At 46.0% G+C, this 72,089-nt stretch overlaps 1 protein-coding gene across 1 annotated transcript; it reads left to right on the top strand.

Annotated features, from left to right (window-relative positions):
* Positions 1–26,386: 26,386 nt before the first annotated feature.
* On the top strand, positions 26,387–46,092 carry ISX (intestine specific homeobox). The gene is made up of 5 exons (XM_061417246.1): positions 26,387–26,585; positions 36,291–36,442; positions 38,716–38,832; positions 39,849–39,956; positions 40,075–46,092. The coding sequence occupies exons 1-5, from the start codon at positions 26,393–26,395 to the stop codon at positions 40,399–40,401; spliced, it is 897 nt and encodes a 298-aa protein (XP_061273230.1). The 5' UTR covers positions 26,387–26,392; the 3' UTR covers positions 40,402–46,092.
* The last annotated feature ends 25,997 nt before the right edge of the window (positions 46,093–72,089 follow it).

A 72,089-nucleotide genomic window follows, 5' to 3' on the forward strand; every position in this document is an offset into this window, starting at 1 on the left:
GAGTCTGACCCCCACCATGTATTAGCTGTGTTCCTTCAGATGCACGAGTGAACCTCTCTCTTCATCCATTCCCTTCTCTGCCATGTGAGGAGGCTATAGTACCTGCCTCCAGGGTTGCCAGGTGTGCAAATGAGATAATTCTTGCCAGATGATCGTGCTTGCCTAGCACAAGGCCTGGAGATGCTGAGAAAGTGCCAATGATGAGTATTATTCCCCTTCCTCTGCTTCCTAGGCTTGCTGCCCAGTGGCCATGTCCTCCCACTCTCCACTCCCCTTCATTCCTGCCTGTCTGACTTGTGTACATCCTCGATGAGGCAAATTTAGGCATCCCCTCCTCCTGGAAGCCCTCCCTGCTTTCCTCCTACTCCAGGTCTGGGCAGATGTCTTTTTGTGTGTGCTTTTACCCGCTGATATTTTGAAATCTGCCTCCCAGCCCCTGTCACATTATAGGCTCTTGGTGATTGCTGAACCAATAAGGGAGTGAACAAACAAACTGGGATGGCATCACCAACTCGATGGACATGAGTTTGAGCAAGCTCTGGGAGTTGGTGATGGACAGGGAGGCCTGGCGTGCTGCAGTCCAAGGGGTCACAGAGAGTCAGACACGACTGAGTGACTGAACTGAAACAAACTGGGGAAGTGGGGACTGGGTTTCAGGAACAAAGTAGAGGCTTATTTATCAAAACTGAGGACTAAGGGACAAGTGATGAGAGGGGCTGATACTGAATGCCCTAGGCCTACACACACACACACACACACACACTCCATCTTGTTGGTCTCAGAGCTGTTTTTCACTCTTGCAGCAAATATTCCTAGCTCCCATTACACCCTATACCCAATTCTGAGCACTAAAGACACAGAAGTAAACAAGATGTTCATAATTCCTTATCTCTTTGTGTCTGCTATATTCTAGTAGCAGAAACAGACACACAAGGAAATACATAAAATACAAGATAATTTCAGATCAAAGATAATATGAGGGAGAAAATGAAAACATGCATAGCAGAGGGAGTGGGAGGGATTAAAACAAAAACAGAGACGGGAGTAAGTGACAAGATGGAGGAGGCCAGGCCAAATCTGGAGGAAGGACCCCACACAGAGGGAAAAGGCAGGATGTGCAAAGGTCCTGAGGCAAGACCAGGCGTGGTGTGCTGGAGGAGCCGAAAGAAACAGGGAGGCGGTGCATGGGTAGCCAGATGGAGAGGAGAAATGTAGGTCAAGGTTCATGTGCAGTAAGAAGCTTTTAGAGGCTTCTTTACCAGCTGAGCCACCAGGGAAGCCCTTTAGTGGTTTAAGCAGTCAAGCATGATCGGACTTACGGTTTTAAAAGGAGTGATCTGGCTGCTACATCAAGAAATGTCTGTGTTAAATAGATGGTTAATGGGAGCCTGCTGTACAGCACAGGGAGCTCAGCTCTGTGATGATCGCTAGGGGTAGAATGAGGGGGATCAAGGGAGGTTCAAGAGGGAGGGGATCTGTGTGTACATACAGCTGATTCACATTGTACAGCAGAAGCCAGCACAACATTGTAAAACAATTATACGCCAATTTAAAAAAAAATTTGTTTAAATAAAAGAGGTGACCATAGTGGGCAAGGGGCAAAGAGAGTAGCAGGGAACTGGTGAGGAGGCTTTCGTGACGGGCCACCATTGTTCAAAGCAATGGTGGTTTGAACAAGAGCTGTGGCCTTGTCCAGGGCCCATGCTCAGGATCCGCACTCAGGGTCCACACTCAGCCCAGCTCCCAGCATCTCTGCTGTTCTTCCTGCAGCTGGTCACCAGCAGTGGGTGGACACACCCTCCTGCCCTGGACTGCTCTTCCTCCCCTCCCTGCCTTCTGCAGCTAACACCTGCTCTCTGAGTTATTTATCACCATTCTCTTCCCTAAGGATGTCTGCCTCTGTCTGAAAACACCTTCTATTAATATAAAGGAAATACCAACAGCCAGCCCCAGCTCTGCCCAGCGGAACTCTGTGTGCTGTGTTTCCTTTGAGACTTCAGAAGTCATAATAAAGGCTAATATTGATTGAACACTCATGAGGCACTGGCCCAAGCTAAGTGCTTTCCTTACTGTTGTGGGTTTAATTGTGTCCCTGAACAATGTAATTGTGGAAACCCTGACCCCAGTGCCTGTGAATGCACCATTGTTGGGAAACAAGGTCTTTGCAGGTGTCCTCCAGTTAAGATGAGGTCATTAGGGCAGATGCTAATCCAGTGCGACTGGTGAGCTTCTAAGAAGAGAAGGGACAGAGAGACCGACTTGAGGGATTTCAAGCCTCATCCCTTCGCCTCCCAAGGAGCCCTGCCCCTCCCATTTCAGGGTTGTCACCTGGTGGCAGAGCTCAGTGCCCATCTGGCCTTAGGAAGGGCACACCTGGATTCCGTCCAGGCGTGCTGACCTGTGGAGCTCTGCTCATTACCACTTTGCCACCCCAGTCATACTCGCTCCTGTGCTGCCCTTGCTCCAGACTGTGACACAGCTCTCATCCTGCTCTGCCTTCCGGTGCGAGAGCAGCCCAGCATCACACAGGGGCTTGGGGACCAGCCACCAGTGATGGGAAGACCTATTTTCAGTATTAGAATACTCCACATTTTGGAAATGGGTTTACAAAGAGTCGGACACAACTTAGCAACTGAACAACAGTGACATTTTGGAAAAATACAAAATTTGAATCATTTATGTCTTGAGACATACCCAGAAAGTCATAGGCCGAATAAACAAATTCAAACTGAACCAAACTGACTGCTTCAGAAAGCAGTCCCATCCCATCCCTTTCTCATATAATACAATTTCCAGGTTGTCATCTAAATTTCCAGGACTTCCCTGATGGTCCGGTGGTTAAAATGTGCTTCCACTGCAGGGATGCAGGTTCGATCCCTGGTCAGAAAACTAAAGTCCCACATGCCACAAAACACAGTCCAAAAGTAAATAAATAAAAAATCTTAAAAATGCACTTCCATTTCTTGGGTTACTAATGAGAGGGAGCCCTTCTCCATATGTTAATAATCATTTAGCAATTTTAAAATGTTAATAATAATCATTGCCATTTCCTCCAGAGTCCTTTTAAACCCCAAGACTACTTCCCAAAGTCCTCATGGAGTCACCTTAGCCTAGGGCTGGGGAACTAGAGGGCAATAATGAGGGAAAGCAATCATGGAAGTGGTCACAGTGGGACTGAGGAAAGCAGGAGGAAGGCAAGGGTGGTCCCATATCCCATCCCAACCTCTGGATCCCAAGCACTTCCTTTCCTGCAAGGTAAAGCCCTCTGCCCCCCTTCCCACCCCCATCACCACCAAGGCCCTGGCCACTTGTGACTGCCTAGGTTGTATCTATACAGGCTCAGCAGCTGGGAGGGCCAGGAAACCCCAGCTCTCCCTGTTACCAAGCTCTGCGCCCTCCCGTATCTGCCTCAGGAGAGCCTCTTCCTACCTGGCACTACCAACGACAGAGGACACAAGGGGCCCAGCTTTCTGAGAAAAGGAATATTCCCGCCGTATCAGCAAACAAGGATGTCACAGTCATCAGTGATCGCAGCTCTCCAATGTGAGCTGATGAGCCCGGAGGGAACATGGGGAGGAAAAGAATACCTGCCATCTAGCCGCCACCAGACTACAGCAACTCCCTATGCTGAGCCCCAAGGAAGCTCAGGATGTGAAAAATATAAGATACTGGCCCCAGTAGCCGAGGTGCATATCAAAGGAAGGATTTCAGTGAGTCCAGACTCTTGCATCTTCCAATACATACAAAAGTCCTAAATTCCTTAGCTTGGAATATCTGATTTTCTTTAATATCAATAATCTCTTGATATTCAGACTACCTGCCCTTTGCTGCAAAACTTCTATATAACCTGGTTCATCTCCTCACCTCCTTGAAGCAGTTTTTTCAGGGTTACTTAAGATACTATCTCTGGGGCTTGAAGTTCTAAAAATTTCCACTGAATAAAACATAACTCTCAACTTTTAGGCTGTGAATATTTTTTAAGTCAACAGGTCCTAATCAAAGCATCTCAACCCAAAGGATGCTGTTGACCTCCAACCATCTTGGGAAACTAAAGGAAGAGAAAGGAGGTCTCCCAGCCTACGGAGACCGACTGTGAGATGTGTGTGGCCCCCTTCCCAATGATTCCTGGGTGTGCCAAAACTATAATCCATCCATCAGCCTCCAGGGGCCAGGCCGGGAGGTGGCCAACCACAGCTGAGCAATCGGAGGCCTGCATGAGCTCAGGCATGGACAGATGGCCTTCTGCTTTATTTCCTATTAGCCTTGTAATGTGATACACTGAGTGTAATTGGTACGTGAATCAGAAGACACACTCCCTTTTATGTTCTCGGTGGGAACCTCCTTGTGTCCCTCTGCCACACTCTGGCACTCCTCCAGCTGGTCACTCTGACATTTCTGGAGCTGGCAGAGAAGATGCTTGGTTGCACCCCCTAAACTGGGGAGTGACATCTTCTCAGGCTTTTGGAAGTAGCAGCCTTCGAACCATGGGGAGGACTAGCCTCCCGTTTTCATCCTTGGAGAAAAAGTCTGTTTCCAACCGTAAGGAATTGGAAAGGCCAGGCAGCAAGCAATGGGAACAGATGCTGGCTCCGCTGTATCTGTTCAGGGCTATGGCTTCCTGCAGGCCCAGCTTCTCTCTTCCTGTCACCACTGCCACACTAGCTGCCTCTCAGCCCAACTCTGCCAGCAGTCCCCAAGGTCCTTCCCAGCCTCAGCTAATCCTTCTGTACTAGCAAGGACACAGTGTCTTGGGGAAAGTGAGGCTTTGAGAGACACTCTAACCCAAAACTGAATCTAGATCTGAGTACCTAGGCCAGGTGACTTTCCCTCCCAATGCCTCAGTTTCTTCATCTGTAAAATGGGCAGGTCATACCTCTCACCTTGGCTTGTAGGAAGGATGAATTAAATCTCCCAGAAACTCTGGTATAGTGTTGGTGTCCAAAACATGTTAATTTCACTCCTCCTCCTATATACCCCCTTCCAGCCCTGCCTCCCCCATGACTGTCAAGAAGTGCTTTTCATTATGTCAAAGAATGAATTCAGGAGACAGCTTGGGGAAGGCCCAGTCTCTTCACTCTGAACACACAGCTGTGAGTTTATCTATCCCTAAAGCACAATGGCAACCCACTCCAGTATTCTTGCCTGGAAAATCCCATGGACGGAAGAGCCTGGTGGGCTGCAGTACATGGGGTTGCAAAAGAGTCAGACACGACTGAAGCAACTTAGCAGCAGCAGCAGCAAAGCAGTTCTCCTGCAATTCCTTCCATTGTCAGACATAAAAATCATCAATAAACTAACCACTTATATACATGTCCTTGCTGGAATGTCCCACCCCATTTAACACCGTGCCTCCCATGGCTCATCACACCACCCAGTCAGCAGTGAGTCACCCTCATGGACAGACCTCAGCACTTCAAGATGCTGTGCCCATGAAGTTCAATTAACTGTATTTGAAAATGCAAATCTCAGGCTTCCCTGGCAGCTCAGTGGTGGGGAATCTATCTGCCAATGCAAGAGACATGGGTTCAATTCCTGGTCAGGGAAGATCCCACATGCTGCAGAGCAACTGAGCCCATGCATCACAACTATTGAGCCTGTGCTCTAGAGCCTGGGAGCCGCAACTACTGAAGCCCAAGGGCCCTAAAGCCTGCGCTCTGAACTAGAGAAGCCACTGCAACGAGCAGCCCACGCATCACAGTTAGAGAGTAGCGCCTAACCTCCGCAACTATAGAAAAGCCCTCACCAGCAATGAAGACCCAGCACAACCTAAAATAAATAAATTAAAAATTTTTTTAAAGAAAGTGCAAATCTCACAAGTGAGACAGGATTTCACAAGCTCAACGAAAGTGATATAAGAGCATGGTTCCAATCACACACAGAGCCTTTGATCAGTGAGCAGCTAAGAAGCAGTCTTGTGATTCAAGCCCCTCCTTCTTCCTATTACTTCTTACAAACCTATGAGAAAGTTACTAAACCTCTCCATGCCAGTTTCTTTATAAAACACACCAAATATGTCCTACCACATAGAATCATGGCAAGAATAAATCCATTAATATACACAAAGAGCCTTGCTCACGGTAAACACTCAAAAAATGCTAGTTATCAGTACTGTGTAGAAGGGTGAGACCAGTTAATAATTAACAAAGAGGAAATCAATGAGGATAATGAATAAGTATCTCCAAAGAGAATAATTTAAATATCAAAGAACTGAGAGAAGCCCTTAGGAAAACTTAGGAAGCCCTCAAGCATTTTTGCAAATAAAGAAAAAAAAAAAAATGACCCTCTCTATAGTGGTGCCTTGAAAATCTAATAAGGAGTGAAGGTTGTCCTAACACACCATTAGACCGTCTTGTCAGAAAAATTCCACCAAAAGTAGAAAAACGTGATTCATTCTTTGTTCATTCTAAAAGCTCGAAAGCACTCGTTTAATTATAGTAAAATAGTGTTTAATGTAACGTGTGTGTGTGTGTGTGTGTGTGTGTGTGTGTGCGCTCAGCCACTCAGTCGTGTCCAACTCTTTGCAACTCCATGGACCATAACTCACCAAGCTCCTCTGTTCATGGGATTTCCCAGGCAAGAATATTAGAGTGAGTTGCCATTTCCTCCTCCAGGGGATCTTCCTGACCCAGAGATTGAACCCGCAACTCCTGTGTCTCCTGCATTGGCAGCTGGATTCTTTACCACTGTGCCACCTATATTTGCTTTATGTTTAGTGACAGGTTGGCCTCAACCAAGGAGATGGCACATAGGCTGACATTCAGCAGAGATGATGTCCTTGTGTTACAGGGAAGGACTCCATGTTGGATCTGTTTCTTTTACTTTAATCTTGGCTTCCCATTGCTTTTGTTCACTAAAAGAATGCTGTTTATATATAATGGCCTGCCTCAAGTAACCCTACCCCTCTGCCTGAATGTTAAACCAAAATGCCTTTGTTCAGGACCCTGTCCACCTGTGAATGGTTAGAGGAAGGAAAAAATTAACACATCCCCTCCTAAGGCTAACCATTCCCAGAGATATTTGTAAGATTAATAGCCTTTTTTACTTTACCTCCTCACCTTCCACCACCTTATTATAAAAGAAACCTGGCATCCAGACTCTGATATGATGGTTATTTTGAGACATTAGTCTGCCATCCTCTTGGTCTGCTGGCTTTCAGAATAAAGTCATAATCCTTGCCTCAACACCTTGTCTCCGATTCATTGACCTGTCCTGCAGTGGACAGAATGAGCTTGGACTCGATAACACTTGCCCTTGTGCAACATAAATAACTTGTGTGGCCAGAGAGGGAGTTCAGGTCAGAAGAAAGTGGAAACAAGATTTTCTTTCAGTGAATATTTACTGTGTCAGATACTGTTCTAGATCCTTGAGATACAGTCATGAACAAATAGACCAAAAAAAACTCACTTCTCATGGACTTATAATCTAATTGGCAAGAGGGACAGAAAGTAAGCTCTAAGCCATAGACATGCCAAATAATACAGAACAGACTTGTGGACACAGTAGGGGAGGGAGAGGGAGGGACAAATTGAAAGGGTAATACTGAAACATACATTATCATATGTAAAATAGATACTCAGTGGGAATTTCCTGTATGATGCAGAGCGCTCAAACCCAGTGCTCTGGGACAACGTAAGGGGTGGGATGGGGTTGGAGAAAGGTTCAAGAGGGAGGGGACTGTTACTTACAGCTGATTTATGTGATTTATGTTGTTGTATGGCAAAAACTAACACAATATTGTAAACCAATTATCCTCCAATTAAAATAAAAATTAAAAAGCAACTTACATGCACATAAGTGCTGTAGTACATCATGAGAAATGCTGGGCTGGAGGAAGCGCAAGCTGGAATCAAGATTGCCAGGAGAAATATCAGTAACCTCAGATATGCAGATGACACCACCCTACGGCAGAAAATGAAGAAGAACTAAAGAGTCTCTTGATGAAAGTGAAAGAGGAGAGTGAAAAAGTTGGCTTAAAGCTCAACATTCAGAAAACGAAGATCATGGCATCTGGTCCCATCACTTCATGGCAAATACATGGGGAAACAGTGAAAACAGTGGCTGGCTTTATTTTTCTGGGCTCCAAAATCACTGCAGATGGTGACTGCAGCCATAAAATTAAAAGATGCTTACTCCTTGGAAGGAAAGTTATGGTCAGCCTAGATAGCATATTCAAAAGCAGAGACATTACTTTGCCAACAAAAGTCCGTCTAGTCAAGGCTATGGTTTTTCCAGTGGTCATGTATGGATGTGAGAGTTGGACTGTGAAGAAAGCTGAGCACCGAAGAATTGATGCTTTTGAACTGTGGTGTTGGAGAAGACTGTTGAGAGTCCCTTGGACTGCAAAGAGATCCAACCAGTCCGTCCTAAGGGAGATCAGTCCTGGGTGTTCATTGGAAGGACTGATGTTGAAGCTGAAAGTCCAGTACTTTGGCCACCTGATGCGAACAGCTGACTCATTTGAAAACACCCTAATGTTGGGAAAGACTGAGGGCAGGAGGAGAAGGGGACGAAAGATGATGAGATGGTTGGATGGCATCACCGACTCGATGGGCATGGGTTTGGGTGGATTCTGGGAGTTGGTGATGGACAGGGAGGCCTGGCGTGCTGCGGTTCATGGGGTCGCAAAGAGTCAGACATGACTGAGCGACTGAACTGAACTGAAGTGCTGTAGAAAATGGAAAGGAAGAACAGGGTACCAAAGCAGGGGTGAGCAGGGAGGGTCTAGATGAGAAAGTGGTGTTCGAGCAGACCAGGAGGAAAGAAAGAGTGAAACATGAGACTGTGCAAGGAAAAGCACTTCAGGCAGAGGGAAGAACAAATGCAAAGATTAGAGTGTGTTCAGCATGTTCAAAGGAACTGCCAGGAGGTCTGTGTAGCGGGAGCACAGAGAGATCAGATTTCACACGGCTGTTGGTTCTCCTCTAGATTCTTGGGGGATCAGGGCAGGTGCTTGAGCAGAAGAGGCTGGATACGGCAGTTATATGGGGCAGAGACTGGAGGGGAATAGAGGAAAGAAGGGAATCATATACAGTTGTCCAAGGCAGGGACCCAGCTGGCTCACCAAAGGGGAGCAGAGATGAAGTAGGATTCCAGACACACCCAAAAGATGTAACCAAGGAAAAAAAAGTTGTAACCAACAGAATTTGCTGATGAATTAGATGTAGGATGAGAGAGGAAAATGCAGGATAATTTTTAGGTTTTTGGTTTTGGCCCATTTGGGCCCCTGACCTGGGACCTCGGTCAGCTCCCCAAACTGAAGTGACACCATCCAACAGATCAAGGCTGCAGTGAGTGGTGGGGAGTCAGTCACAGGGCCCCCACCATATGGCCATCCACCATGTGCAGCCTTGGATTTAATAATAACAGCATGCACTAGGTAGGGACTTACGGAGTGCCAGGCACTGTGTACTGCTCCTGTCATCTCATTTAATGTTCACAACAAGCCTGTGACATGCGCATCATTAGTTCCACTTAAGAGATGAGGGACCCTGAGCCCAAAGACATCAGCGAAGTTCACACAGGTAGAAGTGGCAGGGCTGAGACATAAACCTGGGATTCTCTTGACAGGAGAGCCTGTGTTCCCAACTACTATGTGACCCTGCCCCCGACCCTGTGCCAGACAGGTCACCTCCCCTCCCTGACCACCAAGCACATGGGAGAGATCACCTCTAGTGATCTCCCAGCTCTGGTATATTTTGTGCTATGAAATCAGAAGTCAAGAGACCCACGTGCCTCCCTCTTGGCTTTCCCACTAACTGACCTGTGACCTTGGGAAAGTCGCTTCCCTGATGGGCCCCACCTGGGCTTAAACACCCCCCCCCCCCGCCCCGGCCAATGCCTTTTCTGCTCAAAAACTCTATGTCTGTATGAATATCGCCATTTCCAGAAAGTTCCAGCGGGCATCAACGGACCTTTTCAGAGTGAGGGATGGATTGCAGTGCCCTCTACACAGACGACTTCAGGGAGAAGCCCTGTCAAACCGCCCTTCATTCACGCCGGCCTGTCAGCAGTCCCCTACCCGCCCACTGCCCTCCGAGGAAGTGGCCGCCGATGGAGCGCCAGCTGGCCGGGCCCGCCCCTCGGAGCCCTGTCCACACCCACCTTCCTCTGCGCTGCTGACCTTCCGTGGGTGTCCTCCCTTTTCTCTCTTTGGTTTCCTTCGTCAAAACAAGAACTGCGCAGAGGGTTTTGTTTCAACTGTGAGAACGTCTCTAAATGCAGCTCGTGAAGTCACCATTCACTGCACCCATGCGACATTCACACGCCTCGCCACATCCACCCGCTCAACAACTGGGGAGGGAGACAGTTTAATGCACACCTGCGTTGGTGAGGCGAGGGCCCTGGCACAGGAGGGTGGGTCTTTGCCTCTCTCCACTGTCCCTCGATTCTCTGCTCTAGGCAAACCTACCTGCTGCTCTTCTCCAAACAAATCCCACCCCCTGGGTTACCATTCCCATCCCCACAGTATCTCCTCCCCATCCTCTCAGAGACGTTTCAAGTGCCACCTCCTCCAGGAAGTCCTCCATGGTGCCCCCTCCACAATGGGGCAGATTAACTGAAACCACGTAGACAGTTTCATTTTCTGCTTTTAACTTTATTTTTTAATTAATATTTTGTGTGTTCAAGATGTACAACATGATGATTTGGTATACATGTAGACAGCAAAATGATTACTACAACCAAGCTGGTCAGTGCATTACGTCCTCACATAGTTCCCGTGTGTGTGTGTATGTGTGTGTGTGTGTGTGCGTGTGCACGCGCACACGCAAGTGTGCACATGATGGAAGCAGCTTAGATCTATTCTTAACAGATTTTCAGCATTCATTATGTTACTTTTTTAAGTTTTTAAAATATATTTTTAAATTTACAATGTTGTGTTTAACTTCTACCATACAGCAAATGACTCAGTTATACCATATTCATTCTTTTCCATTATGCTTTATCACAGGATACTGAATATAGTTCCCTGTGCCATTGCGGTATTATTAACCAGAGCCTCATGCTGCACCTTAGATGGCTAGGCTTGTTTATCCTATATAACTGCAAGACTGTTCCCTCCTCCAGCATCTTCCCATTCCCACCCCCCACCCTTCCTGACCACCATTCTACTCTTTGCTTCTACAGAGTCAACTTTTTTAGATTCCATATAGAAGTGAGATTACAAAGTTTTCCCCTTTCTGTGTCTGCTGAATGTGACTTCCAGTTTTTGTTTTTAGGTTGTGAGCTGAAAGGTAAAGTACTTTCTGAGTGTAGAGGCTCTAGAGCAAAACGGATCCATGTTCAAATCCCATACCTGCCGTTCCTTCACTGGGCAGCCTCGGGCAAGATACTCTGTGGGTCTCCGTTTCTTCATGATCAATTTTAGGTTCAAGACTGACAGCAGTACTTTCTGCAGGTCTGGCACTGTTCAAAGCCCTTCATGTTCAATTCTCACAGCAGCCCTGTGACATGGGTTCTATCTATCTTTTACCATTTTACAGAAGAGACTGAAGCATAGAGTGTTAAAGCAATTTGCCCAAAGCTCCCTGGCTCCTTTCTTTTTCTTTTTTGCTGTGTGGCTTTGGGTAAGTCATTTAACTTCCCTGATCTTGGACAAGTTATTTTACTGCTGTGTGCCCTAGTTACCTTCTCTAGAAAATGAAATATCTGCCACATATTAATACTCAAAATCAGATGAAGTCAAGTTCACTTCACTCAGTCACTCAGTCATGACCAACTCTTTGCAACCCCATAGACTGTGCTGGCCAGGCTCCTCTGTCCATGGGATTCTTCAGGCAAGAACACTGGAGTGGGTAGACATTCCCTTCTGCAGGGGATCTTCCAAACCCAGGGATTGAACCCAGGTCTCCCACATTGCAGGCAGATTCTTTACCATCTGAGCCACCAGGGAGGGGTGTTTTTTAAATCCTTGTCATCTTCATCATCCCTACTGATATAATTACAGACTTACCCAAAGCAATACGAGATACTCAGGAAACTTTCAGCAAATGGAGCAGAGAAGCTGGGCAGGAAGGAAGAAGTAACTGAAAGAAGAACGAATGAAAAAAATGAATAAATGGATGTATTACCCACAGAAAGCTCTGGAATGCAGAAGGGGAGCAAGAGGGTGTGAAGCAAATTCAAGTGATACACTTGTGAACTGATGGACCATGTGGGTGCAGAAGAACTAAAGATCCACATCACTATAGCTATGTAACCTTCAGCCTCTCCGATGATGTCTCTTTTGAACCCCCAGAGCAGAGTCTGAGAACCATTTGCACTCTGAATGGATAATGATACAGATGGAAATGTCAACTGATCCTAAATTGATACATAAATGGACCCTGCAACCCAAGTTATCAGTTTAAGACCCCAGGGATTCTTTATTAATATTTCTAATTTATGGGCTCATTTGAGAAGTCATTAGTGACAACAAACCTAATAAATCACGGGTTAAAAGGACTCCAGACAGCAGCACACAGGGTCTTCCTCATGCACAGTGGGTGGTAGTCCTTTTACTTCTGAGACAATCATAGCAACGGTCACCAGGGAGACGGGCTGCCAAAGGAAGTCTGGAGTTGGCGGTGGTGACAGCTGGAAGCAGATTATCAAGAGAGGACAGCATTTCCTGGTCCAGTGGAGTAGGCCGGGGAGGAAACTGTCGGCTGTGCACTGCTTTGTGCGTGTGTGCATGTGCTCTGCTGTGTCCGACCCTTTGTGATCCCCTGGACTATAGTCCGCCAGGTTCCACTGTCCATGGAATTTTCCAGGCAAGAATACTGAAGTGGGCTGCCATTTCCTCCTCCACGGGATCTTCCCCACTCAGGGATCAAATCCACGTCTCTGTGTCTCCTGCTTTGGCAGATAGATTCTTCACCACTGTGCCATCTGAGAAGCCACGCTCTTCTGTGCAGACGCTTTATTTGCATTGCCTGGCTTAAGCCTCCTCAAGTGACGCCTATGGATAGCTGCCCTGGTTCCCACTTACAGGCGAGGCAACTGAGGCTCAGGGAGACGAGGTCACTAGGCTCAGTTAACATTTGAGCTGTTCAAAGTCAGGAGGCACCCATCCAACAGTCCATGCTCTTAATCACTGCACTTTTCTGGCCACCAGTCCAATGTCCCCATTCCATAGAGCTGGAGACTGAGACCCGGTGAGGCAGACACACACACAAGTCAGTAGGAGAGCAGGGATGAGGACTTTGCATCCTGACGGTCTATTCTCTTGTTTTTTCTGAAGAGCTTCCCTAATTGTCATTCTCATCCCCTTGCTCTTGTTTTCTTGTTTTCTTCCCTTCATAGCATTTATCACCTGCCATCTTATAGATTTATTCCTTTGGATCCCAGCATGCTCATATTTGTGAGCTAAGCATTTGGGCCGTTTAATCAACGTGTACCCCAAGTGATACAACTGGTTGCACACCCATCTCAAGCATAGGATCTTCCCAGTGGTACCAAAATAACTAAATTTCTCCCCCCAGATGCACTTCCTACTGCCAAAGTTCAGGAAGAGATGGAGCCTCCTACGTGTACCCCAGTGAGCATTTTCACTGAGCCCCTGGGGCTGATCAGCCCCTTTCACGTGACCACATTACTAACAGAGTGCAACTTTTGTGTCTTCTTAAGTTGCCTTTACACTTCTCCACTTCAGTGTTTTATGTGTTCAGGATTAGCTGTGTCACCAAAAAGGCCACCTCACTTCCTTCCTCCGTGTTTTTAAGGGGCTCACTCATTGTAGCTCCCAACTACAAGCTGTAGTCAGGCTTCTGTTGTATATCCAATATGCATATTTCCCTTCTTGTCAGCAATAGAATCCCAGTCTTATTCAGGGTAGCAGTGTCTTCAGGTTCAAGATTACATTTCCTAGTCCCACCTTCAGCCATAAGAGGAGGTTTAATGGAATGAAAGAGAAAGTCATTGGATACATTTCCTTCCAGAAAACTCTTGAGGGAAAACTGACCAAGGTAAGAGATTAGTCCTTCTTCCTCTCCACCTGGAATGCAAACTTGATGTCCAGAGCCACAGCAGCCAACTTGCGCTGTGGGGCAACATTGAGAATAGAAGTTGGCACAAAGGTATGTAGACCCTTTTGATAGTGAATTTGCCAGCCCAACCCAGCCCAGCCCTGACCTGACACTCTTGACTCCATTTACATGACAGAAAATAAATAAATACTCGCTTACATGTGAAATATCGGGTTATTTTTATCCAGAATTTCCATCTATTGGTGCAGTAATGTGGTGCCTCCACAAAAGAAAAACTCTTCTTGTTAAACTCACATGCCCATATCATGGTCTGATAGGAAAACACCAGTGAGGCAGTCAGGAGACCTGGGATCCAGTCCTCATATTGAACTGTTCTAGGATGACAGATCGGAGAAGGCAATGGCACCCCACTCCAGTACTCTTGCCTGGAGAATCCCATGGACGGAGGAGCCTGGTAGGCTGCAGTCCATGGGGTCGCTAAGGGTCGGATACGACTGAGCGACTTCACTTTCACTTTTCGCTTTCATGCATTGGAGAAGGAAATGGCAACCCGCTCCAGTGTTCTTGCCTGGAGAATCCCAGGGACGGTGGAGCCTGATGGGCTGCCGTCTATGGGGTCACACAGAGTCAGACACGACTGAAGTAACTTAGCAGCAGCAGCAGCAGCAGGATGACAGATGGGTTGTTGTCCCATTCTTCACACTAGTGTTTATTTACTTCTCTACCTCATCCTGGAAAAGAGATGAAATGTGGATAGCGGACAAGTTTGAAGTTACAGTCTGGAATAAAAACTGGCCTGAGGAAGAGGCATGCTGCGGTGCCAGTTAAGGAAAGATCTGTGTGATTTACAATCGCGTGAACTTACCTCTACACAAAGAGAGGTCAAAATACCTGTGGGAGTGTCTGTGGGAATACTTTTGGGAACACCTCTGAGAATACTTGTGGGAATACTTGTGAGGGTACCTGTGGGAATAGTTTAGGGAACATCTCTCAGAATACTTGTGGGAATACCAGTATAAAAGCTTTTGGGGGATGCTTGTGAGGGTATCTGTGGGAATACTTGTGGGACTACCTATGGGAATACTCTGGTAATACCTGTGAGAGTACTTGTAGGAATACCTATGGAAATACTTGTGAGAGTACCTGTGGGAATATTTTAGGGAACATCTCTCAGAATATTTGTGGGAATACCAGTTGAAAATCTTTGGGGGATGCCTGTGGGAAAACCCGTGAAAATACTTGTGAGAGTACCTGTGGGAATATTTGTGGGACTACCTATGGGAATACTCTGGTAATACCTGTGAGAGTACCTGTGGGAATACCTGGGGAAATACTTAGGGAAATACATATGGGAATACTCCGATAATACCTGTGAGAGTACATGTGGGAATACCTGTAAGAATACCTGTGAGAATACCAGTAGGAAAGCTGTGGGGATGCCTGTGGAAAGCTGTAGTCCTTAAGAGAACAGCTCTTCATCTTCTCCCACACCAAGAAATAAAGTCCAAGTCCATCAAGCCAAACCATAATAATTTTAGCTTAAATTTTTTTTCAACGTATGTTTTACAAATCACCCAAGAAGGCCCTAGAAAAATCCTAACTCTGCACCCACAGACACCTAATGTTAAGCAAATATCACCTCCTGGTGAGTCCCGCAAATGGCTGAGTAGGAAAATGCAACCCTCAGTGACTAAATGAGTGAATGCAATTCACAGGTTGTTGAATAAAAGCCAACTCAATGTTGGAGGACATCTGCCGACAGTGACAATCGGGGGTTAGAACAGTTCATCCTGAGCCAGTTTTTCCTGACAGTAATGAGGCCATTCTTGCTTCATGACAATAAAATCACGTCATCTGCATAGAAAAAGACTTTCAACTTTCTGTTCCTTGTAGCAAAGGGCAATTCATTCAGCTCATCCAGAAATTCTTTCAAGTCATACAAGACATGTTAGAGGGAGCTGGGACCAGAGCATGGCTCCTGTGCTCTGCTTGAACTCACCATCTGCTTTTGAGGATGCGATTCCTTTGGACGCCAGCCTGCAGGCGCTGCTAAGGGGCAGTTCTGTGTCAGTGCCCGTGCCAGGGTGGGGATGAATATCAGCACCTCCAGCTTAGCCCATAATTGCTTTCTCTCCACATAATTAGTTTCTCTCCACTGAGTCAAAAGGCCAGACTCAGTCACTGCTACTGCAATTCGTATATCATTCCTGACAAATTTTTGCACCAGTGGCATAAAAAAAGGTCAATCATGTGGAATAAATATGCTGAAAACCCAAGGGCTTCTTCATACAAAATACCAACCTGAAAAACCCCAGACCTGCCATTTCTAAAAGAGGAAATTGACAGGTGCTTTGGTTGGAATAGTAAATAAACCAATAGGTCTATCATTTGGTAAGGTCAATAGAGGCTGGGCCTTACAAAGTGGGAGAATCTACCTTTAGGATCCATCCAGACAAGGTTACCTGTAGAATTAAGAAGAACAATCAACTCGGTGAATGAATGCTTGAAACACGCCAGGTCCAAATAGAGATGACTCATGAATATAAAGCAGACACCAGAATTCAAATTTAGGATAAAAAAATAATGCAAATTTTTTTATTGAGTATGGGTCAGAACAATAATATTTGGATAGATTGGTCAAATAAAATATATTATTAAAAATCATACTATCTTTTCTTTCTTTTTTTTACTTTTTTGTATGCCTACTAAAATGTTTTAAATTACTTGCATGCACCCTGTGGTAGCCATCTCCAAGATGACCCTCAGTAATTCTTCCTGATATTCACACCCTTCTGTGATCCCCTCCCACTTTGTATCAGGGTTGGTCTGTGTGACCAATAGAATATTTTTGTTTGAGTTCATTAGGTGGCGCTAGTGGTAAAGAACCCACCCACCAATGCAGGAGACAAAAGAGATGTGAGTTCAATCCCTGTGTTGGGAAGATCCCCTGAAGAAAGGAATGGCAACCCACTCCAGTATTCTTGCCTGGAGAATCCCATGGACAGAGGAGCCTGGAGGGCTGTAGTCCACTGGGTCACAAAGAGTCAGACACGACTGAAGTGACTTAGCACACACATTGTTAGAATGTTCATGTAACTTTTTGTGTACATCTCTAAATGTAAAACTGCCACATGCTTGCCTGCTGCTGCTGCTGCTGCTGCTGCTAAGTCCCTTCAGTCGTGTCCGACTCTGTGTGACCCCATAGACCGCAGCCCACCAGGCTCCCCTGTCCCTGGGATTCTCCAGGCAAGAACACTGGAGTGGCTTGCCATTTCCTTCTCCAATGCATGAAAGTGAAAAGTGAAAGTGAAGTTGCTCAGTCGTCTCCAACCCTTGGTGACCCCATGGACTGCAGCCTACCAGGCTCCTCCGCCCATGGGATTTTCCAGGCAAGAGTACTGGAGTGGGGTGCGATTGCCTTCCTAGGACCAGTTTATAGAATACAAAATATTTTCTAGGTTCAAGTATTCAGTAATTCCCAGATTTGTGAATGTCATCTTGCCCCATGACCTGTTCAGTCTTCCTTAAAGGAACATTACAGTATATTTTTTAGTGGAATACACCAGAAGTAATGGTGTATCATTCAAGATTAGGTTACAAAATATGCTGAAGCTTCTCCTTTGGTCTCTTTTTCAGTACTTCTGTCTATCCGTCTGTCTCTCTCTTTCTCCCTCTCTCTCTCTAGTCAGGTACTCTAAAGGAAGTTAGTGCTAATTTGTGAGCAGCCCTGTGAACAAGCCTGCATAGTGAGGAACCAAGGCCTCCAGCCAACACCCACGTGGATGAACCCTCTCAGGTCCTCCGGCCATAGTCCAACCTTCAGATAATTGCAGCCAAAGCAATGCCTTGACTACAACCTCGTGAAAGACTCTGCATTGGAATCACCCAGTTAAGCCACTCCCAGATTTCTGGCCTTCAGAAACCATGTGACATCATAAATATTAAGTCGTGGGTAATCTATCACATAGCAACATATAGCTAATACACATTCATGTTATTACTATTAAGCAACACTAATCTCAAGTTGGCTTCCCTGGTGGCTTCATTGGTAAAGAATCCCCCTGCCAATGCAGGAGACATTGGTTCAATTCCTGAGTCAGGAAGAGCCCTTGGAGAAGAAAATGAAAACCCACTCCAGTATTCTTGCCTGGGAAATTCCAAAGACAGAGGAATTTGTCTTTATAGCCTGGCAGGCTAGAATCCATAGGGTCACAAAGAACAGCTAAACAATAACAATGATCTCAATTAACAACAACAAAAAAGAATCCTCTAGAGCAGAGTCTCCTAAACCTGGCTGCATGTTAAAAATCACTTGACAAACTTCTTAAATAGTTGATGCCCAGCTCCCCGACCCCAGACAGTTGAATCAGAGTCTCTTGAGGTAAAGCCCCAGTATGGGTATTTTATGAAAGTTACCCAGGTGATGTAAAGGTTCAGCCAAGGTTGAGATCGCTGCTCTAAGGAATGCTTCTCCAATGTCATGGTGCTTACTTCCATGTATCATCTGGGGTCTGGCTACCCTGGATGTGTATCAGAATCCATGTGGGGGCTGTTAGAAAAGCTAAGTCTCTGGCCCCAGCCCAAGCAGACCAAATCAGAATCTGTATTTTAATAGGATCCCCCAGGGAATGTGGATGCACACTGAGCACTGAGGGGCACTGATTTGGGGGCATCAATTCAGAACTAGTCCTCTGAGCTCACAGTCCAGTTTCCTGCTAAGGGTAACCAAAATCCCCAAATCTGTTCTCCCATAAGCATGCTGCAGTCCATGGGGTTGCAAAGAGTCAGACACAACCGAACGAATGAGCAAGAACAATGCATCATCTCCCTCGCCAAGGGATTCTGACATAACTAGTGGGGGTGGGGCTGAGCCAGGGAGGGTTTTGAGAAAGTTCCCCTCAGGGGATTCTAAGCTGCAGCATGGGTGGTGAGATGGATCGCAATCTATCTTTTCCCTGAGACTCTCATCTCACTGCAATAGTGGGACTCAAGAGTTTAAAGATGTCTGTTTCCAAACAACATAAACCCTACGAGCCAACTGCCCCATCTAGGACTTCCTTGAAGAAATAACCATTTCTGCCAACCTTTTGGCGGGGGAAACTCATGACGTGAGATTTACGCAGTGCTAAAGTGTGTGTCTCATGCTGAGGACCAGTCACCATCCCCTGAATCACATCCTTGAGAACAAAGTCCCAGCAAGATGCACCATTACTATATTGCTGTTGTTTAGTTATTAAGTCACATCTGACTCTTTGCAACCCAGTGGACTATAAAGCCCACCAGGCTCTTGTGCCCATGGGATTCTCCAGACAAGAATACTGGAGTGGGTTACCATTTCCTTCTTCAAGGGATCTTCCTGACCCAAGGATCAAAGCTGTGTCTCCTGCATTGGCAGGCAGATTCTTTACCACTAGGCCACCTGGGAAGCCCTCACCACCACCACATAGCAAGATTTAAGCTTTATTATAACTCCCTTAAGCTTCCAATCAATGCAAAGAAATACAGGAAAACAACAGAATGGGAAAGACTAGAGATCTCTTCCAGAAAATTAGAGATACCAAGGGAACATTTCATGCAAAGATGGGCTCAATAAATGACAGAAATGGTATGGACCTAACAGAAGCAGAAGATATTAAGAAGAGGTGGCAAGAATACACAGAAGAACTGTACAAAAAAGATCTTCACAACCCAGATAATCATGATGGTGTGATCACTGACCTAGAGCCAGACATCCTGGAATGTGAAGTCAAGTGGGCCTTAGAAAGCATCACTATGAACAAAACTAGTGGAGGTGATGGAATTCCAGTTGAGCTATTTCAAATCCTGAAAGATGATACTGTGAAAGTGCTGCACTCAATATGCCAGCAAATTGGGAAAACTCAGCAGTGGCCACAGGACTGGAAAAGGTCAGTTTTCATTTCAATCCCAAAGAAAAGCAATGCCAAAGAATGCTCAAACTACCACACAATTGCACTCATCTCACACGCTAGTAAAGTAATGCTCAAAATTCTCCAAGCCAGGCTTCAGCAATATGTGAACCATGAACTTTCAGATGTTCAAGCTGGTTTTAGAAAAGGCAGAGGAACCAGAGATCAAATTGCCAACATCCACTGGATCATCAAAAAACCAAGAGAGTTCCAGAAAAACATCTATTTCTGCTTTAGTGACTATGCCAAAGCCTTTGACTGTGTGGATCATAATAAACTGTGGAAACTTCTGAAAGAGATGGGGATACCAGACCACCTGACCTGCCTCTTGAGAAACCTGTATGCAGGTCAGGAAGCAACAGTTAGAACTGGACATGGAACAACAGACTGTGTCCAAATTGGGAAAGGAGTACATCAAGGTTGTATATTGCCACCCTGCTTATTTAACTTATATGCAGAGTACATCATGAGAAACGCTGGGCTGGAGGAAGCACAGGCTGGAATCAAGGTTGCTGGGAGGAGTATCAATAACCTCAGATATGAAGATGACACCACCCTTATGGCAGAAAATGAAGAAGAACTACAGGGCCTCTTGATGAAAGTGAAAGTGGAGAGTGAAAAAGTTGGCTTAAAGCTCAACATTCAGAAAACTAAGATCATGGCATCCAGTCCCATCACTTCATGGCAAATAGATGGGGAAACAGTGGAAACAGTGGCTGACTTTATTTTGGGGGGCTCTAAAATCACTGCATATGGTGACTGCAGCCATGAAATTAAAAGACGCTTACTCCTTGGAAGGAAAGTTATGACCAACCTAGACAGCATATTAAAAAGCAGAGACATTACTTTGCCAACAAAGTAGTCTAGTCAGATCAGATCAGTCACTCAGCCATGTCCGACTCTTTGTGACCCCATGAATCGCAGCATGCCAGGCCTCCCTGTCCATCACCAACTCCCAGAGTTCACTCAGACTCACGTCCATCGAGTCAGTGATGCCATCCAGCCATCTCATCCTCTGTCGTCCCCTTCTCCTCCTGCCCCCAATCCCTCCCAGCATCAGGGTCTTCTCCAATGAGTCAACTCTTTGCATGAGGTGGCCAAAGTACTGGACTTTCAGCTTTAGCATCATTCCTTCCAAAGAAATCCCAGGGCTGATCTCCTTCAGAATGGACTGGTTGGATCTCCTTGCAGTCCAAGGGACTCTCAACAGTCTTCTCCAACACCACAGTTCAAAAGCATCAATTCTTCGGCGCTCAGCCTTCTTCACAGTCCAACTCTCACATCCATACATGACCACAGGAAAAACCATAGCCTTGACTAGACGAACCTTTGTTGGCAAAGTAATGTCTCTGCTTTTGAATATGCTATCTAGGTTGGTCATAACTTTCCTTCCAAGGAGTAAGCGTCTTTTAATTTCATGGCTGCAGTCACCAGTCTAGTCAAGACTATGGCTTTTGCAGTGGTCATGTATGGATGTAAGAGTTGAACTATAAAGAAAGCTGAGCACTGAAGAATTGATGCTTTTGAACCGTGGAGAAGACTCTTGAGAGTCCCTTGGACTGCAAAGATGTCCAACCAGTTCATACTAAAGGAGATCATTCCTGAGTGTTCATTGGAAGGACTGATGCTGAAGCTGGAACTCCAATCCTTTGGCCACCTGATGCGAAGATCTGACTCCTTAGAAAAGACCCTGATGCTGGGAAAGATTGAGGGCAGGAGGAGAAAGGGACAACAGAGGATAAGATGGTTGGATGGCGTCACCAACTCAATGGACATGGATTTGGGTAAACTCTAGTAGTTGGTGATGGACAGGGAGGCCTGGCATGCTGTGGCTCATGAGGTTGCACGACTGAGCGACTGAACTGTACTAAACTAAACTGATGGAAAAACCTCTACCCTGAAAACTATAATATGTAATGGAAGGTCATTAAAGGAGATCTTTTTTATTATTTTTATTCTATATTCGGGTATAGTTGATTTACATACAGCCTGTAACTCATCTCCATCTTATTCAAGTCCCTGATGAATGCTTCACTTCACCTTGTAGTTGGGTTCATGAACTGTCACGCACAATACCATCCACAACTCTGTATCATCTGTGGCATAAAATTTTAACCTGAAAAAAACTAAAGTACCCTCGCTCACCTGGCTGCTCTCCAGCTCATCATTCTGTCTTATTTTCTTTATAATACTGTCACAAATAGAAATTACATTGGCCGTATTTTTTTTTACCTGTTTATTATCTATTTCCAATGTAAGCTCTGTAAGATGGGGGCTGGGGGGGTGGGGTGCTTGTTTATTTTGATCACAACTATCTTTCCAGTCATGCAATCACAATCTGGCACATATTCATGGGTACTTTAAAAATATTTTTTTAATTGAGGTATAGTTGGTATGGGCTTCCCTGATGGCTCAGGCGGTAAAGAATCCTCCTGTAATGTAGGAGACTCAGGTTCGATTCCTGAGTTGGGAAGATCCCCTGGAGAAGGGAATGGTTACTCACTCCAGTATTCTTGCCTGGAGAATTCCCTGGACAGAGGAGCCTGTCAGGCTGTCGTCGATAGGGTTACAAAGAGTCAGACACAACTGAGCGACTAACACTCTCTCATAGATAGTGGATATACAAGAGCATATAGTTTTCAGGTATACAACATGGTGAGTCACAAATTTTTAAAGTTCTATGTCATTTATCATTATTAGTAAATACGGCAATGTTCCCTGTGTTGTACAATATATCCTTGTAGCTTTTTCTTTTATACATAGTAGTTTGTGTCTCTTAATCCCTTCCCACTATATAGCCCCTCCGTCCTTCCCTCTCCCCACTGGTAACCACTAGTTTGTTCTCTATACCTGGGAGCCTGTTTCTTTTTCATTATCGTCACTAGTTTTATTTTTTAGATTCCACATATAGCTGGTATCACACAGTATTTGTCTTTGTCTGATTAATTTCACATCACATAATACCCTCCAAGTCCAGCCATGTTGTTGAAAAAGGCAAATGGCTGACTTGTTCTTCCTAAACAGCTTTTCATAAAATAAAATGGACTAGTAACAGTGCACCATGCTGCCAAGGGTCTCTCCTTGCTTGTGTGATGTAGGGTGGATTAAATGAGGGAACCTGTGTGACGACTCCCCTTCTCTCCTTCCTCCTCGGCAAAGCCTTCTTTGGTTCAACCGACTGTACCGAGTTACTCCTCTGAACTCCTCCAACACTGACCACTGACCACTTTCCACCTTGTGTCCCTGGCCATCTCCTCCACTCCCGACACACTCCCCACCCTAGAGTGAGGGTCCCCCTGGTCAGGTTCGTGGCTCATTCATCTGCATCCCACCCCTCCATGTGTGGCATGTAGTAGATGCTCAAGCAACATCTGTGGGATGAACACAGATGTGACTGCCTGGACTACGGCTGGGATGCTCAAGCAACATCTGTGGGATGAACACAGATGTGACTGCCTGGACTACGGCTCACCACAAAGGCCATGGTTTGGAAGATTCACACTCCACACCATGAGTGCTGCCATGCCAGGGATTGCAGCGGGGCAATGCTCACCCCAGAGAGAGAGAAAATACAAGAACTCAGTGCAGTGCTGAAAAGGACAGGTGTGACTCAGGAAAATACCCCCTCAGAGACGTGGTTCTTCATCTGCACAGTGAGAGGCTTGGATCGGGTGGCCTCTGGGGATTATGGCAAAGGGAGCAGAGCGTGGACTCACCTGGGCGTGACCGCTGCTTCTTCTACAGGATTAACTGTGCAGCCTTATATCCGCACTCACCTCTCTGGGCGCCTCTCCTAAGCTGTAAAATGGCATGAGTGACCCCAAATGATAGAGCTGTCACGTAGATTAAATCAGGTGATGCGTGCACAGCCCCTGGCTCAGTGGCCTCCCCTCATATCTGCTCCTTCTTTGGAACCCGGAGTCCATGTCCTCACCCTGTCTTTTTTGGTTTTTGCGGGGGGGGGTTTGGTCCATGTTACACAGCATATGGAATCTTAGTTCCCTGAACAGAGATTGAATCCACGCCCCCTGCAGTCAAAGTGTGGAGTCTTAACCACTGGACTACCAGGGAAATCCCCCCGTGTTCACTCTTGACTGGCCACCACAAGTGTCCATCATACCTTCTCAGCCCCAAGCAGAAGGAAATCCACACTCCCAAGGCAATAACTCTTTTGAACGGGGCGGGTGCTGACGTCTGTGGGCCTCTGGCCTTCTGACCGTAAAGCAGGCATTTCCCTGTGCACCACCCCAGCTGGATTACTTCCCTTCTGGCCCAGAGAACTCCACCTCCCAGAATCTGGGCAAGGCCATGTGACTCATCCCTGCCACATAGTACAAGCAGAAGTTACTGAACCACTTCCACTGCTGACTCATTAAAATTTCCTCCACTGCTCTCTCCTCTTCCTTGGGAAACTTGAAGCCCTTGATTGATTGGAGGTTGGTTACATCACAGTCTGGAAGAAGCTTGAGTCCCCAGAGGGACATCCAACTACATCGACTGTGACATGAGTAAGCAACTGAAGCTCCCAAGATTTGAGGGTTTGCTGGGCTTCCTAGGTGGCGCTAGAGGTAAGGAACCTGCCTGCCAATGCAGGAGACATAAGAAATGCAGGTTCGATCCCTGTGTTGGGAAGATCCCCTGGAGAAGGGCACGGCAACCGACTCCAGTATTCTTGCCTAGAGAATCCCATGGACAGAGGCTGGTGGCCTACAGTGCGTGCGGTCACAAAGAGTCGGACATGACTGAAGCATGCACGCTGTGACATGGCAGAGACAGGATCCCCTGGCTAGACCAGACCACCTGACCCTTCCCAGGGGCACAGCTCCTCAAACAGTACAGGTGATCTTTCCTCTGACTCACCCTCCTCAGGGAGGAAGGCTCAAGCTTCCCCTTCCCCCTCCTTCCACGAGAAGGTCTGGGTTCTCACGCCCCATTCAGGTCCACAGACTCCCCCAGGTATCTATCACCCTCGTGAGGACACACCTTGTGGCCAGCCTGGCAGTCTGGAGCTCCCCCAAGTCCCGCTTAGATGAGACCATGACTTCTACCACACCCTCTTGGTCTGGACCTCTGTTTCCCCACACACCCCAGAAGGACCTCAGAAGATGGCCCTCAAGTCCAGGAAAGCACATCTGAAACGGACTGCCCACAGCCAATACCCAGCAGACTGCACCCTGGCCCAGCCTCCAGCCTACATATGACCCATAAATTCTCCCAGCTGAACAAACACATTTTATGGGGCCTGGGGACGCTTCCTGGCCTCACTGTTCCCACCTTCCCGTGTCCTGCTCTGGCCTGGCCAGCTCCCCAACACCGCACCTCTCTGGGACCCCCAAGCCCCATCCTTAAGTCTCCCTCCACCTCCTACCCGTCTCCCCCAGCTCCCGCCACAAGGAGGGTGGAAAGTTTCTTCTCTTATCAGCCGTTTTACTGCCCCCTCCTCCCTGGTTACACAGTAATTGGGAACAGAACTCCTGGCAAGAACGGGTTGATCCTATCAGTTTGCAGTCAACAGTTTACTAGACAGAGGGAAAGGGTCCCCTCAGTGAGGACCCAGGAGGCAGGTAAGAGGTGTGCAAACAAGAGGGGGACAGAAAGGACCCCCAAAGGAAGGGAAAGGAGCCAGGAAGGAGCCTACCGAGAGGCTTGTGCAGTGAAGTCAGGGAGAGAGCAGAAGAAAGTGCTGGCTGGACCAGAGACACCAGGAGAGGTTCAGACACCAGCGTTCAGCCCAGCCCCGGCACAGAGAGCCAGCCTGGCAGTGACCTCGCGACCCTCTTCAGAAGCCTCCACCTGCAGGTGCTCTGGGAGGAAGGCCTGTTCTGGAATCTGGGAGCAGCAGAAGCCAGAGGAATCTAGGAGGATTTCTGGGAGCACCCCCCAAGCTGCAGTGTGGCCCAGGGCTGGGTTGGCCACCTGGGGCTCGCTGGTGGCACTCCGGCGCCCAGCCGCCCGAACACCTGCTTCCAGAGGTCTGGCCGGAGCCAGCAGGAAAGAGCCACACGACAGAGAAAGGGTAAAGGTGCGCACTTTGCCTCCAGATCTCCTCTGGGGGCAGCCTCCCTTTTCCTTCCAGCTCTTTTGTCCTGTTCCCGACTGGTCATGACTTCAGGGTCCCTGGCCTAGGCTGTGGACTGTGAAAGTGACCACCTCGGAAAAGACCCATCACAGTAGGACTGAATTCAGTTTAGCAATGGCGATTCCTTCGATGTTGAGTCAACGAGGGCTCTAAGCCCATGGGCACAGGCACAGCCCCTTCCAGCTTTCCCAATGGGACCAGCATCCTTGATCCCAAGGTGTTTTGAGGTGACCCACAGATGTACCCATGGAGACATAACCGTGCTGGATAATCCAACGTGAGAATCTCTGTTCACCTCTGCTCACCCTCTTGTCCAGGAGTTTCAGGAAAGCAAAGACCCCTCCCTCCACGGGCATTGGCCCCTCTGCCCCCTCGCAGCTGCCCACAGAGGGTGCCAAGGCAGGCTCTGATCTCCACGAGAGATGGAGAGGAAGAGCTTGGGGTGCTATGAGGCCCCAAAGAAGCGGGGCCTGTCCTTCTCCATTGAGGACATCTTAAAGAGGCCAGCTGAGAGGAGTGATGTGGTCAAGCCGGAAAGGGCAAGTAGACAGGGCACCAGGCAGGCAACAGCTGCAGATTTCGGGCCAGAGAGACCCCAACAGGACCAGCCCAAAGGTAAGCGTCTTCTTGCCAATTCTTACCCACTCCTGGGTCTGCAAGCCCCAGCTGGGCTCAGGCAGAGAAAAAGCTGCTCTGTATCAACAGAAGAGAAGACTCCAAAATTCAGAGAGATGTCGGGTACTGGGCCAGTAGCCTTAAATACCTTTCTACCTAGCCCAGAAATGGAGCTGTTCTAATTCAGTCACCAAGGCCCAGTTCACTGCAAGACGCAGGGATCTGGGGCTTGTTCCTATAACCAGGCCGTAGCTGAGAATGCCGGTGACCATTTATTTATTCTGTGGTCGGCACCATCCTGGAGGCTGTGCATGTCTCTAACTTCAGCAGAAAAGTATAATTATCATAAACTTGACTGATGAGAAACTCATCTGTGAAAGAGAAGAGGCGGGTGGTGCCCCCAGGTCACACAGCCGCAGAGCAGAGGACCCGAGACCCAGCCGCCCGAACACCTGCTTAGGCTGTCGTGTTCTTTCCCTTCGTAAGCAGAGTTCGGCCTGCACGGCCTCTAGTGGCTGAAGCTCTGCCCCAAATCTGCCCACCCTGATCACACCCTAGGCCAGTGACCTCCCCAGGATTTACCCCCAAATAACAATGACCAGATCCCAGGCCCCTCCTTGAGGGCCAGCTTGAGGAGGGGACAGAGGAGGGAACATACATGTTCCTAGGATTCAGGCAACCGCGGTCAGTCTCAGCTCTCCCCCGGCCTGCCCGTTTCCACTCTGGCCTCAGCTTCATCTCCAGTGAGACAGCTGAGTGAGGGAGAAAATGAAGCTAGTGATGTCTTGGGGGTCCACTGGAGTCTGACCGGCGATGAGCCTGGAGTGTCCACAAGAGTGTCCTGGTCCTCTCTCCTTTCTAAAGCTTTAATCCAAGGAAAGGCTTCCCCGGCAGCTCAGTGGTAAAGAATACGCCTGCCAATGCAGGAGATGCTGGTTTGATCCCTGGGTCAGTAAGATCCCCTGTAGGAGGAAATGGCAACCCACTCCAATATTCTTGCCTGTGAAATCTCATGGGCAGAGGAGCCTGGCGGACTACAGTCCATGGGGTCACAAAGAGTCGGGACGTGACTGGGTGACTAAACAACAGCAATCCAAGGGAAAGAAACTCAGGGAAGCCATGATGCCTTCTCCTCCCAAACACGGAGCCCCACTCCCTCCCCCAGGTAGAGTCTCCTAAGAGGGGGTTGGTGCTCACTGGTGGTGAGCCAAGGGAAAGAGTCTGCAGGGGGTGGGGGGTCATGTGTCCCCAAAGAGCTAGTGGGTTTCCTAGTAGCTGACCTTTTCAATAGGAAAGGGTCCCAGCTTAATTGTCAGAAGTTCATTAATACCTTCCAGTGAATTGAATGAGCAATGAGCATTCACAGGAACCATTCTACTGAGGGTCTGACCTGAGTGTCTCTTGCTGCAGCTACGTAAAATCTATGCCCATCCTCTCTGCTGCAAAGGAAGAGAGAGAGAGATCTTATTTCCTTTCCCAGAGCAGTTTCCCTTCCCCTAGCCCAACACTGGCTGTTGACAAAAAGGAGGCCAGTCATGCTAAACCTCCGCTGAAGCTGCTGGCATGTTCCAGGTCAGCTAGACCCAGAGGAGACACCCTGTAAGTGCTTGGGAAAACGGCAGTCATAAGATTGGACTGGGCTCTCACAGCAATGTGATGGCCATTGTTTCCATCCATTTGTCACAGTTGTGAGCCCCACCTTAGAGCTGGTGAAACCAAGAAGAGAAGATAAATCACCTGCAAAAACCACACGAGTAGGTCACATTAGAATTGAACCCCAGTTGCCTGAGATCATCCACTCTAGATTATTTCTGAATGTGGCTAAAATCCATCCATCTCCCTGCTAGGCTGGAATTAAGCGTGTCTACTTTTTTGGCCACGCCACATAGCATTAAGGATCCTACTTACCCAACCAGGGATCAAACCCATGCCCCCTACAGTGGAAGCGCAGAGTCCTAGCCACTGGACAGCCAAGGAAGTCTCAGGAATTCAATGTTTCTAAAGAGACTCATGAGGGTCCCCCTGGAGGTTTTCAAAATGACTTTGAAGGTGAGGAAGACAAAGATTATTTATGTCAATAGTCCTGTAATGATTTCTACACTAACCTTCTATTTATGATGCATGATACCAGTTACCCATTTATGGTCATGATATGAGGTTTTCTTTTAATATATATGCATTTATTTAGGGCTTCCCAGGTGGTGCTAGTGGTAAAGAACCTGCCTGCCAATACAGGAGATATGAGAGATGTGAGTTTGATCCCTGGGTAGGGAAGATCCCTGAAGAAGAAAATGGCAACGCCCTCCAATATTCTTACCTGGAGAATCCCTTGGTCAGAGGAGCCTGGCAGGCTACAGTCCGTGGGGTCACAAAAGAGTCGGACATGACTGAGCGGCTACACAACAACTGTCCTAGCTAAAAAGCAGACAAGGTGTAAATGAATGGGTATGTTCCAAAATGAATTTTATGTTCCAATAAAATTTTATTTACAGTATGGGCAGAATGCCAGGTCTGGCCTCAGGCTGTAGTTCATCAACCCCTAAAGCTATTGGCATGACATTCAAAGTCCTTCACAGACCAGCCCTGCGGGTCCCCAGATTCATCCCCCATCATGGCCTGCCTGCCCTCACCCTCCAGGCACATGGAGCATCTCTCTCACTTCCAGTCTTTCAAGCCCTTTTATGTCTCCAAACTTTGCCCTTTAAAACCCTCATGGGGTGGGAGGTGGGAGGGGGGTTCAGGATGGGGAACATATGTATACCCGTGGCAGACTCATGTCAATGTATGGCAAAACCAATACAATATTGTAAAGTAATTAGCCTCAAATTAAAATAAATTAAAAAAAAAACAAACCCTCGCTCTTTCCCCTTCTTCCTCCCTTTCCTCTTCCTTCCCTCATCCCCTCCGTCTACATGAGCTTCCTTTAGCTGCTGTGCCAATTACCACAAACTGAATGGCTTAAAACAACAGAAACTTATCATCTTAGAGTTTCAGAACCAGAAGTCCAAAACCAAGGTGTTAGTAGGGTTAATTCTTTCCAGAGGCCCCAAGGGAAAGCCTACTCAGTGCCTTTGTCCCACTGTCCCAGCTCCTTGTGGCTGCCAACAATCCATGATGTGCCTGTAGACACATCATCCCACACTCTGACTCCATCGTCATTTGGCCTTGACCTCAGGCTCTATGTGGTATCCCCCTCTCCTTTATCTCATCAGGACACATGTCATTGGACATAGAACCTACCCTAAATCCAGGTGAGTCGCATTTCAAGATCCTTGGCCTAATCGTACCTGCAAAGACCTTATCTCCATATAAGGTCACCTTCACAGGTACCAGGTGTTAGAACTGAGATGTTTCTTCCTGAGGGGAAGACAATTCAACCCGCTCCATCTTTCCTCACTTCTTCATCCCCCTCATTTTCCTCATTCCCCCGCCTTCCTTGTCCCCTTCCCCTTTCTTCTCTCTTTCCCCCTTCCCTCCTTCCTCATCCTCTCCTCCCCACCGACGATGCCTAGGACTAAAGACAGTGGACCTTCTGCTCTGCTCTGGGCCCTAGGAGAGGAAGCCCTGACTCAGGGGCCATCTTCTTGCTGTTCCTCTTCTTCTCTCACACTGTTCCATGCTCGGATGATGGGTTTTTATAAGTCTTCATAGATCATTTTTGGTCTCCATATGTAGAACTCTCAAAGTTTCCTTTTTCAGTTTTTAAATCCCTACTGTGTTCCTACAGAGTGTTCACTTCCCCAGATATGCCTTGTAGTGGAGCTCAGATGGTAAAGAATCCACCTGCAATGCGGGAGACCTGAGTTCGATCCCAACCCCTGGATCAGGGCGTGGCAACCCACTCCAGTATTCTTGCCTGGAGAATCCCCATGGACAGAGGAGCCTGGCAGGCTATAGTCCATGGGGTCACAAAGACCATAGGATCATGTACACGACTGAGTGACTAAGCACATATGCCTTGTAAGGTGGTAGTTGGTCATCATTTTTTTGGCTAGAAGTGGCTCTTCTCCCTCTTACAAGACCAAGGACTTCGGCTACCTCTAATCTGGGCACTCTGCAGGTTTGCATTTAGGTTGGCCTTCTGTGTGTATTTTCACAGACATAAGCATTAGCTGACTTCCTCCTCAGTCCTTGGCAGGAAGGAAAACTAAACATGAGCTCTCCCACTGAATAGAAACAAGTTCTGTGGCTCTTTCCAGGTCACATCAGGGAACCTCCCCCAGTGTTACTAGCTGGTGTCATGTCTGGTCCCCTGCTTTGTCACAAGTATAAAATGGAAAGGAACAAGGGCAGGCTCCCTTTGGAGCCCTCCAGCAGGCTGAGGACACCTTCTAGACAGGACAGGTGGCTTGCAGAGAGGCACCTCCCAGGGCAGAATATACCAGCCTTTTCCCCCCATAGTGGTCCTGGACTTCTACGATTGCCTGTGCCTGCAGCATGCAAGGCACCCTCCTTGGCTTGGCATTCAAAGCTTTTCACTCTCCCCTTTAACAGTGTCATCTGCTTTCTCCCCAGTCCTCACTTCCATGGGTGTGGGAGCCTGGATCTTCTTCCAACCGCTGCTTTAGGATGACAAGGACAAGGCTCATTTCAGGAGTCTTAGCCCAGCTGCAAAGCCCCTGGGGCCTCTAGCTGAGCGGCCACGGCCAATTAGCAGACCGCAGAGAAGGAGCAATCAAGGGAGGGAGCCAAGCACAAAGAAACATCAGTTTATAATTAGGTGGCCTAATCACCTGTGTAAATTGTGTATTTCTTATGATCAATGTGCTAAACGGCTCAGGTTTAATTAAGTTCTGCTGACTCAGTCTCTTTGAAGACCCAGTGAAGTGTGATCACAGCTCAAGCAATTAATAACCTGAGAGGAGCAACTTGAGAGAGGTGGCAGTTCCCTGCCTCCTTCATCTCCCCTCTTCCCACCCTCCCCTGAGTGTCCTTGAATGGGGTTCCACACCCGCATTGTCTTCTCTGACCCAGGGCCGGAAACTCCCAGCCCTTTTCCACAATTAAGAATCATCCTGTGTGATGGGCATTCCACCCATGAACTGGTTCTTCCAGCTTCCTGTTTAATGAGGTTCCTTCTGGTTCCAAAATACTATGTTCGTTCAGTGTCCTGTGTTCTGCCTTCTTCTCTTTTCCATAATTTGTTTATGCCGTTCTTCCTGCCCTCACCAGCTTCCTCTCTCTTACCACCTACTATGGTCTATAACCCAAGCATCAGGCTTGCTGGCTCCCCTCCCTCCTTTCCTAAAGCAGCTCTAGCATTTGATGGGAAAACTGAAGTGTCAGCCTTCACCCTTCCTGAGCCAACCACTCAGCTTCTGCTCTTCCCCATCCCTGCTTCCCTGTGGACCACAAGCAGGTCACTCTGCTCTGTGTTACTGCCTGGAGCTCCAGGGCAACATCCTCTCCACTGGTCATCCTTCTCTCCAGGCACCAGGAAGGAGATGGGTGTGGGCCAGCCTTCCCTTTCTCTTACTTTTCCTGTAATTCCAGTTTTCCCAACACCATCAAATTCGGCTCTATGACCAATGGATACCGATTTTCCTAGAGATATGTGGCAATCAGAGGAAAGTGCAACACAAGGAGAAACTTAAAGTGAGGCCCAGAATATGACTTTTTCCAGAAACCGACGGGAAAACCTATAAGGGAGCCCTATCCAATAGAACTTTCTCTGATGATGGAAATGTTTTCTATCTATGCTCTCCAATATGGTAGCCACCTGCCACATGTGGTTGACCTATAACTAGTGTGGCTAAAGAACTATATTTTTTATTTGATTTGATTTGATTTAAATAGCCATAGGCAGATAGTGGGTACCATATGAACAATGCAGATCTAAAGAGTTGAATTTCTAATAAGGTCCAGCCTTGATCCTATCCTTATTTCCCTGATGTCAGGTTCAAGTCTATCTGTCTCCCAAAACTGCTCTTCTGGTTGGGTGTCACTAGTCATATTTCAGGGACACCCACTCACTGGGACCCCCACCCCCATCCGTTTCAAATACAGAGAAGGCTATGGCACCCCACTGCAGTACTCTTGCCTGGGAAGTCCCATGGACGGAGGAGCCTGGTGGGCTGCAGCCCATGGGGTCGCACAGAGTCAGACACGACTGAGCGACTTCACTTTCACCTTTCACTTTCCTGCATTGAAGAAGGAAATGGCAACCCACTCCAGTGTTCTTGCCTGGAGAATCCCAGGGACGGGGGAGCCTGGTGGGCTGCTGTCTATGGGGTCGCACAGAGTCGGACACGACTGAAGTGACTTAGCAGCAGCAGCAGTTTCAAATAACATCCCAAGAAGGGTTGTATGGAGATAACCAGTGTTGACTACTGACACCCAAGAACCCATGCTCAGTCTTGGGAGAAGGGCTTTGGCCCTTGAGTGCTTCAGGCTGGTCCACATGGGGCTCAGCCTCCATCTCGCCAACCATGTATATTTTAGACAACCCTCTTTCTTTACAGGAGAAGTCACTGCATCTGTTGGACACACACATATACAGCCTGTCACCATGATTGAGAGATCATCATCTCTCAAGAATAAACATTTATCCTGAGGATGTTTAGTTCAAAGTTAATGAGAATAAATATTTTTCTAACTGGCTCATAACTGACAGGCAGCCCGTCTCTGCAAAGTCAACAATCACATTATTTTGCTGAGGAGGGCTCAGATCCTTTTCTTACAACCTTATCTCCAGGTTATGTCCTTCTGATCCTCTAGGAAATAAGGGGAAGCTGTATTTGTCTTGTTAGCTGCTTCCCTAGTTACACAAATGGAAACTGGAGATAATTATTTTATTAAGGAGTCTATACTTAGTCATGGACACTTATTTGCCTAAGTTTCCTACTGGGGAAAAAGCAAGAGATGGTTTATTTTTGCTAATTTCTTAATAACTTTTTAAAATATGTATTTACTTAGCATTCTGACTTCTTAGTTGGAGCATGTGGGATCTAGTTCCCTGACCAGGGGCCGAACCCAGCCCCCTATATTGGGAGCACAAAGTCTTAGTCACTAGAACACTAAGGAAGACCCTATTTTTGTTATAATTTACAGTCTGTTTCTAATCCTCTGTTCTCCGTGTTGCTTACTTTCCAGTATTCCAGCTCTACACCATACCTTTTTGGTTCAGTATCCTCTATTCCAAAGTTCTATATTCTTAGAAGAATCCCAGATGCATGTTATCCTGAACCTCTGTTTGCCCATCCAACCTGAAATCTTCCATTCTGTGAATTTTTTGGCAATTTTCTATAAAACTGCACTGTATCATTACAATTGCCTAAAACATTGACCTTGTGAATGAATGAATGAGATACTGTCAGCACAGCTTGTTCATTTTTGTACTCCTGCAGACAGGCCCTCTGTGCCTAGCACAAAAGACATTCAGTACAGTCTCAGCAATGGATTCATACCTTGCATTTCTGTCTACACCAATTCTAGTTGGGTTTGGCTCTACCAACTTAAATGCACCACCAGCTCTAAATATAGAATAAATCTCTCTTTTTTTTAATTAAAAAGTACAGTGGACTTGAGGAGGGAAAGGGAGATAGAAAAGGTAAGAGATCAGATCATATCAGCTGGTTCACAATCCGACAGCTTCCTCCAAGGGGTAAATATGTTTGAAATCTCACTGTCCACAACCCCCAAGAAGCTTCCAAGAGTCAGGAAAATGAATAAAATTACTTTGAGAGGATAAAAAAAATGGACTAATAACAATGAGGGGTAGTTGGGAGGGGTGAGACAAGTGGCTCAATGGGTAGAGTGGCTGGACCTAGAGTCTGTCATAGAGAATGAAGTAAGTCAGAAAGGGAAAAACAAATATCATGTATTAAAGTGTGTGTGTGTGTGTGTATGGTATCTAGAAAAGTGGTACAGATGAACCTATTTGCAGGGCACGAATAGGGACACAGACATAGGGAACAAACATATGGACACAGTGGGGTGGAGAGAGTGAACTGAATTGGGAGAATAGCACTGACATAAGTACACTGGTGGTTTAGTCTCTAAGTTGTGTCCAACTCTTGTGATCCCATAGACTGTAGCCCCCCAGGCTCCTCTGTGCTTTACAGGCAAGAATACTGGACTGGCTTGCTATTTCCTTCCCCAGACATCAGTACACTACCATGTATAAAAGAGATAGCTTGTAGAAACCTGCAGTATAGCACAGGGAGCTCAGCTCACTGCACTGTGATGACCTAGAGGGGTGAGATGGTAGAAGTTTAAGAGGGAAGGGGAAATATGTATACATATAGCTATTTCTCCAATGATTTGGCCACTTGATGTGAAGAGCTGACTCACTGGAAAAGACCCTGATGCTGGGAAAGAATGAAGGCAAAAGGAGAAGGAGGTGGCAGAGAATGGGATGGTTAGATAGCATCACCAACTTAATGGGCAAGAATCTGAGCAAACTCCCGGAGATAGTGGAGGACAGAGAAACCTCATGTGCTGCAGTCCATGCAGGCGCAATGAGTCAGACACATCATAGCAACTGAACAACAACAGAGCTGATTCACTTTGTTGTACAACAGAAACTAACATAACATTGTAAAGCAATTATATTCCAATAAAAAATAGATTAAATAAAATCAGAGATTTAAAAAAAAGGGCAGACTATGGAAGGCACTTGCCAATTCTTAGAAATGCAGGAGTAACTCAGCCAGAAGTGTTATCCTCAGCAGAAATCTCTCCTTCATCCATCTACCTTTTGCCCAGCCAACTGGGCCCCAGGCAAGGCTGAGGCCAGGTCCTTCAAGCCTCCACCTGAAGAGAAAGAGAACTGCAGAGTGCCAGGGTGGATTTGGCCTTTGTGATTTGATCATTCAACCCCTCTCCACTCCTTCATTCTACAAATCGGGATACTGGGGCCCAGAGAGTAAATAAAATATGGCCCAAGCAAGGACCAGGGTCCTGGAGCCTCAACTCATGCTCAGTGCCCCTCTCACCACCTCCTTGCTTCCTGAGATGGGCTGCTTCTCAGTCCCGTTTCCCCATACCCCCTCAATCCAGTGACCTCTGCCACCCCCATCATGTGTGTGTTAGTATTCTTGTGCCTGAGGGAGAAGGGCCTTAAGTAGCAAGTGAAAGATCACTATGACTGTTGAGATGGAGACTGTGGAAGAAAGGAAAAAGCTTTTTTTCTCCTTTTGCACTAGGTCCCACCTATGATGTAGCATCCCTGAGTGGGCCTGAGACTGGACAGGTGGCTGGAAACAGGCTGTCAGGGGATGACTGCTGAGGTTTTTCTGTAAAGGACTAGATGGTAATTATTTTAGATTTTGCAGTCTCAGTTTCAGCAACACAACTCTGCCATTATAGCACAAAAACAGCCATAGACAATACATAAACCCATGTGTCAGGCTGTGTTTCAATAAAACTTTATTTCTAAAAACAGACAGTGGGCCAGATGTGACCCCCAGGCTGTGGTTTGCCATTCCTTGTTACAGACAAGGGAAATTTGCTTGAAGGCATCTGAGCAGCAGAAAGGACGATCAAAGAAGTTTCTAGAAGGTCATTTTGGCCACACTGTCCAGAATGGATAGAGGGAGTCAACCTAGGGGGAGGGTTTCTAGGAGAGAGAACATTGTAAAAGTCCAAGCCTAAGAAGCCAGAGGCCAAGTAGTGGCAACATTGGTTTAATGGGTACAACAAGGCAGCACAAAAGCTTCACTGAGACGAAGGTCACTAACCTAGCTTGGACCCTCCTCCCTCCAGAGGGGAAGAAGGGTAAGCGGAGGCTCCGAACCACCTTCACCACAGAGCAGCTGCAGGAGCTGGAGAAGATCTTCCACTTCACTCACTATCCTGACATCCACGTCCGCAACCAGCTGGCAGCCAGGATCAACCTCCCGGAAGCACGTGTGCAGGTACAACCATCCCCACCCTCAACCCCCCTCCTCAATGCCCTTGGAGGCATGGGTGAGACCCCAGGTATCCTGCACCCTCTGGGACTGCCCCATCTGAAATTTTCCATTGGCTTTATCCCATGAATACAGTTATTTTGTCCAAATATCATTTTCCAGGAAATGAGGTCACCATAGTTATAAGATAGATGCTTTCTCTCCTTGGAGAATAGATGTGGAGGGGGTTTTATGATGATGGCCATTGGCATCTGCTCCACTCCCTTCTTCTCCACTTTCCTGTAGTTCCAAAGCATTATTCACCACGCAGCCTCAAAATAGGTCTTGACAATCTAGACTAGGGCTCAACAGACCTCTTCTGTAAGGGACAAGGTGCTAATTATGTTAGGCTTTGTGAGGCCATATGGTCACTGTCATAACTATTCAGTTCTGCCCTTGTAGCACAAAAATAGCTATAGTTTACAACATACAAACAAATGAGCATGTTCCAATAAATGTTACTGATGAGCACTAAAATTTGAATTTTGTGTCATTTGCATGTCACCAAATTTAGATTCTTTTTCCCAACCACTTAAAAATGTGTAAACCATACGTAGCACAAGGGCTGTACAAAAACAGGTGGGAAGCCAGAGTTAACCTGAGGTTAACTCTGCCAATCTCTGACTTGGAACTCATAGGTATCACTTTGGCAGCAGCACAGAGAAGTGGCAAAGACCCTCCATGGTCAGAGACCTAATCTGTAATCTGTCATTTCTTCCCCCCACCTGAGTGTCTAGGCTTCCTCTGTGGTTAGATATACAGTAGTCCCTCACCAGTGGTATGTCCAACTCTCTTTGCACATCCCCAGTTCTGCAAGTATTGCTCTAGCAAATCCAAAACCAATTGTTACATATTTTCACTCTCTCTAAAACAGTTTTCTAAATCACTCTGCATTTTTTTAAACAAATATGATGGGGAACTATACTCAACATCTTTTTTTATAACTTAATTTTTAATGAATAAAAAAATCTTTGAAAAACAAAAATACAATTTTTATTTTATATTAGGGTATATTTGATTTATAATGTTGTGTTAGTTTCAGGTATACAACAAAGTGATTTAGTTACACATTACATAGATCTATTCTTTTTTTATTTTTTTTATTATTTTTTTTTTCACTTTACAATATTGTATTGGTTTTGCCATACATCAACATGGACCTATTCTTTTTCAGATTCTTATCCCATATAAGGTTATCACAGAGTACAGAGCAGAGTTCCCTGTGATATACAGTAGGTCTTTGCTATCTATTTTATATACAGTAGTGTGTATATGTTAATCCCAATCTCCTACTTTATCTCTTCTCCTCTCCACCTTTCAATATCTTGTAATAACCTATAACGGAAGAGAATGTTAAAAAGGAATACATATATTTGTAAGTATACATAAAGCTGAATCACTTTGCTGTACGTCTGAAACTAACACAACATTGTAAATCAATTATATTTCAATACTTTCTTGAAATATACAATGGACTTATTAAATTCAAAATCTTCACCAGGGTCCACATCAATATTCCACCCTTCATTTCACCCAAGCCTACTTATCGTCTGGTCAAGGCCCACCCCTGTGTGGACTTCTCCCCTTTTACTTCCCATTTGAAATCAGTCACCAACTAGGTGGGTAGCATCTACATCTAGTGTAAAGCCCAGAATTCAGCAGCTGTCTCAGCAGAATGATCAAGTACAAATGGCCATGTGTCACAGTCAGGGTGCCCATGAATACAGGCAACCCTCAACAGTGGATACCAGAGGGCCCACTGGGGTTGCAAACAGGTGGCCCACCAGCAGGCAAGAGCCCATGGATGGGTTTTCACTGATCTGCATGGTTTTTAAATCTCAGAGCTTTCACAAAAAAATCAAGATTTCTGCCTTAGAAGTTGGATGAAGCTGCAGCGCTGGCCTCAAATTTCCACATGGTGGCTATTGGCTGAGGCTGAGACGCTGCCCCCTTCAGCCTCTGTTCACCCCGCGGACCCCACCACTTCCAGTTGTAAGGCACCCTGCTGGTTCACACTCCCTCCTATGAGCCCCCCAGCCCCTGTAGGCATGGAAGGTTGTGACCTCGGATCCTCTCTCTCAAGGCAGATCAGATCCAAAGAAATCGTGGCTGCCGTTGACCTTTACAAACTGTAAAGGGATGGTCCCTTGGAAGGTGCAGTCATCATGTATTTTAAGGAGAGGAACTGGATGGAGAAAAGCCCCTTTGCTTATCTCCATCCTCTCTCACCTTCATCTCAGATCTGGTTCCAGAATCAGCGAGCCAAGTGGCGGAAGCAGGAGAAGACAAACAGCCTTGGGGCTTTGCAACTGCCGAGTGAGGCCGGCTTGGCCCCATCCACAAACCCGGACGTGGCCGTGAGTGGCTGGGGGCGGGGTCACTGTCTGGGACCATCTTATCCAGATTGGAACACCTCGGGGGCTCTGTTCACTGTTCAGTTTAGTTCAGTTCAGTTCAGTCAAACAGTAGAGTCCAGCTCTTTGCGACCCCATGGACTGCAATACACCAGGCTTCCCTGTCCATCACGGACTCCCGGAGCTTACTCAAACTCCCCTGTAAACACTGGAAATTTTTTTAGAAAAAGAGTGGGCATGGATGCCTGGGAAACCTGCTAGAAGTCTCTGCCTCTGTCCCCGTGTCCTCATCCACTGAATGACCATCACAGTCCTCTCCCTCTTCCAGGGACTGACTTGTATTACTTGTGTAAAACGTCCTAGTTTATGGAGCAGGGTCACAGAGTAAAGGGCATTGTGTGGGAATGGAGCCCATTGGCTCCGGAGTCAGGCTGCCAAGACCGAGATTCGAATCGCAGCTCTGCCCTAAGCAGTATGTGACCTGGAAGAGTCATTGTGCCCCTCAGAGGACAGTCATAGATTTGATGAGGATGAAATGACCAAGTCTTGAAGAATGTCTGCCACACAGGAAGTGGTTGCTAAAAATTAAACATTCATCGAGTCAACAAATTTGGAGTGTGTACCAGATGCTAGTCCTGGATTCAGATCCAGTCCTGAACATTCACTGGAAGGACTGATGTTGAAGCTGAAACTCCAATATTTTGGCCACCTGATGCGAGGAACTGACTCATTTGAAAATACCCTGATGTGGGGAAAGATTGAAGGTGGAAGGAGAAGGGGACTACAGAGGATGAGATGGTTGGATGGCATCACAAACTCAATGGACATGAGTTTGAGTAAACTCTGGGAGTTGGTGCAGTCCATGGGGTCACAAAGAGTTGGACATGACTGAGCGACTGAACTGAACAGAGGTGAGACAGCAGTGCACAAAATAGACAGTCCTGTGGTTAACGATTTGTACAAACCCACAATGACTCTATGAGGCAGGATTTTTAATTTATCCATTTTTGCTGATGCAGAAACTGGACTCTGAGAAGCAAAGTGACTTTTCTGAGACAAACAGTTGCTGTAAATGCTGGAATGAGGACCAGATTTCCTGGCCCCCCTGGGCAAGCACTTCTTCCCAGGTTGGTCTCCCTATCCACCCCAAGCTGCCAGAGAGTCACTGGGAAAGGCTGGAAAGTCAAGGGACAGTGTGGAGTAAAACTTAAAGCTGACCTCTCTCCTGGCCTTTCCTTCTGACAGGGCCCCATGCTGCCACCCCCTGCACAGCCCAGGCTGCTTCCTCTCACCAGGTGCTGTCCACGAGCTCAAGCCTGGCTCCCCACCCAGATTGCCCTCCTCCCATGCCACCCATGGGAGACACAGCCTCTGCCGGGCCCTCTCATCATCCAGCAGACCTGCATCCCTACATTCTGCTTTGTTCCCACCTCCGCACCCCAGAGGAGGCAGCATCTGTACCACCTCCATAACACAGACTGGACATCCTCTCCTGAGTGGAGCCTCTCTCCTCTCCAGGTGAAAACAGGTGGTGGGAAAGTGACCAGGTCTCTGGGGGAGTCAATCTCATGATTCAGAGATGACCCACAGTTCAGGAAGCCACCCTGAGCATGTCCTTCAGCAGGTTGCTTCAGATTCAGCAGCAAGGTGACGGGTAAAGGAAGCTCTCCTCTCTCCTGGCCAATGTGGCCCTCCTGCTTCAGATAACAGACGCTATATGAGGTCTCAGGATGAGCCCTGGAAGGAAGAGGTTGCACTCTTGCCCCTGTGCTTCCTTTATGTGGTTGTGTGACCTCCAGTCAGTCGCTCGCCCCTCTGGACTTCATCTGTAACACAGGCAGTTGCACAAGATGACTCCTGAGCACCCTTCTGGCCCTTACCTTGGTGAGATGAACCATGATGAGAACAGAAGCACAGAGAAGGCCAAGGACAGGTTGTTTGTTCATTCACTCATAAGACACTTATTAAGTACCTACTGAGTGCTTCATAAATGGAACTGGATGTTGGCATGAACAACTGAGGCTCTACCCACAAGAGCTCAGTGCAGGATGACCAAAAGGGTAATGCTGACCTTCCCCTGCAGGCAGAACATTCGCTCAATGACCTTGCAAGAGGCCCACGACTAACACATTCTGTTCGGCATTGATATGAATGTTCTAAAGAGGAAGAGAAATACAGAAACATTTCTTTAAAACTTTAAACAGAATTTAGTGTCTTTGGTTATTCTGCCGAGCTATGGAGGGATGTTGTCATTTCTAGTTTGGAGGAAGGGAAAGATAGTAAGCTCTTGTCACAGTTCATCTTCCCAGGACCTTGCAAGGGGTCCAGTTAGAAAGCCAGCCTCACTCTATGCTGAAAAGCCTAAGAAAGAGGGAGAGAAGGAGAAAGAGAAATTGATTTTTTTTAATATAAGGAATTAGCTTTCACAGTTATGGAAGCTGAAAAGTCCCATGAGCAGCAGTTGGCCAATTGAAAATGGAGACCCAGGAGAGCAGAGGGTATCAGCTTCAGTGTGAGACTGAAGGCAGAAGCTCCATGTCCCAGCTCAAAGACAATCAGACAGAGAGAGCAAATTCTTCCTTCCCCCACAGTTTTGTTCTATTCAGCCCTCAATGGATTGGAGGGGGAGGGCCATCTGCTTTACTCAGTCTACTGATCACAGTGTTCATCTCATCCAGGAACACCTTCACAAACATACCCAGAATAATGTGAAGCTGAATATCTAGTTACCCTGCGGGCCAATCATGTTGACACACAAAATTAACCATCCCAGGCTCCATCCCCTTTCCTAGGCACATATCCTCCCTCCAAGCATAAGGGGTTCAGGTGACCAGAATGCCTCAGCTTCAGTACAGATGTGAATGTTGGTTTTAGGGGGCCACCTCTTCCACTCTAGGTGTTCCTTTTCCCCCAAGAACTATTTTCTTCTCTTTACCTTATATCTGTGGGGCAAATGAATCACTTTAGCACTCTTACCAGCTGTGAAAATTTGGGCAAGAGACACATTACCAGGACTTCCCTGGTGGTCTAGTGGCTAAGACTCCAAGCTCCCAATTCATGGGGACTGGGTTCAATCCCTAGTCAGGAACTAGATTTCACACGCCACAACTAAAGATCCCTCATGCTGCCAACGAAGATCAAAGATCCTGCGTGCCGCAGCTAAGACCTGGTGCAACCAAATGAAAAAAAAAAGAGAGAGAAAGAGAGAAACACATTCCCTATGTGTTCCTTGGAGAGCAAGTTTCTTGTCTCTGACGGTTTCTCTATTACATGAGTTAATAAGCATGTGCATGTGCATACTCAGTTCAGTCACTCAGTCGTGTCCGACTCTTTGCGACCCCATGAACTGCAGCACACCAGGCCTCCCTCTCCATCACCAACTCCCGGAGTCTACTCAAACTCATGTCCATTGAGTCAGTGATACCATCCAACCATCTCATTCTCTGTCGTCCCCTTCTCCTCCTGCCCTCAATCTTTCCCAACATCAGGGTCTTTTCCAATGAGTCAACTCTTTGCATGAGGTGGCCAAAGTACTGGAGTTTCAGCTTTAGCATCAGGCCTCCCAATGAACACCCAGGACTGGTTTCCTTTAGAATGGACTGGTTGGATCTCCTTGCAGTCCAAGGGACTCTCAAGAGTCTTCTCCAACACCACAGTGCAAAAGCATCAATTCTTTGGCGCTCAGCTTTCTTCACAGTCCAAGTCTCACATCCATACATGACCACTGGAAAAACCATAGCCTTGACTAGATGGACCTTTGTTGGCAAAGTAATGTCTCTGCTTTTTAATATGCTGTCTAGGTTGATCATAACTTTCCTTCCAAGGAGTAAGCGTCTTTTAATTTTATGGCTGCGATCACCATCTGCAGTGATTTTGGAGCCCCCAAAAATAAAGTCTGACACTGTTTCCACTGTTTGCCCATCTATTTCCCATGTCACCCTGCTTATTTAACTTATATGCAGAGTACATCATGAGAAACGCTGGGCTGGAAGAAGTACAAGCTGGAATCAAGATTGCTGGGAGAACTATCAGTAACCTCAGATATGCAGATGACACCACCCTTATGGCAGAAAGTGAAGAAGAACTAAAGAGCCTGTCGATGAAAGTGAAAGAGGAGAGTGTGCATGCTCAGCTGTATCCAACTCTTTGCAACCCCACAGACTGCAGCCTGCTAGGCTCCTCTGTCCATAGGATTCTCCAGGCAAGAATCCTAGAGTCGGTTGCCATTTCCTACTCCAGGGGATCTTCCCAACACAGGGATCAAACTCCTGTCTCTTGTGTCTCTTGCAGTGTCAGGGTATTCTTTACCACTGAGTCACGAGGGAAGTCCAAATAAGATAATACATTGTGGTAGATGGTAAGCACAGGTATTAAGAAAAAAGTCATTGTACCAACTCTCCCTTCTATCTCCTTCAACTTCTGATCTTGACCAGCTATATTCATCCCAGACTATCCCAGGAGTTCTTAAACCAGTTTGCAGGAAGTCAAGGAACTCTGAAAAGAGTAAGCAAGATTGTGTGTGTGTGTTTATTTTTCCCAAGCAAAACATTCATTGTTTTCATCAGCTTTTCAAAGAGGTTTCAGCTAACAACAATAACAATAAAGGTTTTCTGTTACACATATCTGAGTCAGACCCAATAGGATCCTTTTCTAGCTGTGTGGACTAGAGGCATGAGAGAAATGAAAGGGTCATTTTTTTAAAGGTACTGAAACCTCATATTTCAGATTGAGACTTGAACTCATTCTATTTTAATTGAAAGCACATACCTGGTCTCAGGACTTATTGAATCTCAAGTTCTTTATGTCTCAGCACAGAAAGAATGCAGTGAGAGGCAAAGTGATAGGTAAGAAGTGGATTTATTTAGAGAGACACACACTCTGCAGACAGAATGCAGTCCATCTCAAAAGGTGAGACTGGCCCTGGGAGAAACACACTCTACAGACAGAGTGTGGGTCACCTAAGAAGGCAAGAGACCCCAAAATATGGGGTGGTTAGTCTTAATGGTGGAAGGGGGGGAGGAGGGCTTCCCAGGTGGTGGTAGTGGTAAACTGCCTGAGACGTAAGAGATGCTGGTTAGTTTCCTGGGTCAGGAAGATCCCCTGGAGAGTGGCTTGGCAATTGTTAGGTAGTTAGAATAGGAATACAGGAGTCCAAAATGGCAGTGGCTAAAAGACAAGGAAGGGAAAAGCCTGAGAAAATAGAACAAAGGAAGGTCAAAGGAAGGTCCAAGGACCAGAGTGAGGACATCAGGTAGAACAAACAGCACTCCTGGCTAGCCCAATTTACATAGGGAAGGCCCACGGGGGAGGAAAAAACATAAAAAGAGGAGCCAAAGGGCCAGGGCTCTTTCTTCTCTTCGCGTCTTTGGGTCGGCATGCCCTCACACCTCAAGGATGTATTTTCCTGCTATTTTCTAAATAAAACTGAGCTGTAACATGGATCTGTAACACTGATCTGAGAGCTATAACACAGTCTGTTCAAGAACTGAGAGCTATAACACGGTCTGTGACACACCGAGGGCTTTAATATCCATCGCTTCAAATTTGTGTTTAGATGAAATAGAACCAAGGAGATTATACTCACCTGACAGCAACCTACTAGAGTACTAGGGTCACAAAGACTCTGACGTGACTGAAGCGACTGAGCACACACAGCTTAATGGGCTGGGTCATTTCATAGGCTAGTGAGTGGGAGGATTATTCCAACTATTTTGGAGAAAAGTGAAAGTGTTAGTAGCTCAATCATGTCCGACTTTTTACAATCCCATGAACTGTAGTCCCACCCGGTTCCTCTGTCCATGGAATTCTCCAGGCAAGAATCATGGAGTGGGTTGACATTCCCTTTTCCAGAGGATCTTCCCAACCCAGGGATCAAATGCGGGTCTCCCACATTTTCAAGCAGGGAAAGGGATTTCCAGGAATTGGGCCACTGCCCACTTTTTGACCTTTTATGGTAGGCCTTGGAACTGTCATGGCTCTGCTAGGTGTGTCATTCAACCTGTGTTAATGTATTGTGTGTGTGTGTGTGTGTGTGTGTGTGTGTTAGTCGCTCAGTTATGTCCGACTCTTTGTGACACCATGGACTGTAGCCCACCAGGCTCCTCTGTCCATGGAATTCTCTAGCCAAGAATACTGGGGTGGGTTGCCATTCCCTTCTCCAGGGAATCCTCCCAACCCAGAGATCGAACACTGGTCTCCCTCATTGCAGGCAGATTCCTTACTGTCTGAGCCACCACAATGAGCATATAATGAGTCTCAAGTTCTACTGGAAGTCGAATCTTCAACTACCTTGGACCTTGTTAGTTCTAACCAATTCTGTCTCGTATCTTCAAGAGCTATGTCATTCGTTTAAAGGTTCTGCCCTGCCCCTCTTCCCTCCTGTTTCAGTTCAGTTCAGTTCACTCAGTCGTGTCTGACTCTTTGTGAACCCATGGACTGCAGCACGCCAGGCCTCCCTGTCCATCACCAACCCCCGAAGTTTACTCAAACTCATATCCATTTAGTTGGTGATGCCATCCAACCATCTCATCCTCTGTCATCCCCTTCTCTTCCTGCCTTCAATCTTTCCCCACATCAGGGTCTTTTCAAATGAGTCAGTTCTTCGCATTAGGTGGCCAAAATATTGGAGTTTCAGCTTCAACATCAGCCTGTACAATGAACATTCAGGACTGATTTCCTTTAGGATGGACTGGTTGAATCTCCTTGCTGTCGAAGGGACTCTCAAGAGTCCTCTCCAACACCACAGTTCAAAAGCATCAATTCTTCAGCGCTCAGCTTTCTTTATAGTCCAACTCTCACATCCATACATGACTACTGGAAAAACCATAGCCTTGACTAGACAGCCTGTTTCAGTAAGATCATATAAATATAAAATGAACAAGTGCTAACTCACTTTATCTAACTCACTAATTAATGGGGAACAAGTAACACATCAGAACAGTTCAAAGGAGAACTCAAAGAACAGACATGGAGCAGAGGCAATCAGGAATGCTGAAATGCATTACAAATAGAGACCAAAAGGTTCAATGGTCATATGGAAGTAATCAATAGCATCTCAATGGGACACAATTCATTTTCATTTCTATGGACAAGAATCATTTGCATTAGTACTAACTTTTTATCAATTTAATGAGTGGAAAAATAGCTCACAAAGGATGGAATGGCCTGAAATTCTACAAGTGTGCTAGACAAAGCAACCTAATGCCCATTTCAAAGTCTTTCACAGTTTTTCCTGACCTGAAGTTGCTTAATCTCTCTGAGTATATCAGGACCTGCCTCAGAAGTTAGCTGTGAGATTATATTAGATCATATAGGAAGTTTTTTGTACTTGTAAAACACTGTGAAGTTAGGAAATGATTATTTATTGCCTTTCGAATTCCTCTAAGGACTTCCCTGGTGGTCCACGGGTTAGGACTTTGCCTTCCAATGCAAGGGGTGCAGACTTGATCCCTGACTGGGGAGCTAAGATCCCACATGCTTCCTGGCCAAAAAAGCCAAAACATAAAACAGAATCAGTATTGTAACTAATTCAACAAAGGCTTTAAAATTAGTCCACATCAAAAAAAAAAAAAAAAGAAAGAAAGAAAAACTTTAAACAAAGAAAAAAACTCCTCTAGAACTCAAACTTAAAAGTCCACATATAGAAAGTGTTTAGAAATACAGTGCATGCTAACTTCAATCTTATCCAACTCTTCGTGACCCGCCAGGCTCCTCTGTCCATGGGATGTTCCAGGCAAGAATACTGGAGTGAGTTGCCATGCCCTCCTTCAGGGGATCTTCCCAACCCAGGGATCGAACCCCTGTCTCTGAAGTCTCCTGCATTGGCAGGTGGGTTATTTACCACTAGCGCTACCTGGGAAGCCCAGAAATACAGTAACACTTCTTTAATGTTCATTGACCTTTTTTGGTTCAATTTTTCAAAAGCCTGAACAAGCCACAGAGAATGGGCAAAGAGCAGAAATAAAAGATTCACAGAAAAAAACATACAAATAGATACTAAACATATGAATGTAGTCTCAACCTCATCCATCATTTTAAAATGTAAGTAAAACAGTAATAAAATACATTTTTTTTACCTTTCAGGCTGGCAAATATTTCAAAGTGTTGGTGAAGGCTTGATGAAAATCACCCTTATATATAATGAAGTATGAATTGGTAAATTATTTTGGATGGTAACTTGACAACTACTAACATCCTAAATGTACATATCTTTGACTCAGTAAATTTTTTGTAAGAATTCATCTGATAAATTCACATAGATAAAAATACTGAGGCTCTAGTGCTTTGGTCACCTGGTGCAAAGAGCCAACTCGGTTGAAAAGACTTTGAGGCTGGGAAAGATCAAAGGCAAAAGGAGAAGCAGGCAGCAGAGGATGAGATGGTTAGATAGCATCACTGATTCAACGGATGTGGATTTAAGCAAACTCCAGGAGATAGAGAAGGACAGGGGAGCCTGGTGCGCTGCAGTCCATGGAGTCTTAAGAGTCTGACATGACTTAGCAACTGAACAACAACAAATAAATATGGTCTACAAGAATGTTCACCAAGGCTTTGTGACAGATACCTCTGGAAACCACGAAAATAAGACACTGGTTGAGCCAATTAATTATAGCATATTCACCCAACTGTTAAAAATAATGAGAGACTGAAATATACCTCATGGGAAATTGTCATTAGACACATCATTAAATGGAAAAGACACGTTTCAGTGCAATATTATGGTCTCATTTGAGTGAGAAAAATATCAAAATAGCCTGATAAATAAACACCATCAAAATGTGATGCTTTCTGCACACATTAGTTGCTCCATAACAAATCTCACCAAAACATCAATGCTTGAAGTAATGACGTCTTTGGCTCACAACCCAGGATTGACCAGGCCCTTGGTCTGTCCGGGGCTAACTTGGCTGATCTTGGCTGGGCTTCATCAGGTGTCTGTGGTCAGCTGGTCAGTTGGTGGCTGCTGAGGGATCTCAAGTAGCCTCACTCACAGACTGGCCTGGGTTTGGCAGGCTGTTGGCATAGGGCACGGCCACCCACTCCAGTATTCTTGCCTGGAGAATCCCCATGGACAGAGGAGCCTGGTAGCCCATAGTCCATAAGTTAACAAAGAGTTGGACACGACTGAAGCGACTTATCATGCATGCATGCATAGCTGAGGTCACAGGGTTACTGGGTCACAGGAGGCTTCCTAGTGGAATAGCCACAGGATTCCAAAAGCACAAAAGCAGAGTGTGCAAGGGCTCTTGAGGCTTGGCCTGAGAATTCACTTGTCACTTCTGCTACATCCATTGGTCAAAGCAAGTCAAAGTCAGCCTAGACTCAAGGTGTGGGAAGAGCTGTGAAGTGTGTAGCCACATTTACCATCCACCATAACACCCAAGATGCTTGCTTCTGGAAGAAAGCAAACCTAGACAGCATGTCAAAAAGCAGAGACATCACTTTGCCAACAAAGATCCATACAGTCAAAGCTATGGTTTTTCCAGTAGTTATGTACAGCTGTGAGAGTTGGACCATAAAGAAGGCTGAGCATCAAAGAATTGATGCTTTCAAACTGTAGTGTTGGAGAAGACTCTTGAGAGTCCCTTGGACAGCAAGGAGATCAAACCATTCAGTCCTAAAGGAAATCAACCCTGAATATTCATTGGAAGAACTAATGCTGAAGATGAAGCTCTAACACGTTGGCCACCTGATGTGAAGAGTCGACTCATTGGAAAAGACCTTGGTGCTGGGAACGATTGAAGGCAAGAGGAGAAGGGGATGACAGACTATGAGATGGTTGGATGGCATCACCAACTCAATAGATGTGCATTTGAGCAAACTCCAGGAGATGGTGAAGGACAGGGACGTCTCGTGTGCTGCACTCAATGGGGTCACAAAGAGTCAGACAAGACTCAGCAACTGAACAACAACATAACACCCAAATGAATATCTCATCTCAACTTCTTCCTTAATTTCTCCTGACACCTCTACTTGACTGTCTAACGATCATCTCAAACCTAACATGTCTAAAAACAAATTCTATTCATGCTCTAGCCCAAACCTGTCTCTTCCTCAGCCTTCTTCCTCTCAGCACAGGGCAATGCCTTTCTTCTCGTTGTTCACACTCAGATCCTTACAAATACATATAGCGCTTTTGATGACTATCTTTTCTTTATAAATAGATGTATTTACATATATATATATATATATATATATGTAGCCACATGGCTTGCAGAATCTTAGTTACCTGACCAGAACTGAAACTGGCAGTGTAAGTTCAGAGTCCTAACCACTGGACAGTTAAGAAATTCCATATATATATATATATATATATATAATATATATTAAAAATATGTGTCTAGGGGACTTCTCTGGTAATTCAATGGCTAAGACATCACATTCCCAATGCAGGGGGCCTGAGTTTGATCCCTGGTCAGGGAACTAGATCCCACATGCTGAAACTAAGATCTGACACCACCAAATAAATATTTTTAAAATATGTATATATATTTAGTTTTTATTGGAGCATATGGTTGACTTGCAATGCCGTGTTACTTTCAGGTGTATTTGTCTAATAACTCTGTTTTCTCATGAAGTAGCAAACCCAGCATTCAACTGTTCCTCCTCTATGCCAGCCTGGGTCACCTTGGTCATCTCCCCAGTGTCTCCCTGTGGTGACCTCGCCCCACCTGTGCTCTATTCTTCACTCCACAGCCAGCGAGATGCTGGAGAATGTGAGTCAGATCATGACTCAGGCCCTCAAGCTCTTCTCTGCCTCACGTGGAATCAAGTCAAAGTCCTTCTCGTGGCCACAGGGAGGTTTTCTGTGGCACCCATCATTTTCCGCATTGCTCCCTGCTCCAGTCTTGCCAGTCCCATACCAGTTGCTGCTCCACCATGCTGAATACACTCCTGCCCCAGGGCTTTTGCACCTCTGCTCACTGCCTGAAAAATCCTTTTCTAGCTATTTTTCTGACTGACTCCCTCACTCCCACCAGGTCTCCACTCAAATAGTACTCAGACAGCCATCCTCAGGCCATTGTATCTAAGACAGCACACACATACACTCCTTGTCATCCCCCACCCCTTACTCCATTTCTTAATTTTTATACTTCGTATCAATACCTGACATATTATGCATTTGCTTATTTACTGTCTCTCTCCCAACAGTAGAATGAAAGTTGCATGAGGTCAGGGATGTCATGTGATTTGCCTCTTGAGAAATTTGTATGCAGGTCAAGAAGCAACAGTTAGAACTGGACATGGAACAACAGACTGGTTCCAAATAGGAAAAGGAGTTCGTCAAGGCTGTATATTGTCACCCCGTTTATTTAACTTATATGCAGAGTACATCATGAGAAACTCTGGACTGGAAGAAACACAAGCTGGAATCAAGATTGCCAGGAGAAATATCAATAACCTCAGATATGCAGATGACACCACCCTTATGGCAGAAAGTGAAGAGGAACTAAAAAGCCTCTTGATGAAAGTGAAAGTGGAGAGTGAACAAGTTGGCTTAAAGCTCAACATTCAGAAAATGAAGATCATGGCATCCGGTCCCATCACTTCATGGGAAATAGATGGGGAAACAGTGGAAACAGTGTCAGACTTTACTTTTCTGGGCTCCAAAATCACTACAGATCGTGACTGCAGCCATGAAATTAAAAGATGCTTACTCCTTGGAAGGAAAGTTATGACCAACCTAGAGAGCATATTCAAAAGCAGAGACATTACTTTGCCAACAAAGGTCCATCTAGTCAAGGCTATGGTTTTTCCTGTGGTCATGTATGGATGTGAGAGTTGGACTGTGAAGAAGGCTGAGCACCGAAGAATTGATGCTTTTGAACTGTGGTGTTGGAGAAGACTCTTGAGAGTCCCTTGGACTGCAAGGAGATCCAACCAGTCCATTCTGAAGGAGATCAGCCCTGGGATTTCTTTGGAAGGAATGATGCTAAAGCTGAAACTCCAGTACTTTGGCCACCTCATGTGAAGAGTTGACTCATTGGAAAAGACTCTGATGCTGGGAGGGATTGGGGGCAAGAGGAGAAGTGGACGACAGAGGATGAGATGGCTGGATGGCATCACTGACTCGATGGACGTGAGTCTGAGTGAACTCCGGGAGTTGGTGATGGACAGGGAGGCCTGGCATGCTGTGATTCATGGGGTCGCAAAGAGTTGGACACGACTGAGCGACTGATCTGATCTGATCTGATCTGATATTCCCAAAACGGTGAACAAAATCAGGCCTGGCACATAGTAGACACTTAATATTTGTTACATGGGTGTGCACACACACATCTCTATATGTCTAGAATGTTCCTAGAACAAATACAAAAAAAAAAAAAAACCCTGACAGCAATTATTTCTAAAGAGTGGACTAATGTGATGGAGAGAGGAATGTTTGTTTTCCTGCTGCCTGGTGTTGTTTGAATTTTTGTGCCCTAAGTATATAATTTTATAAATTAAATGTTAACAAATAACAGGACAATGGATGTTTTTTCTCACTTCTTTTGTGCTTTACAGTTTGACCTCTTGCTGTCAAAGAAAATGTTTTTCCTGCCTCTTCTGGTGTTGGAGGGGTCCCCTTTTGGGACAGGGGGTCACCCAAGAAGCCACGGCTGAGAATCACAAGATGAGGATGGAGGGCTGGAAAGCAGCCTCTGGAGGTGGGGAGGGCAGACTCAGGCACAAGGGGAGGTGAACAGAGAGATCTGGGACAAAAAGCAATGGAGATCTATTCACAGAAATAAATAAATAACACAGAGCAGGCAGGCAGGCCTGGAATCTGAGAAGAGAAGGTGGGGTCACCAGTGGAACAACCTACTCCACGGTGCATGATCGTGAGCAACTTAATTCAAGAAAGGGAATTTCTCTGTACTTCATTTCTTCATCTATAAAGTGAGAGAGCTAAAATCAAGGCTCTCAGCTATCCCTTCTCCCAGCAGCCCTCCTATAATGACAAAATCACAATGGAAATGAACCTTGAAGAGTTGGCTGAGACAAAAGAAAACTTCACTTTGAATAATATAAAATATAAAGATTACATATGTATGAGATTTATAAGTTTTATCTGTATAAATATAGAGACCAAAAAACCAAACAGGAAAGTGTATGAAGAAAGAGAGGTGGCTTAACAATAGCCCGTGAGAAAAAGACTTAGCAGATTTATTCCAAGTGAGCTTAGTGGAAGTTAGCAGTGTGTCGCAGCACTGGAATGAGTTAAGGGAGCCTTTGGCTGCATGAAGTACAAAGTGCAGAATGAGGGAGGGGATACGTCTCTATGATCCAACAGCAGCAGGAGTGATGCGGTCCTTTCTCCATGCTTCTTTTTAAAACTGAAGAGTAGACAAACTGGACTCTGTTCAGAAGAGATGACCTGTAGAAAGATCAGGCTGATACCATCTAAGCCTCCATCAGCTTCCACCTCACTAAGAGTGGAACAACCGTCCACTATGGGACTCCTGATATAAAGCACACAAAGCCACCTGTGAATTGTTCTTCTGCTTTAAAAAAATATTGAACTTGACTCCAATCATGTTCTAGAAGACAGAAGAATAAATTAAATACCAGGAAGTAGCAGTTAGTCATATTCAGAACATGGGACGGTAGAGGTGGTGCTGGTTTAGTTGCTCAGTCGTGTGCGACTCTCTGTGCATGGGATTCTCCAGGCAAGAATACTGGAATGGGTTGTCATTCCCTTCTCCAGGGGATCTTTCTGACCCAGGGATGGAACCCAGGTCTCCTACACTGCAGGCGGATTCTTTACCATCTGAGTCATCTGGGAAGCCCCAAATATACTATAGGAAACATTTTTTTGGATCCCTATTTTTTTAAATGAGAAAATCTCAAATATAATCAAGGAACTCTGAACATGAGTAATAGAGGATATCAAAACTGTTAATTGTCAAAGTAATATGGTCAGGTTTTTTACTGTCCCTTTTTGTTAGTGAGGCATACTAAAATCTTTTGAACTAAAAGACATAATGTTTGAGATTTGCTCTAAACTACTAGGAAACCTGACTGGCAAAACGTTCATCGTTTCTGAGACTTATTGATGGGCAAAAGCTATCCTCTCTAGCTTTGTATATGCTGGAGATTTTTCATAATGAAGAAATTTTAATCCAGAAACCATTCATTTAACAGAGGTAGAGGGGGACAGAACAGGAAAAAAAAATTGATCTGGAAAGCACAAGAGCACAAGTTCTTGAAACCAGGTTCCTGAGGGTTGCATGAAAGAACCAGGGATGTCTGTGACATGGGTAAGAGGTTCCAGGAGATCCAGTGTTTGAAGGAATGTCTGGAGGAAGAGGAAAGGCTCACTCTAAGTACCCCAGAAGGCAGCATCAGGACCAATACAGAAATTATAGAAAGGGATGTTTAAAGTCAGTGCAAAGAACATTGGAACTAGGTTTTCCAGAAGTCCCTTATCCCCCATTTTGTCGAATTCCTCTTCTCCTGCAGCCATCTGTGAGCCCTGTGTTCCAACCACACTAAATCGTTTGAGGTTCTAGGGCACAGCAGGGACATTCCTATCTCACGCCCTTTGCACTGCATTTTCCTGGCTAGGAGTGCACTCCCCTCACCCCAGCTATTGGAATTCTGCTCATGCCTCAAGGCCCAACTCAAATGCTGCCCTCGTTGCCCTTGATCTCTTTTGAAGTAATATCATCCTATAATTGCTCTGAATCTGCTGGTAGATGTTCCGTGCGTATCTCTATAGATGGATATCAAAGATAAGTTACAAATTACCTTTTATAATGATTCTGCCTTTTTACTCCCACAACACTGTGTACCTTAATTATGATAAAAGTGGCTCTTACATATGGAGGGCCCTGCTGCTGCTGCTAAGTCACTTCAGTCGTGTCCGACCCTGTGCGACCCCATAGACGGCAGCCCCCCAGGCTCTCCCGTCCCTGGGATTCTCCAGGCAATAACACTGGAGTGGGTTGCCATTTCCTTCTCCAATGCGTGAAAGTGAAGTCACTCAGTTGTGTCCGACTCTTAGCGACCCCATGGACTGTAGCCTACCAGGCTCTGTCTATGGGATTTTCCAGGCAAGAGTACTGGAGTGGGGTGCATACGCTCATTCTCACCCTAGTCCAATAATGTAGGCATCTAAGTATCAGAGCAGGGTGCAACTTGCTCAGGGTCACACAGCAAAGGGCTAATTTCAACTCAGACTTGCCTGATGCCAAAATTTTAAGTATATATGTTATAACTTATGTGTTGTTCAGTCACTGAGTCAGGTCTGAATCTTTGTGACCCCATGAACTGTAGCCCACCGGGCTCCTCTGTCCATGGGATTTCCCAGGCAAGACTAGAGCAGGTTGCCATTTCCTTCTCCAATGTGTATATATATATATATATATATATATGTGTGTGTGTGTGTGTGTGTGTGTGAATATATATGTTATTCCTTATATATGCTGGGACTTCCCTGGTGGTCCAGTGGCTAAGACTCTGTACACCCAGTGCAGGGGGCCTGAATGTATAAATGGTGTATGTGTGTGTTTACACTCATCCCATTATTCATTGAGTCTATTTTCCTTTCTAGTAACACTGTCTGGGATATAGTAAGTCCTCAAAAAATACTTGAGAATGGATGGATAGATGAATGAATAAATCCTGTAGTATGCTTATATGCATACACTTCTTCCCACAGTCCGCCCACCCTGGTAAACTTATAGACAATAGAATAAATAAATGGGACTAGGCTCTAGGATTCCACATGGGATAGAAAAGTAGTCCAAGTGGTAAAGAGTGGCAGGGGGCCTTGCCAAGGTTCCCAGGAAGCCGATGGGGTGATGGAGGGAAGGGAGTTGCCAACGAGGTCCCATTACAGTGGCAGCCAACAGCCCAGGCTGCTCCTAGGTGTTGCCAGATTTGGGGGAGGAGGTGATGGAAGAAGAAAGCCTCTATCTCTTCTTCCCCAGCTGCCAGGGCCCTGACCACTGTGTGACCCCTGGGAGTGGGGACCCACACTCCCCAGGGGAGGAAGGTTACAGCCCAGTTATCACCAGGAGGCAATAAAGTCATTTCGTGATAATTAGAATCCTAACCAATTTAAGGCATTTACAGCTCTCAAACAATTACCTGGTGACTCTTATCTCCCCAAGAATCCTGAGATGTTATTCAAAAGAGGTCATAAACTAAGAACCTGGTTGGGGGCAGGGAATGATGACAGAGGACATGGAAGAAAGATGGCTGCCCGTGGGGATGAGAAAAGAGGAAAAATTTAGAACTCCAGTCGCATGCCTGGTCATCGGATGTGGGCAAGGCAGGCCTATCCGTGTGGATTTTGTAGGAGAAAAGTGTTCTGTCTCTAGAAGATTCCTTTTCAGAATCACGAAATATTAGCTAGAAAATCTTAAAAAACACAACAAAACTCAGGAATGTATTTCCCAAATCAGAGACTCTGGACGTCTTTGGTTTATGAGATGTTTGTGGCTACTGGATGAAAATATTCCTATCGGGTGTATGGGTTTGGGAAATCCATAAACTGTGACTCCTTCATAGAGAACCACAGGTCCCACTGCATCTCAAAGGTTCTGGCAAGATTTATAGGAAAGAAACCAGGATCTACAAGAAACCCCCAGTGTGTTCAGACTCTGACTACTGGACCTTTTCAAACCCCACAGGAAATCTATTAGTAGCACAAGAAGGTTCTAGAAATATGGATCATTTTATCCAAGTTGCTTTCTCATTCTTGGGCTGAAGTTAAACTGAGTGGCTTTCTGTTCTGTAATACACTCCTGGTTAGGACAAGTCGTGTAGTGTTAGTCACTTGATCATGTTCGACTCTTTGCGACCCCATGGACTGTAGCCCACTAAGGCTTCTCTGGCCATGGATTTCTTCAGGCAAGAATACTGGAGAGGGTTGCCACTCTCTTTTCCAAGGGTTTTTCCCAACCCACGGATTGAACCTGGGTCTTCTGCCTTGCAGTTTACCTTCTGAGCCACCAGGGAAGTTCAAGTATCTGCACTCAAAAGTGGGCAGTCAGTCATCTGATTTCCAAAGATAGTAGGAAAAGACTTGGTCTGTTGATACTAAAAGAGCATCAATCCAGTTAAAGAAGGAACTTTCTAACAGTCAAAGCCACAGACAGCAGAACAGGTGCATCAGGAAGTAACGAGCTCCCTGACAATATGTGCAGATGAGCTAAAGCTGAACAACCCCCTTGCAGGACTCACTCAGTTAGTAAATATTTGAGAATCTGTATTGTTCAAAGCCACAATTGAAGGTAGAAAAATAGTAATGAGAAAAGTCCCTGATGTATTGGGACTTCTATTCTGATGGGGAGGGGAGAGAAACAGATAAGAGGCAAGTAAACAAAAATAAACGTAATAGTTACAGATAGCTCTAAAGATATTAAAAGGGTGATGTCATAGAATGGGAGAGAGGCTAGTCAAGTTACAGTGACCAGGCAAAGCCTCCACAGGACCAAGACATCTGAGCTGAAAGCTAAGCTTGAAGAGCAATGAACCAAGTGCAAAGATCAGCACATTCAGGAATTCTGCAGTGGAAATAATTTGAGCATATCTGAAGAACAAAAGGGAGGCCAGCATGGAGGAACTTAGTGAGTAGGGCTGAGAGGACCCCGTGGGTGAGGCTGGAAAGGTACAGCACAGGCCAGTACCAGTGGACTAGGCAGCCCCGTGTGTCCTTACAGTTCTGAGAATCTTTGTCGATGCCTCTGACTGATCAGACTGAGATCACGGTCCCTCTCCCTTGACAAATGTCAACAATATCAGGCTTCAGTTTCCTCAGTTTCCTCACCTGACAACTCAAAGTCATAAACCAACTTTGTGAAAATTCTACCCAGGTAAGGGTCTATGTACTTACTTAGCAAGCACAGATAGAGCACCGTGTGCCGTTCTGAATTCTTTATAATATTCCTCACTGACCCCTCCTAAGAGACCTAAGAGGTTTTGTTGTTGCTGTTCAGTCACTAAGTCATGTCTGACTGTTTGCAACCCTGTGGCTTGCAGCACGCCAGGCTCCTCTGTCCTTCACTATCACCAGTGTTTGCTCAAACTAATGCCCATAGAGTTGATGATGCCATCCAACCATCTCACCTTCTGTCACTCCCTTCTCCTGCCCTCAATCTTTCCCAACATCAGGGTCTTTTCCAATGAGTTGGTAGACACTGGTAGTATTCCTATATTATCAAGGGGGAACTGAGGCACAGAGAGGTAGTTGGTATGTCTATTCCATAGTAGATACTAAGAACATCACAGTTACTGCGCCCTTAGATTTAAAACTTTCCAGGAGATGTAAATAAAATATTCTCTAGAATCTTTGTGCTCTCCTACTCCTACTTTTGAACTCCCAGTCTGGAGCATGTGCATGTCGTTATAGATTCTCAACAAGGAATTATTCAGTTAAGTCATATGGCACCAATACACATCTCCAGAGCCTGAGGATAACTAAGAGTCTTGCAGTCATCCTTATCAAAATCCCAATGGCATATTTCACAGAAATAGAAAAAGCAATCCCCAAATTCATAAAAAACTATAAAAGACCCAAATAGGCAAACAAATATTGAGAAAGGACGAAGTGGGAGGCATCACACGTTCTGACTGCAAACTACATTACTAGCTATAGTCATCAAAACAGTATAGCACTGGCATCAAAACAGACATACAGACCAATGGAATAGAATAGAGAGCCCAGAAATAAACCCGCACATATATGATCAACTAATCTATGACAAAGATGCCAAGAATACACAATGCAGAAAGGATAAATAAATGGTGTTTGGAAAATCAGACCCCCAATGCAAAAGAATAAAACTGAACTCTTAGACCACTCACAAAAATCCACTCAAAGTCGATTAAAGACAAATACAAGATGTGTAACCATAAAACCCCTAGGAGAAAACATAGAGTAAAAGCTCCTTGACATTGGTCTTGGCAGTCATTTGCAGGGATATAACACCAAAATCACAGGCAAGAGAAAGCAATAATAAATAAATGGTATTAAATCAAACTGAAAAGCTTCTGCACAGCAAAGGAAACCATTGACAAAATTAAAAGGCAACCTACAGGATAGGAGAAAATATTTGCAAACTATATATCCAACTAGGAGTTTATAACCCAAAATATAAGCTTTGGTGTCTCAGAGGGTAAAGAATCTGCCTGCAATGAAGGAGACCCAGGTTCCATCCCTGGATTGGGAAGATCTCCTGGAGAAAGGAATGGTTACTCATTCGAATACTCTTGCCTGGATAATTCCATGGACAGAGGAGCCTGGTGGGCCACAGTCCATGGGGTCGCAAAGAGTCTGACACGACTGAGGAAACACTTACAACTCAATAGTAAAACAAAAACAAACAAACAAACAAAATAACCCATTTTAAAAACCGGCAAAGGACCTCAAAAAACATTTTTCCAAAAACAATAGGCAAATTTCTGGCAAGGACATGAAAAGGTGCTTAACATCATTAATCATCAGAGAAATGCAAATCAAAATCACGATGAGATACCACCTCACACCTGTTGAGATGGCTATTATCAAAAGGACAACAGCTAAGTATTGGCAAGGGTGTGGAGAAAAGGAAAGTCTTATGAATAGTTGGTGGAAATGTAAGTTGTACAGCCATCATGGAAACGTTGCTGCTGCTGCTGCTGCTGCTAAGTCACTTCAGTCGTGTCCGACTCTGGGCGACTCCAAAGACGGCAGCTCACCAGGCTCCCCCGTCCCTGGGATTCTTCAGGTAAGAACACTGGAGTGGGTTGCCATTTCCTTCTCCAATGCATGAAAGTGAAAAGTGAAAGTGAAGTTGCTCAGTTGTGTACGACTCTTCGCGACCCCATGGACTGCAACCTACCAGGCTCCTCAGTCCATGGGATTTTGCAGGCAAGAGTACTGGAGTGGGGTGCCATCACCTTCTCCATGGAAATATTATGCTGCTGCTGCTAAGTCGCTTCAGTCGTGTCCGACTCTGTGCGACCCCATAGATGGCAGCCCACCGGGCTTCCCCGTCCCTGGGATTCTCCAGGCAAGAACACTGGAGTGGGTTGCCATTTCTTTCTCCAATGCATGAAAGTGAAAAGTGAAAGTGAAGTCGCTCAGTCAGGGCTCTTTAAAAAGTGAAAAGTAGAGCTACCGTGCGATCTAGCAAGCCCACTAACAGGTAGGCATCCAAATGAACCTAAATCAGTGTCTCAGACAGACATCTGCATTCTGTGTTCATTTCAGCATTATTCAAAATAGCCAAGATATGAAAACAGCCTATGTATCCCCCCCATAGATGAATAGGTAAAGAAGATATGGTATGTACATATACATCATGGAATACTGTTTAGCAGTAAAAAAGAAGAATCACCTGCCATTTGGAACACCAAGGAGGAACCTGAAGGATATTATGCTAAGTGAAATTAGTCAGACAAAGACAAATACTGTATGATATCACTTATATGTGAAATATTAAAAATTGAACTCATAGAACCAGAGAGTAGAACCATGATTACCAGGGGCAAGGGGATGGGGGAAAATAGAGAGAGGTTGGTTAAAGCATACAAGCTTTCAGTTCTAAGATGAGTAAGTTCTGGGGAGGTAATGTGCATTCCATTAATAGTTAATGATATTCTATTATAGTCTAGAAATTTTCGAAGAGAATAAATCTTAAGTATTCTCACCTCCCAGAAAGAAAAATAACTAGGTGAGGTGATAGATGTGTTAATTAATTTGACCATGTTAATTAATTTGACCGTGCTAATCACTTCACCATGTATATGTATATAAAACCATCACATTATACTTCTTAAATACATACAATTTTTATTTGCCAATTACACCTTAATAAAATTGAGGGGAGTAGGGGAGGTCCTGCAGTTAAAATATTGGGTACTGAAGGCCATGTCATGTAGCTACACAGATTGTACACAACTACAGGACCTCAAGAGAACTCATATTCATTTAGCCTCTATTCTGCACCACAGGGCTTCCCCACAGGTAAAGAATCCACCTGCCATGCAGGAGACACAGGAAACCCCAGTTCAATCCCTGCACGGGGAAAATCCCCTAGAGAAGGGACTGGCTACCCACGCCAGTATTCTCACCTGGGAAATCCTTGGAGAGAGGAGCCTGGCGGGCTACAGTCCACTGGATCACAAAGAGCTGGACACGACTTAGCTACTGAGCACCAGCGCATGAGCCCTGCATCCCATTCCTGGATTACAATCCCCATGGTACAGCTCACGAAAAAATGAGGCTCAAGTAAAATCTATACTGAGTAGTAGAGCTTCATACTTGAAAGAGTCTCCCTCTGACCTAGTCCACGGGGACGCTCCAGAGGGTTGGGGGGAGGGGCACCTAGCTTTCAGAGATCTTTTCCTTATGAGGGGAGGGGTCTCTCTGACCTAGTTTATAATACATCCAAGTCGTGAGAACTCAACAGTACACTTACCCTCAACAGTGGCTTAACAGAGGGAAAAATAAGTATACATTCCCTCCTATGCTGAAAAGAAAAGGGTATCTCTATTACAAAATACATATTTAACACATTTTATGGTGTTAAAATATTTTTAAAAGATTGAGGGAAAAAAGATCTCCTAAAGCAGACAAGGGTATTATTTAATACCTTTCCATTTAACCTTATGGCAATCAATTTATTCAAAACACTAACCTTTTTATGAGCCTTGGCTCAGACTATTTTCTTATTATGCATCCACATCCCATGGGCATGTGCATCTGTATTTTCACAAACCTCCAACTAAGATGCAGCATTTTCTTCCATTAGGACTGCAGACAACAATTACACAGGAGTGTATTCACAGTAGTTATGACCTGCAGGTACCTCATAATATCTAAGGTATTACTAAAGAAACACGTGTATGCTACAGAATCACAAATGTTTTTCTATTTGGATAGCTGGATTTCTGTAAAATTAATTGTCTTTAAAAATCTGTATCTTATGTCATCAATTCATTATTCAGAGAAAGGGTCACAAGTTTTGCCAGCCAGCCGAAGAGGCTGTGGTTCCAAAAAGCTAAGGACCCCACCCCTTCAGGATGCCTTTCTTCCCGGCTAGGGGCTCCCGACAGCAAGTCCCCCCGGAAGCCTTTTGTGACTCTTTAGGCTAATTGGAGGCCCAGCATCTCTCAGCTTCTGTCCTGCGCCCTCCCCACCTGAATCATTCATTCATGCTGAAAGAAATTCCGGTCGCAAGCGGTTTGGATCCTGCCCACCTCCTTAACCTCTGGAACCGATTTTCTCCAATCCCACTTGCTCCGCCCACTTACCTTTTTGAAGAGCAGGGAAACCGCCCGCCTCTTCAGCCTTTCAAAGAGAGGCTTTGAATTGATACAGGACTTTTACACCTGAAGGGAAGGTCAGGTTTCGTCTACGGAGTCCCTGGGTGGCAAGGAACTCAGCTCACAAACTTTCTGTAAACGGGCTGACGTTTCTTTCCATGGAGCAGTGGGAAATTGTACCGGAGAACACTTCCGGTGAGTCTAAAAACAGAATTAAAGTTCGTTCCTTCTCAAGCAACGAAACCTTTTCTCCTGAATCACCTGACCCAGATCTCGGAGCACACTGCCCTCCAGGGAACTGTGGCGCAATGCTTTCACCACCTCATCCTCTGTAGTGGCTGGTAGGTCGTAAGTCTCAGGTTAGGGGCAGAGGGGCAACCACTTAGTCAATTTTGTTCTGTGTCATCACCCCACCATTCATTCTCCAGGGTGTTTCCTATGTCCTCTGGGAAGATGCAACCCCAGGCAGAGGACAGAGGGTCCTGGGCTAGAAGCAGGCAGTTCTGTTTCATGTCCAAGCTTCCCTCAGCTGCTGGATGCGTATGGACAGTGGCTCCCACACCCCTGGGTCTCAGTGTCCCCATCTGGAGAATGAGAACGGATGACTGGATATTCCTTCTCTGGAGGCCTTGAGTACCACATCAACATCACCCAGTGAATGACGCCCCTGGGAGGTGCTGCCCACACCCAGTGTTGCCTGGCTTCATTTCTGGCTTCAAGTGGTCAGACAGGTAGCCCCATTCAGGCCCCAGAGTTCACAGCGTCCTGTCATGAAAAGAAGCCCCTCCATGAAGGCAGGATGTCCAGGGGTCCTTAGTCAAGAGGGCCAGGAAGTGCAGAGGGCCCGGGGCTGTGTCCAGTGACAGAAGTTGCTTCTTGCTTAGTCTTAAATTTCCTCATTGACATGCCTCCTTTGGGTCCTTCTGGGTCAAGGCCAAGCTGGCCCAGGCAAAGAAGTCTGACTGATGAGCCCTCTGAGAATAACATGTAGGGGATGGTGAATTCCTCATGCAAATGGCTTGGTTTACAGCCGAGAAGAAGCAGAGGAGAAGGGCCTTGCACAGGGTCATATGCCAGTGTCAAGAGGACCAGAATCGAGTCCTTCTCTCCAGCCTTTTATTTATTTTATTGATTTTATTTAAAAGGACCCTGTGACACAGACAACACAGAGGTGATGTGTGAAGGAGACAAAGTATCTTCTCCCCTCCCTCGCCCCTCAACCCCATGCCCTAAGTATGGTGAATCCATGCTCCTCCCCAGGGGTACCCCAGGTGTAAGGCCAAGGTCGCCTCCATCTCCCCAGCTGGTTTCTGAAGGGCACATGACAGGAGCTGGCAGTCCACAGCTGGTCGGTGCTGCCTCTTTGCACTCAAATGTTGTCTCCTCTCAGCCCCACTGCCCTGCAAGAGAAAATGGCTATCAGTCTTCTTTCCTTAAGTCAGATCCCAGTGGGGATTTCTGGAAAGGGGCCTTAGATACAAGCCCCTCAAATGTCTCATGGATGAACACCAATCCTGGCCATCTGCCCCCACCCAGCTTCTGCTCTCATGACCTCTGGTCTCATGGGTGGTCTCCCAGCTTCCGTAATCACCCACTCAGTGCCTCTCTACAGCACTATTGGAGGGAGGTTTAAAACCACCCCTGCTGAAAACTTTTCAGTTCCCTGTGACCCCCTAGTTGCCAGGATACCCAGATGGAGGTCCAGAACCCCCAGACCAGAAGGTCCAGAAGAACTTTTTGTGATCTGCCCCCAGGAGACCTCTCAACCCCACCTTTGGTAACATCAATGGACATTTCAATTGCTTCCATGTCTTGGCTTTTGTAAATAGTGCTGCTAGGAACACTGGGGTGCATGTATCTTTTTGAATTATAGTCTTGTCTAGATATATGTCCAGGAGTGGGATTGCTAGATCATATGGCAACTCTATTTTTAGTTTTTTGAGAAAACTCCCTGCTGCTTTCCACAGTGGCTGTATCAAGTTACATTCCTACCAATGGTGTAAGAGGGTACCCTTTAAGAGTTGTTGCTGTACAGTGTCTAAGTCATGTGCCACACTACGATCCCATGGACTGCAGCATGCCAGGCTCCTCTGCCCTTCCCTACTCCCTAGTTTTCTCAGATCATATCCATTGAGTTGGTGATACTATCTAACCATCTCATCCTCTACTACCCACTTTTCCTTTTGTTTTCAATCTTTCCCAGAATCAGGGTCTTTTCCAATGAGTCAGTACTTCACATCAGGTGGCTAAAACATTGAAGCTTCAACTTTAGCACCAGCTTCAGCTTTAGTCCTTCTAATGACTGTTCAGGGTTCATTTCCTTTGGGGTTGACTGATTTGATCTTCTTGCAATCCAAGGGACTCTCAAGAGTCGTCTCCAGCACTACAATTCGAAGGTATTAATTCTTTGGTGCTCAGCCTTCTTTATGGTCCAACTCTCACATCTCACTCTCACAAAACCATAGCTTTGACTATATAGACCTTTGTAGGCAAAGTAATGCCTTTGCTTTTTAATACACTGTCTAGAATCAAGTGAAGAACTAAAGAGCCTCTTGATGAAAGTTAAAGAGGAGAGTGAAAAATTTGGCTTAAAACTCAACATTCAGAAAACTAAGATTATGGCATCTGGTCCCATCACTTCATGGCAAATAGATGGAGAAACAATGGAAACAGTGACTGACTTTACTTGGGGGGTGGGGAGCTCCAAAATCACTGCAGATGGTGACTACAGACATGAAATTAAAATTCACTTACTCCTTGGAAGAAAAATTATGACCAACCTGGACAGCATATTAAAAAGCAGAGACATTACTTTGCCAACACAGGTCCGTCTAGTCAAAGCTTTGGTTTTTCCATTAGTCATGTATGGATGTGAGAGTTGGACTATAAAGAAAGCTGAGTGCTGAAGAATTGATGCTTTTGAACTGTGGTATTGGAAAAGACTCTTGAGATTCCCTTGGACAGCAAGGAGATCCTACCAGTCCATCCTAAAGGAAATCACTCCTGAATATTCATTGGAAGGACTGATGCTGAAGCTGAAACTCCAATACTTTGGCCACCTGATACGAAGAACTGACTCATTTGAAAAGACCCTGATGCTGGGAATGATTGAAGGTGGGAGAAGGGGATGACAGAGGATGAGATGGTGGGACGGCATCACCAACTCAATGGACATGAGTTTGAGTAAGCCCTGGGAGTTCGTGATGGACAGGGAAGCCTGGTGTACTGCAGTCCATGGGGTCGCAAAGAGTCAGACACGACTGAGCATCTAAACTGAACTGAACCGGAATCAAGATGGCCAAGAGAAATATCAATAACCTCAGATATGCAGATGACACCACCCTTAGGGCAGAAAGCAAAGAAGAACTAAAGAGCCTCCTGATGAAAGTAAAAGAGGAGAGTGAAAAAAGTTGGCTTAAAATTCAGATTCAAAAAACTAAGATCATGGCATCCAGTCCCATCATTTCATGGCAAATAGATGGGAAAACAATGGAAACAGTGACAGACTTTATTTTCTTGCGTTCCAAAATCACTGCAGATGGTGACTACAGCCATGAAATTAAAAGATGCTGGCTCCTTGGAAGAAAAGCTAAGACAAACCTAGATGTATTAAAAAGCAGAGACAGTACTTTGCCAACACAGGTCCATCTAGTCAAAGCTATGGTTTTTCTGGTAGCCATGTATGGATATGAGAGGTGGACTGTGAAGAAAGCTGAGTGCCGAAGAATTAATGCTTTTGAACTGTGGTGTTGGAGAAGACTCTTGAGAGTCCCTTGGACTGAAAGGAGATCAAACCAGTCAATCAGAGTCAGTGTAAGAAAAATGTAGGGTAGGAGTCAAACCTGGATCTCTTGGCCTGCATCGCCCTGAGTTCAGATGAAATTTCACAAGACGTTTCTTCTGAATATAAATTGAGTCAATCCACAAACTATTGTGGGATACTTGCCATGTGCTAGGAGTTGGAGATTTGCTCAAATCCCGAAGTTTACAAGGATCACAATCAAAATCAGATAAAGATTTTGGGGGTTGCACAGAGTCGGACATGACTGACGCGACTTAGCAGCAGCAGCAGCAGCAAAGCATTAGAAGGGAAAGGACATGAAGGGAAATAACTGCCTCCCACAGGAGCATCTCCGTGACCCTGTGGCATTGCTTTTGTTGTCATCACTTTCAAGAAGAGGAACTTAGAGTGCTCTTAGAGAGGGGAAGCAGCAAACCTGAGGTAGAAAGACAGAAAGCAATATAGCCAGGTCCAGAACCCTGGACCATCTGTCTCCATTCCCTCTTTCCAATAGACATATGTACCATATTGTGACAGTGCCCTTAGATCAAGAAATGAGGAAACTGGAGGCCAGGCCTCATCCCATCAGTCCCTGTGCACTTAAACCTTACAAGTGTGATGAGTTAAGCATCCAGACTCTGGAAGTCCTGGGCTAGTGTCCCAGCTCAACCAGCTGTGCAAGCTGGTTCAAGAAGGCAACGTGTAAGGCCACCTGACATATCCCTGAGGCACAGCAAGCAGTCCCTCAACAGTACTGACTGTCAACCTGCTTAGCCCTATTTGGCCCTGTCCTGTGCTGTAGTCCTCTGAGTCTAGAAGACACATGGCCTCCAGGAAATGTGGCTTCTGCTTGGAGAAACAGGCAAAGCATCGGCTTAATTCCAAGGTAAGAGTCAGAAGTGTGGTAAAATTAATCCCACCAAAGGAGTTCAGTAATGGATGAGAAATGAGCTTTTGCTTTGAGAGGTATAAAAAAGTTTCACAAAAAGTGGGGTGGATCCCTAACTCCTAAGAGAAAGAGACAGAGATAGAAGTCTAGTTCTCCAGGAGAGGGAACAGTATGAATAAGATCCCAGAGGCAGGAAAGAAGGCTGGAGAGAAAGCAGCAGCTGACCTAGGTTAGAACAGAGACTTGAGAAGCACTGGGGGAGAAATCCCAGGAACTCTGATTCTCCAGGCTCAGGTCCTTCCTTGGACATGTCTTGAACATTCCTTGATGCAGTCAAGCCCAGGACAAAGTTGTCTTCTTATCCCGCATGTGATCTCTGAAATGGCATTTATGGCCCTAAAGCAAAGTTCAGTTTCAACTTTCAGATGACCATCAGGAAAGAGATGTTCATTCATTCAGCAGCTTTTGCTGAGCACCTACTGTGTGCCAGGGAACCACACTGGTGCTGGGGATTCAGGAGCAAACAAAATGGACATGCTGGTACTTCCCTGGTGGTCCAGTGGCTAAGATTCCGAGCTCCCAATGCAGGGGGCTTGGGTTCCATCTCTGGTCAGGGAACTAGATCCCACGTGCTCTCAACTAAAATATCCCATGCACCACAACTAAGACCCAGCATAGCCAAATAAATAAATCAAAATAAATAAACTTAAAAAAAAAAAAAGATGGACAGGCTCTCAGAGTTTTCTTTCCAGGAGGAGAGTCAGATAGTAAGCAATTTCCTACACAGTTCTAGTAATTCCTTCACTGTCATTGTGCCATGCATTGCATACAGGTGGAGGTGTGATAGGAAGTGATCTGCCTGGGGACTCAGAGCAATCAGATGGGCTATGAAGCCTCTGGCAAAACCAGGGCGACATGACATTGGGGAGCTGACCTCCACCCCAAGTGGCTGAATGCCTTTTTAAGGGCAAGGAAAAGCCAGCAGGGCATTCCTCCTACATCCCAGTGTCACCGTCTTTCAAAGGAACCAGTTGTTGTTCAGTCATTCACTCCTTTCCAACTCTTTGAGACCCCGTGGACTGCACCACGCCAGCCTTCCAGGTCCTTCACTATCTCCCGGAATTTGCTCAAACTCATGCCCATTGAGTCAATGATGCCATCCAACCATCTCATCCTCTGTCACCCCCTTCTCCTCCTGCCCTCAATCTTTCCTGGCATCACAGTCTTTTCCAATGAGTCAGCTCTTCACATCAGGTGACCAAAGTGTTAGAGCTTCAGCTTCAACATGAATATTCAGGGTTGATTTCCTTACAGAAGCCAGATCAGGGCTGATTTGACAGGTTACAAATGTAAGCCCTCTCTGGAATGACAGGGTGTTGAAGAGGAAAGCACGTTGACCCAAGAGTTTCTGAGATAGTTTGAGTTTCAGTATGAAGTGAACCACCAACTTAAGTAAGCCATCTAATCACAGCTTAGAAATGTGGGGCCTGGGACTTCCCTGGTGGCCCAGTGGTTAAGACTTCACCTTCCAACCCAGAGGATATGGGTTTGATCCCTGGTCAGAGAACTAAGGTCCCACCTGCCTCACAGCCATAAAACCAAACATAAAACAGAAACAATGTTGTAACAGATTCAATAAAGACTTTTAAAATGGTCCACATCAAACAAATTAAAATTAAAAAAACAAATGTGGGGCTTGCCCAAGAGGTGGGATTTCTCCTAGATCCATGTTTTTAGAGTACTTTCTATTGAATAAAATTGCCATGCAATCACTGAATGGGGAGGGACTCTATTTAAAAACAAAATAAAAGTTCTTTGGCTATTTTTTTAATTCATTGGATTTCTCAGAGCCTTGAATTTACTGATATGTGCATGACTGAAGGGACTTAGCACAGCACAGAGCATGTGATTTTTTAAGATGGTCCATAGTATATTGCACTTTCCAACTTTATTTGACTAAGAATATTTTTAGGGGCACCTATTAATATTTTCCCTCATACATTTAGGAAAACACCCTAAGATTAACCTCTATGGCTGAACAAAACAACTAACCTTAATAATGAGGCTCTTTTTCAAGCTGGAAGGTATGGGGTTGGTCAAAAATTTCATTTGAATTTTTCTGTAAAATATTATAGAATGAACTTTGTGGTCAACCCAATACTTTGAGTGCAGCTAATGTAGCCTCCTCTCACTAAAGGGTTTCTTCAGTTCCATCCTTACAAGTGATCCCTCAGCCCCTCCACTCAAAGGCACTCATTCCCTGATGGGGTAGCCCACCCCCTCCATTGGAAATGGAATTCCATCCAGAGCCCTTCATTAAACTGAAATTCACCTCCCTGACCTACTCATCTATGGAAACAGTAATAATTATGGCTACCGTTTATTGAACATCTACTATGTGCTGGGCTCTGTGCTGAGTATTTTCGATGTGATCTCAAAGAAACTTCTCAAGCACTCCGAAGTCAGCATGTGATTCTGCTACACCTGAGGAATCTGATTTCAGAGAAGTTACGTTACTTTTCCTTGCTTATCCAGCTAATGAGGAACAGATCGAGGACTCAAACCCTGACAGTCTGACCCAAAGGCCAAGAATGGCGATGTACATAGCCATTGTGCTTCCTTGCCTTCTGCTCAAGGCTCTGCCCTCAGAGTCCCTAGAACAATAATACCCACACCTGTGGGCCCTTCCCATGGGCCAGGCTCCATTCTAATGACTGAATGCATCAAATCCTGACAGCAGCCCAGGAACTAGGGTCTGTGACTATTTCTGGTGCACTGAAGAGACCCTGATCAGTCACCCTCACAGAGTGTACAGACCTAGGCAGCAGATGGGAGCTTAGAACCCAGGCTCTTGGGTTCCAAAGCCACCACTCTGGCCCCATCTCTGCCCTTTTCCGGACCCCCTCCTGCATACTGGCTAAAGCGACAGTGTCCACATGAGTCCCATCTTCCCCAGCTCATCGACCTCTGGTCCTTCCCAGGACAAGGTCTCTAGTCCCCTGTCCCTCCTCATCATTCTCCTACAGCCCCATCACAGATTCTGTGTGAAGAGATCCTTTCCATGGCCCCAGAGAAGGGAAAGGTGGAGAAGCCAGGACTGAAGACAAGAGCAAGAAGAGTACAGATAGCCATCCCATGGGGGCCTGCTGGGTCCAGATCCTTTGGGGGATTATTGTGTTTAATCCATGTGGCAGCTGCTAACATCTGGAAGAAAACTCTAGGACCCGTCCATTGAACCAACAGGGAATACTATTGTCCTTATTCACAGATGAAGAAAACGGAACACAGAGGTCTTAGGACAGGCTCAAAACCACACAGCTCATGACCAATTTCGAATCCAAACCCAAGTCCATCAGGCTCCATGGCTTTTGCCCTCTTTTCTGGACACAGTACAGCCCCGCTCCACAGAGGGAGTCAGGAGAAACGGATGCTCATTCCAGGTGTGTCTTGGACCACTTTGCTGGCCGTGCAGCATCCAGATTTTCAAGGGCTGCCCTCTCCAGCCCAAGGAGCCTCCTGGATTTGGTGGGGGTGGGAGGGAGAAGGGAGAGAAGTCATCCGCCGAGGCTCCAATTTCCACAGCCAGCGCTGGCACGCCACCAACATAACTTCCTTTAAAAAAAATTATTTATTTTTTAACACCAAAAGCATTTTGTATTGGGCTATAGCCAAATGAACAATGCTGTGATAGTTTCAGGTGAACAGTGAAGGGACTCAGCCACGTATATACATGTATCCCTCTCCCGCAAACCCCCCTCCCATCCAGGCAGCCACATAACACTGAGCAGAGTTCCATGTGCTATACAGTAGGTTTTTCCAACACAACTTTCTTTTTATGACAGGAAAACACTCTCTCAAATATTCACTCAAAGAGGTGTCTGTAAAAGAGGTGTTCTGTAAAACTGTGTCTTGGTGCCTGACCAGTGGATAAAGCCAATGTGGGTCTGACAGCCTACAACATAAACAGAGGAAATGTCAGGCAGAGAGCTTGAGGTGATGGATTAAATTACAGCCTGGGGTCCTGAGCATTTTCCCATGTGCTCAGCTGTCCTGGCCTATGTCTCAAATGCAGAAGGATGCTGAAGGTTCTGAACTTGATGGTGAAGCCAGGAAGGAGCAGACGGGGCTCTGAGTTCAAAATCTGCCGATGCTGGTCATGGGAATTTCAATGATCGCTCTAAAACATATATGAATTCCCTTGTACATTCCTTCATTCAACCTTTATTGACACAAATATTGGGTTGGCCAAGAAGTTTGTTCAGGTTTCCTTGTAACATCTTAGAAAAACCCAAATGATCTTGCCTAGGAGAGAAAACAGGAAACTATAGTCTGCTTAACCAACTGCAAAGCACATCACACTTGATGGGACAGCTGAGGGTCTGCCAAAAGATTTCCACTGTCGTCACTATGATCCCTGGATGGGAACGGGACTGAGCTGACCATGTTGTACTCTGACCCTCAGAGGCCAGCCCGCCATCACATGGGAGTGGACAAATCACTGACTCTCAGCTTCCTCTCTTATAAAATGAAGGGTGGGCATTGGATTCAAGCCCAGATCCCAGCCTCAGACCCCCAGCCACCGGGCCAAGGGGTTGCAAATGTGTTTTATCAAGGGCTAGGTAACAAACATTTTAGGCTTTATGGCTGCTGTAGCACCTGGTTAACTCTGCCTTTGTAGCTCATAAGTAGTCAGAGACAATGGCATGGCTGTGTTCCAATAAAACTTTATTTACAAAAACAGGTAGTGGGTTGGATTTTTCTCACAGGCCATCACTTGCTAACCCCTGCCCTAATGGCTCCCCAAAATGCTACTGAATTTTTGTGGCGATAAAGAAGATTCCAACACAGAAGTTTCTATGGCCAATCACGTTGACCACTTCAGCAAATCCGTCTTGCCATTGACATGTGACTCTGTATTTTAAAACTTGAGTACCCCAGTTAGGACAAGCAAGAAGCACCTTCCTTCTTCAGATGCTGGGAAGTCCTGCTACCTCCCTGAGTCCCCTTTAAATGTATGTAGTGAAGGCTCTTCTAGGAGAGATTCAGCAGCCAGTAGGGTGTCCAGGTGAACAGCCTCAGAACATCAGTACCAAAATCTGTCTCCTCTGAAGGTAGAAACTAGGACTCAGAGAGGTTAGGAAACTTGCCTGAGGTCACAGAGCTAAGAGGGATCCAAGTTTGAACCAGAATTTAGTTGGGCTAAATGGGCTCCTGCCCTCTAACTCTCACCTCTACCTATGGATAATTCCCAGGCCCCTTCAGGTCCAATTCTCTGAGTTCTAGGAAGTGGAGGGCCCCGCAAGAGAGAAGAGAAGGATGGCAAAGGGAAGACCAAAGAGCCTGTGTGCCAGGCTGTGACCGCAGTTAAGGGAAGTGTTGTCCTCCTCATGGACAAATAAGTAACCAGGCTCAGAGAGGTGAGGGGACTTGGCCAAAGTCACACAGCCAGTAAGTGGGAGTTGGGGCAGGAGCCCAGGGCTGTCAGACCCCACATGTCAGGGCATGGTTGATGTCTCTGGCCATGCTCTGCCCCTCTATTTACACTCTCAGAGTAGAGCAGAAGCCGGAGAAGACATCTCCCCAGGTGGCACACAGGTGAGAGACAGGGAAGACGGCACCCTACCCCGCTGCCTGTCTTGGGGCACCACCTGAACCAACAGTTGTCCATCAGTCTAAGCCAAGAACCATGAACAATGGCCCCCCTTATTCAGTCTTCAAGAAGCTTCTGTGTCTGGGACACCAGCTGGTTTCAGCTCCCAGGGATGATTATCAGCAGCCAGAAAATACCTGGAGGTCTTGAACTTCTGAACCCCTCGCTCACCTCCACTTGAACCCAATGAAATAGCCCCTTTGCTATTATTACTTTACAGCCTTGATTGTAAATTCTTCCCTGATCCCACTTTATGGCTGCAGGATAAAAACCTGTGCCTGGGACGCAGCACTGGTGGAAAGAACCCACTGGCTTTACAAAGTGGCACTATTACAGCCAGGAGGGGGGTGCATCTCGTTGGTTCCAGGACTGAGCATCCCAGGGCTTGCTCAGGCCAAAACGCTCCAGGCCTCGAGGAAGGCAAGCTGGCCAGACGCACTGAGCGGGTCATTGCAAAGCCCTTAACAGCAACCCCAAATCCTCCCTAAGGATGGTAGCGTCCGCAGCAAGTTCCCACCATCTGTTCACTGCATCCCTGGGACCATATATCATGATTATCTGTTTAGCCCAGGCCACCTCCTCACTTCTCCTCCTCTGGAGAGCAAGGTTGATTGTCTTCTTTCTCTCTGCAGTTGAAGATAACTGCTGGTGCACAGGATCCAATTCCATCAAAGGGTCTTAGACCACCTCCCCCGCCCCAA

The sequence above is a fragment of the Bos javanicus genome, chromosome 5 (assembly GCF_032452875.1).
Source record: "Bos javanicus breed banteng chromosome 5, ARS-OSU_banteng_1.0, whole genome shotgun sequence".
Classification (NCBI taxonomy): domain Eukaryota; kingdom Metazoa; phylum Chordata; class Mammalia; order Artiodactyla; family Bovidae; genus Bos; species Bos javanicus.

Excerpts from the sequence above, each read along its gene's own strand:
- ISX (XM_061417246.1), top strand. The coding sequence starts at position 26,393 with ATGGAGAGGAAGAGCTTGGGGTGCTATGAGGCCCCAAAGAAGCGGGGC. Across the intron at positions 38,833-39,848 it reads CCACAAACCCGGACGTGGCC|AAACTGGACTCTGAGAAGCA; the intron begins GTGAGTGGCTGG and ends TTGCTGATGCAG. Across the intron at positions 39,957-40,074 it reads GGGCAAGCACTTCTTCCCAG|GGCCCCATGCTGCCACCCCC; the intron begins GTTGGTCTCCCT and ends TCCTTCTGACAG.